The sequence below is a fragment of the Gossypium hirsutum genome, chromosome A06, assembly GCF_007990345.1.
Source record: "Gossypium hirsutum isolate 1008001.06 chromosome A06, Gossypium_hirsutum_v2.1, whole genome shotgun sequence".
Taxonomy (NCBI): Eukaryota; Viridiplantae; Streptophyta; class Magnoliopsida; order Malvales; family Malvaceae; genus Gossypium; species Gossypium hirsutum.
Genome location: NC_053429.1, coordinates 110,886,523 through 110,958,611, shown reverse-complemented (window position 1 = coordinate 110,958,611; position 72,089 = coordinate 110,886,523). Strand labels below are relative to the sequence as shown.

The 72,089-nt window shown below is 33.3% G+C and overlaps 2 protein-coding genes across 2 annotated transcripts; one reads left to right on the top strand and one right to left on the bottom strand.

The window, feature by feature from the left end:
- The first annotated feature begins 54,165 nt into the window (after positions 1-54,165).
- Positions 54,166-55,611, top strand: LOC107963057 (probable aspartyl protease At4g16563). The gene has a single exon (XM_016899656.2). It carries the CDS (start codon positions 54,166-54,168, stop codon positions 55,609-55,611), a length of 1,446 nt encoding a protein of 481 aa, XP_016755145.2.
- Positions 55,612-56,961: 1,350 nt separating this feature from the next.
- Positions 56,962-60,074, bottom strand: LOC107961815 (ras-related protein RABF2b). Its single transcript, XM_016897970.2, has 7 exons — positions 59,797-60,074; positions 59,060-59,137; positions 58,798-58,965; positions 57,948-57,996; positions 57,713-57,786; positions 57,419-57,512; positions 56,962-57,323 (listed from the first exon to the last, which is right to left on the bottom strand). The coding sequence occupies exons 1-7, from the start codon at positions 59,833-59,835 to the stop codon at positions 57,223-57,225; spliced, it is 603 nt and encodes a 200-aa protein (XP_016753459.1). The 5' UTR covers positions 59,836-60,074; the 3' UTR covers positions 56,962-57,222.
- Positions 60,075-72,089: the final 12,015 nt, after the last annotated feature.

Sequence of the window (72,089 nt, the reverse complement as noted above, 5' to 3'; positions counted from 1 at the left end):
AAGAGAATTAAAATTATTTTCAATTAGGTTGCCAAAATCATCCAACAGGGGGGAGAAAAGCCCAAAATTGGCAAGGCATCAAGAGCAACCCAAAATCAGCTTTGGAATAACTGAAATGAAGGTCCTTACATGTATGAAAAAACCACAAATCAGCCCCCAGCTAATACCTTGATTGGCATCCAACCACTTGCATGATTCATGCATGAAATCAAGCATGAATTAAGCAACCACTTAACCCTCATCCTACAATTCATGGCTGGCCAAGCAAGGGAGAAATCCAGGGATATGGAAGCTATTTTTAGCAAATTCACAAGCCTCCTTTCTATAAATAGCACCTACCATCCACTACTCAAAGCATCCTACACATCCTTCATCACATCTTTCATTTATCATCTTTCTCTCTTTCCTTCCATGCGAAAGGCATTCCATCTCCCTATTTCCTTTTAGCTAGCTTTTCCTTAAAAAAAAACTCTCTTAGCAGACCACATTGAGGAGCAATTTGCAAAGGAGCAACCGCGAGAATTAGAGGAAGACACCATGGTCAATCATCAGGGAATTGCCGAACTAATCAAAGAGTTTCTTCTTCATTTATATTTTTAATTGTTCTTAGTTGTTCAAACATGATTGCAAATTGTTTAAATGTTTTTCCATTAATCATGATGACTTAAATTTGTTTTAGCTAGAATAATTACAATGATTTGATTAAATTCATTAGATTCATGTTTATGTTGTTTTGTGCCTTAGTTTTTCATGCTTCCAATTAAAATCATTCATGTTATTCATACATTAAAATATGTTTGGATGCATTAGAATTAGTTACTTAATCCTAATCAGATGGTGCTAATGGACACAATAATTGGAAGGTACATATTTAATTTATATCCTAATCAGAATAAATTAAAGGTGTAATAATATAAGAGAACACTATTATATTGCATAACTTTAGGTTTATGTGATTAAATTGTTTCAAACCTAATCCATCCCCGTTACTTCACATAAATTCTAAGGAATCTTTATTTAAATATGAACATAGAAATATACATGTTTTTCTAAGTATAAGATTTCAAAAGAACTTATATTAGATTCCAAGTTAATGAAATATCGAGTTGTCATGGAATATTTTTCGAAACATTGTTAAACATGATGAAAAATGAATTGAGTCAAGTGTTGTAATTGTTCTAGCTTATTCATGTTATTATTTTTAAAACTTGTGAACTCTTAATTTTACAATTTTTGATTAACAGATATAGTCCCTGTGGAGACGATATTCTTTTACTTACTTATTACTTGATCTATTTCATCTCATTGCATTTAGTTAATTTATTTAATTTTAACATCCATCACCTCAAAATAGTTTTTTTTTACCAATTTGTGAACTCTTAATTTTGCAATTTTTGATTAAAAGGTACAGTCCCTGTAGAGACAATATTCTTTTTTACTTATTACTTGATAAAGACTGTGTACACTTGCACATTTTCTCGTGAACCACCATCTCTCTTACATGATATTTCCCTACGAAACTAAATATATGATAGATATACTCTCCATATGCTTTCCTCAAAGAGAAATAGTATTGACAGACATATCTATCATTCGTATATTCCATATTAGTACCTAATTCTGATATTTAGTTTCATTTAGCATCCCTTTGCGGTTCTTAATGGCGTATATGTATTTGCGATCTTCAAATAAATATTCTTCATTTTAACTATACACCAGGCACTATTGACCCATCATTTCCTAGGTTTAATTCTTGCCAGGTTAACACCTAGATGCCCTATGAACTATTTTCATTTCTACTACCTTTGCCGAATTCCTCAGAATCTGCTTGCTAACTATGGCTCGCCAACACTAGCATTTTCTTCTAACCCTTTTTCCATGTTCATGAATTTCTACAATTACTATCTTGGCGGTCTACCCAATGTTAAATTCCCAATGGACCACCCCATGTTTAATGTCTCGGTGGACTACATATGCCGCAATAGTAGAGCTATGGTTTTGTTCATCAGGATCTATGATCAATGTCTTAACGGACTTCCCTGTGTTTATTGTCTCAACGAACTAACTTGTTTTTAGTGTCCCGGTGGACTCTTTGTGCTACCAAAACCAAGCTATGGTCTTACAATATACCCTATGTTTAACGTCCCAGCGAACTACTCTGTGTTTAATATCTCAGCAAACTGCCATGTTTTCCATGTCCTGGCGTACTCTCTATGCTGTCATAATCGAGCTATGATCTTACACAATATACCCCATGTTCAACATGTTCACAGAATCTATTGGTCGCCATAGCCGAGCTATGGTCTTACACCTTAAACCTCTTTGAGGTGTCACCCCGAATGACCTTACTACCATCACGGTGTCCCACATAGAGCCTACTAGCTGCTGTTGCGGTGTTGTACTATGAAACCTAATAACAATTGTCACAGTGTTGCTCTAGAGAGCCAGTCAATATGATTCCATTTCTTATTTAACCTTAATGCTTGAACATCATAGTGTCCCCTCCACAAGGCCTGAAGCTTTGCACATTAGAGTTTGCACCTAGCAACACCGTATCGCGGAATCTTAACCGAATTCCATCCACCCTTTCCTCTATTTTGCCACTTTTAACCTTAATGCTCGAACACCGTAATGCACTCAACAATACCGCATGAATGTAAACAGGAACACCATTTCCCAAAACATCTGCCCAATCCTAACTTTATCTATCCCATCAATCTTTTCCCTCTGTACTCCATAATTTATAAGCACACATGTACAAACATATGATGACATAAACATAATAGCATGAAGCACGCCAACTTAGATATTCATTACTATAACCATTCTATGCATACCGACACACTTGCGGATAATCAATTACCTACTCAACCTCGTGAATACATAACATTATATAAAAAAAAGGGATCCATACATCACCATAAAACTCATCTTGGACTCAACACAATTTCATGCCAGTAAACTATTTTCCAAAAATAGAGTGTAGAAACTCACCTGATATTTCTTTGCCTCATATGCTTAACTTTTCTAAATGCTAGAGCTCCCATGCTTCTGAAAGCTAAACATTATAACCAAAAATCATGAGTTAAACTCAATATTTTTAGCTTAATCTCAATTTTCCAAAAATATGTAGAACCCCTAAAAGGTTCTAAAAATTCTTAATTTCATTTTCTTAATCTTACATACACCAAAGGGCTTAGAACCTTACCAACTCACTAGATTCTCTACTTTTTTTACTCAAACCTCATGATTGTCTCTCCATGAAGAGCTTCTTATAACTATTTTTTCTTTAGAGAAACTAAGGAAGAAGATAAAGAAGAGAAAAAAATGAAATATAACTGAGATGGATCCTTCCCGGAAAATCATTTCCCAACTATTTATAACCCTTTACACTCAATTATCAACCTTATAGAAACCATTTGTTGGTAATCATTTTGTCTCCTACTAAAAAACTAGCTAGTTTTAATCCAATCAGACCAAAATTGGATATCAACCTTGTCCGAATCTGTAACACCCAAACCTAGCCTAGACGTTATGACTGGATTCTAGAGGTTACATTGACAACCAAAATGGCCAAGTAAAAACGATCAAACATTTAGAAATTTTTTTTTGAAGTGTTTGCTTATTGTCAGAAAATCTTAATGGCTTTTATTTTATAAAAACACAAATGTTACTAAGTTTAAAATAAGATCTAATTAAATAAAAGTTCTTATTAATTTTGGAAACATATTTGACTTATAATTCACTTTTCAGAAATTCAAGTACGAATTTTGCAGCGGAAAAATACAATGACTTTAATCTAAGTTGAGTAACATGCATTTTCTAGTTTCAAAATAAGTATCTAAATCCAATCAATGAGATAAGTATGCATGCATAAAAACCCTAAAACAAAGAGAAAAATCTAAACCACAAACCAAATAACTTTATTTTCCAAAAAGTTAAGAAATTTAGGAAAAACTTAAGCAGAATAATTTATAAGTCTGAAGTATATCGTATGTTTGCGTGCCATGTCCAATCCTAGTCTCGATCATTGCCTGAGATGGTTGAAACTATGGGGTAAGTTAACTAGCACAATGTGACTCTAAACAATAAGAACATTCAAATATTCATTTAAATATCATTCACCATTAATAACATTGTAACACCAACATAGCATAAACATTACCATTCAAAACTGTCATGGACATAACATAATGCATAATGAATTCCTACCCCAACCATCCACTACACACCACGAGTTCCCTAGAACTCATCTGCCAAATTTCATACATTGCGAGCTGAGCTCGATGTGGTTAAACCATTATTATATGTAATGCAGATATACTACCATTCAAAACAAATATGATATAATCGTCGTTCTCCTCATTACTCTTGGTGCAGTGCACTAACAACATATATGCGGACTTAATATGCTGCCTTTACTCCACAGAACTCCATCATTATCCATATAATCCAACCCCATACACATGTGATATGTCACGCAAATTTCAATCAAAATCATGTTTCCATTACATTCCCATTTTAATAGCATGCTATACTTGCTCTCATAATAGAATTAACTCCCGTTCGTTAATAACACTTATCAATCATTCAGTTTCACCATCAATACAGTGACATTGCAACATGCCATGATTTCATTATTATTCATAAGCAATTTTCCAGTGCATGTGTAGCAGTCTTTCATTTAGTATATTTCACAGCATTTTACCCAAACATACATTTCATATTCATTCTGTTACATGCTACTCATACAACCAACGTACATTATATCTAAAAATAATTCATATTAATTCATGCCAATACCAAACATTCAATCACTCATGTAACCTTGCAAACATGCCATTTAACTAGGGCTCGAAACGTACCTTATTCAGCCACCTTAAAATCACTTACTTAGCCATTTAACTAAGTCCGAACAACAATTTTACATCATTTTAAGTATTAAAAAATATTATTCAACATTTAAATTTTATAGGTTTGAACCTACACCTTATTTTTACACAACCGTAGCACTACTTGCAAAACCCGCGATTCCTCTTTTAGACTTAAACTGAACCTAAATTAAAATAAAATATTTATCAAGTTAAAATGCTGTCAAATCAACCCTAAAACACCCTCTTAAAGGTTCAATCAAATCAATGTTACTATAACAATTTCTAGATCCAAAGCGACTAGGCTACTTACACTGGTTTGATGCGAAATGTACGAGCGAACGAGATCTGTAGTCACTGCTGATCCGGGACATTTAAAATAGCACCTAAACATAACTAATACCAAAAATCAGTAACCAAAATCTCCTAGTCAGACTTTAAAGTAATTGGCCAAAGCAAAAATTATTAACAAAGCAAAACAGTGCAAGATTTCGCACAAGTTTGTACTTTGCACTCCCCATTACCCACATCTGAGTTGTCAAATGAACGTCTTAGATAATTACTCAATTAGGAACTTCTAAATCAGATCCAAATAGAGGGAAAAATCCAAAAAAATTACAATATTAGGGGTGACAACTGAGGAAAAATGGTTGTCCCAAAAAAATGAAGGATATTTGGACAACCAAAAAGAAAAAATTTAAGGGCTGGAATGATGATTTATTGGCTATAAAAAAAGTAGCAAAAAATTGGCACACAAAGCACAACAACAAAAAAATAAAAATAGGACTTACCGACATTGATACAAATAAGAGAGATGGGGCATAAATGGACAATAAAGGTGGCATTAGGAGTGAAAAAAAGGAAATTTTAGGGTAGAAAATAGGACTGGTTTAGGAGGTTTAGACATTCATTAGGGTTGCTGAAAAAACAAAAATAAAAAACTCTAACAATGGGGTGACACAACTGTGTTGAAATCTTAGAGAAAGGAAAAAACTTTGAGATAAAAAGAAGAGAGGAGAGGAGAATGGCTAGTGTAGGAGGAAATTTGACTTAAATATTAAAAATAAGTGAAAATCTTATATTTATACCTAGGTTAAAAGGCATGGGTGGCACAAAAATAAGGGGAAGGAGAAAAATTAGCAAAATTAAGCTATTTTGCGACGGAAGGGAAATCGAACTCAAGTTTCTAAGCAAATAGCTCTGTCTACTTCTTTTGCCTTAACCACTAGGACAATTACTTATTATTGAAATAGCTTCACCAACTTTAAACAAAAAATTTGGGATGTTATAGGTTTGAAGAAAAATTTGCAAAATCATAAAAATAGTACAAGGGAAGGAATTTGAACTTGGGTTTAAAGGACAAATTCACTATCACTTAACCATTAGACATGTAACTCATATATTTTTTTCCTAAAAACACATAGATAATCTCAAAAATTAGGGCGTGACCTCTCTCTCTCTCTCTCTCTCGATTCACAAACCCGATTCTACTAACCGCCAACTTTTGGGATATGTAGAATCAGTCACTAAATTTTCTTATTTTTCAGTAGAGGCTACCAGCTTACAGATTTTTTCAATTTAATCCCCAATTATTCCTAATTTATAGAATTAAAGGAAATTGATTCTGACAACTCTCCTACCCTTCAAAAAAATTTGTCCTCAAAATTTCCTTTCATGCTCAGCCTTGAGGCGTACTTAGAGAAATTCTTCCTTATCATTGCCTTCATATGGTTTATGGATTACTCGCCCTTCATTCTTACAGAAATCTTTAACATGGCTTATCCTTTAGTACTATCACTTTATGCTCGCTCCGCTTGATTTGTGGATTCATTAGCACTTAACGAAATTTAGATACTGGCTCCTTTTATCTAGTCACCTTGCTATTGGGCATACTCTCATTCATAGAGTCTCCACACCAATCCTAATTTGGTAGATGCTTTGAGGTGAAATCACTATCTGACCAACATCTTGATTTTAATTCTAGTGGGTAATCCCACAATTATTAGATTTCTTTGTATGCTAACTCATCCTATCTAATGGGTCAACCCTTTTGTGCCATAGGGCAGCTAAGTTGCCCATTGTAACAGCCTGATTTTTAACGGTGTCGAAAATAGTGGTTTTGGGACCACAAAACTGATGAGAAAGTTCATATAATTAGTATTTAAATTATACGAGCCAATAATTTTATATTGAATTTTCATTTGAGGAATTTTAATTAATTGAATTAATAGTTAATATAAGTAGTTTAGTCCAAAAGTCAAATGGTTGTTCAAATTGAGGTATTAGGCCTTTTTTTTGTAATTTAAGGCCGTAAATATTTTTACTTAATATTTACAGAGTTGTATTATATGTGAATTGAAGTTTGGTCCGGAAATTTTGATGATTTATTGCTTAATTAAGGTAGAAGGATTAAATTGTAAAAGAGGTAAAACTTAATTGCTGTAGATTTAAAATAGTAAAGGGACCAAAATGGTGATTAAATCATGGTCAAAAAGTCCAAGCAGTGGTGGATGTCAATCATTTCACTAACTTTTGCATTATTTATTCATTTAGTCCTAATTAGTTTAAGGCTAAATTGTAAATAAGCTTGTTTAATTGGAATTTAATATAATTGAAGGACCAATTGTGTAATTGGGCCTTCCTTAAATGGCCTAATAATAGAAATGATGTGGAATTCTTTAGATTGTGGTTAATTGCAATTAAATCCTAATAAAATAAGGATTTACTAATTAGTTTATTTTTCAGTATGATCAAAAATGGTGGTTTCGAGGCACAAATCTGATGGTCCAGGCCATAAATATTAATTATTTAATATTTACAAGGTCATTAGTGTCGTATTAATTTTTTTTGGAAATTTTAACGTTTGGATGGTTTATTAAGTAAAAAGGAATAAATTATAAATATGAAAAAAAATGGATTTATTAGTTAAAAGGGGTAAATTAAAGGGGTTTGGATTGTAAATAAACCACCATTACCCATAGTGGACAGTTTTGGCTTTCATTTAGCTAAAATTTCATGAATTAATTAAGGGTAAAATAGTAATTAAGTAAATAAATATAATTTAAATGAAATAAAAGCCAAATTTGCTATGAAATTTCATTATTTTCTTCTTCCAAAGGTCGAAACACCATTTTTAAGGGGAGAGCAAGCTTCAGCTAGTTAGGGTTTTCTATTAGGTATGTGTTTGATGTTTGTTTTTAGTAATTTTTGTGTTTTTGAGCTTGTATTGGCTTAATCTAGTTAACCCGAGGACTAATTTGTAAAAATGTCAAATTTTATGGATGGTGCCATTGATGTATTTGAGTTTTTCTTGAAGTTTTATGGTAAAATATTAAGCTTGGTTGCTAAATAGGACTATTTTGTAGAGTAGTTTTTGTTAATTTTAATGTTCAAGGACTAAAATGTGAAAATAGTAAAAGTACAAGGACTTGGTGTCAAATAATAGCAAGTAGGGGCTGTAGAAAAGTATTGAATAATTTGGCTGAAATTAATTATGGTTAAAAATGGTTAAATTGCAAGTTTTGAGCTTAAGGACTAAATTGCATAAAAGTAAAATATTGGGGTCAATTTTGTAAAAATGTCAAAAAAGACTTAATTGCATAAAATAAAATGAGTTAATTTTGTTTTTGGAATTAGTGAATTGAATGAAATTATTATTTTAGATCAAGAACGAGTGGAAAATCGAGGAAAAGAAAAATTACCAAATAATCCTTGTAACTTTGTCATTGCTGCAATTTAGTCAGGTAAGTTTGTTTGGTTTAATTTTAATACAATTTAAGTGTATATTATATGAATTTAATTGTTGAATTTTGAATAATATATTGATGCATGTAATTGAAAATGGAAATAATAAATTGATATGGTATTGATCACTGATTGAGATATTCTGAGCCGATGAATGTTTGGCTGTTGAAACCCGTTGAACCATTCAGAATAGAAATTGGATACTTAATAGTCTCATACGATCAATACCTATAGCATGGCCCATAGCCAAATGAAGGTAACTTATCCGAAAAACAATTATCATGGCCCGAAGCCAAATTGGTATAACTCGCACTCGAAGTGCTAATATTATGGCCCGAAGCCAACTCAACTTATCATCTAATAACAAGACATTAGTATCCAAATCTATTCCTATAGTTCAACTAGGATTTCACACTTTCCGTTTCTATCATCGAATGTACTCGTAGAGTCGTTTCCACAATTCGAACATTATCCGTAATCTCATAATCATATTTTATGCAATATCAACACATTTAACATACTTTTATAATGAAATTAATACATATGAGTTTACTTCGAGTATGAAAACGGCAAAATGAGTCAATTACTCGATAATCTTGCCTTTCCCCCGATCTAATTCCGGATTCCTCTTTTCTTTATCTAAATATATTCAAAATTAACTTCTTTAATCAACCACTCATTTAATTTAGTCCAAAACATACATTTAGGCCTATTTGCACATGCTTGTATATGAAATATGAGATAGTGAGATATTCATGTATTGTTCTCTAATGGAATGATCTAAACTGATGAACGTAGGATAGAGTATGACTGGCATGCCAATAAGTTATATTGCGCGTGGTATGGGGTTGAGTTGAGCAGTAAAGATGGTTTTGTATATTCTCTGTTCACTGGATATGCTGAGGTCTTGCATTTGTTGCAGACTTTCGCGATATATTACATTGTTATTTGGTGTGATGGATGGATTTTTTCATACGAGCATTTGGTGTGCTGGATAGATTGGCTCATACGAGCATTTAGTGTGCTGGCTGGTTATCCGTGTACTCATATCCACTTATCATTCTTCGGGCTATGTTTATTGATCTCTAAAAGTTATTGAAATATGAAAACTGATTTGTTCTATTGTACTGTGCAATACTCACATGTTGTGAGCTATGATTGACAAGAACTCTGATAATAACCTTGTGACAGGAACTCTGATCTTTAATCTTGTTATTTGATTTGTTGAGTTTTAATTCGGTAAGATTTACTATTCAATCAACGAATTTACTAAGCTTTATGAAATCTTACTCATGTTGTTTATTTTATTTCTTATAGATATTTTGGTAAATTGGTAGATTGGATCAACTTGAAGAAATCACACTATTCGGGGATCATTTGGTAGCTTTTGAATACATCTTGGCTTATATGGCATGTAATAGGAACATCTGGTTATGTTTTTAATGGTTCATAGCATTTCAAATATGTGTGCACTGTGCATTTGATGTTGTGAGAAGAGTAATTGAGTGAAGTATGCATGGTTCATCCTAAGTCTAAGCAAGAAATGGTAAGTTTGAATGAATATGGCATGATAAATTTGGTTTGAATTAGTTATGATATTATAGGATCCATAGTAAGTTAATTGAAACATGTTGTGGCTTAGAAATGTAATAGGCTAATAGTGAATGTTTGGTGATACTTTTAAACACATGTTGTAGTTTGATGTTCTTGAATCGTTGTTGTGCTAAGTAGCTATTTGAGGCTTGTATGCTTAATTCTAGTTGAGGCATGAGTAGATGATGTAACACCCCAAACCTGGCCTAGACGTTATGACCAGATCCGGTGTGCCACATCGATGCGTTCAAAACGTTCCGTTTTACTTAGTTTGGAAAACTTAGTTGGGGTTGTAAAAGATACTTTTTAAAGCAGGTTAAGGTGAATAGAAGCTGTGCACCAGGTAGGAAACCAGGAAGAAGAGGAATGAGTCCGTCGGACTGCTTAAGTACCAAGCTCCCTTCGGATCCAATCCTAGACATGCACACCACCATTGCCACACCTTAACGACTCGTATAATTTTGAGAAAACCGTCTGGTTATGTCTATCTTAAGAAAATGATTAAGTTTGAAAACGTTTACTTAGCGGAAGTCTTACTTGTAATCGTGTTATTTTGAAATCCCTTAATGTTTTTGAAAACGCGTCCTAAAGCTAACCCATTTTTCCTTAGTCATTATAGGTTTTTTCATCATAGTAAAATAAAATAATAAAAGTAAAACAAAACCATAAAAATAATTAAAAGGCCTTATTACACTTAAAACCCAAAACCATAGATGAAATTAAAAGGACGTCCAGTTCACCAGAAAGAAACCAGGTTCGTAGAAACATGTGGCCAGTCCAAATCCCTCACAGCTCCAAGCCCACTATGGTTGAGGATTACCTGCGAGGATGAAAATAAGGGGTGAGTTTTGGAAAACTCAGTGTGAAATTCAACCCAACCATATCCTAAATCAGTTCAAACCACAGAGACAGAATAAGTTGGCCTCAGCCCAGAACAGATATCAGAATAAAGCCCGTAGGCCCAGAACAGACCAGAACAGATATATCATGCTTATGCAGAAACCCAACCATATCCAACCACATACACCCCCATACCATCCTTTCACCATGTGGGGAGACTACTCGACCCACCCAACCGCTACACGCCACAGAAATATGCAGCATGGCTGCCAGATACAGAAAATGTGACAGAGTCACCAGATACAGATATTTTGTGGCAGTGCCACCAGAACAGATAATTTGTGGCATAGCCACCAGGACGCTTCCTCCATAATATAACCCATGTCCCCATGCAACAGATATACATTCATGGCATACATCATACAAATTTAATTCATCATGCTTTTCAGACAAAATTAACCCTAGGGGTATAAAGGTCATTTTGCATACATAGGGGTATAATGGTAATTTTGCATACATAGGGGTATTCTAGTAAATCTAACTATTTCTAAGGTTTTCATGCATATCGTAGCTATTACGTTTAGCCAAAAACACTTACCGAGCGTTCTTACCGAATTGGGCCCGTTGGCCCATTAACCCAATTTTGGCCCATTAAGCCCAAAATATCAAAACGCACGAAATCACACGTACTGCAGTTTTATCACTTCCGATTACCAGTAATAATTACCCATACGTCTCACGAGCATTCGCACACTCGCAAGCGCCCAAAATACCAGTTTTTTGGTATTTCGGCTTTTCAGCTTTTGCCGATCTAGCCTATGAAAGGGTGTCAGTTACACACCTGATTTGTGACGACTTGCTAACAAGATCCACGCACGAACTGCCTACAATTACGTTGCTACAATTCTTATATTGCAAATCACAACACTAATCTCCATAATTACTTAACCATATTCGACTCTGTCCCTAAAAGCCTTTAAAACTTTACCTTCTTGCCGAAATCCGATTGCTAGATCCAAGTCTGATCGCTCCAAAGATCCAAGCCTTCGATCCAACCCTTGAGAAGACACTAATCATCAAAGTAAATCATCGGTTAAAGACCCTTTATGCCCTATGCCCAAATCGATAGCCTCCCTAGATTTTAGGGACTTCGGCTTTTCCTAACTTGAAAAATAAGACTAGATTTGGAGTGATGAGCACTTACCACTTATTCCTTCCTGCTTTCCACGTAGATCTAATGCAGATTCAACCTTTAAACGACGGCAAAACTTGAATCTAGAAGCTTTGAAGTTTCGGCTACAAGTCCCTAACTCTATAGTAGTTTCGGCTTTTCTAGGTGATATAGAAAATAATGATTTGAGGCTATAACCCTGGGTAATGTTGCCGACAGATGCTAGGGGTTTAGAGGAGAAGAATGTTGGTAAAAAACGAAAACATATTGAGGAATATGGCTTTGGAAAAACGGCACAAGAATATAGCTTTCGGGATTTTGAGATTTGAGGTTCGGCTTTAGTCTAAGAAAATTAATGGAGGAAAGTGATGTAGAGTAGGGTGGAGATGGACAAGAGATTTGAAAGGTTCGGCTATGGAGAAAGAAAATAAGAAGAAAGCAAAAATGGCTAAAGGGAGAAGGTGAGAAAAGCAGCAAACGGCACAACTCCCTCCCTATTGCTGAATTTATACTGGCACTTTAACCTAGCCGAATTTACCCCCTAAAGAAACCCTTGGCCGGCCACCTCTTGCTCCTCAAGAGTCCAAAATTCGGCCAACACAGCTCACCCCAATCAGCTCCTAGATTTCCTCCCTTATCTCTATCCTTACTCAATCCCCTTACCCTCTTAAACTCTTCTTGACAGACTTTTATTTCAGTTCCATTACTTCCCTTTCCTGTACATAAAAATTAATCACTTAATTTGCTGTCATTGTGACTTGAACCTGGGTCCTCCCTAAGCTTCCACAGGCCACTACATCCTTCCTAGTGGTGTCACATGCCACTTTACCACTTGCTTCCTTGTGATCCATTTTTCACAAAAAATTCCTAAAAGCCCAATTTATCAGAACCCCTTTCTCTTATAGAATTAAATTTAATTAAAACTACCGGGTTTTATCCTAAGCTTGGGCCTTCTAGAGGCCCACCAACATGATTAATCCTACACATAACAAACAGAACACAGAATTTTAAATTTTACAACTTTTACAGAATTCCCGAAAGTTGGGGCGTTACAGATGATGCTAATCAAGCATAAATTGATAAGTTTTTTTTATTAGCGATGGTATGCATTTATGGTTTGAAAGTTTAGCTTGATAATGAATTTGTATGTAGTTGAAATGTGGTGTCCATGATGGCACATTGGTTAGGTACATAGGTTGGTTGTTTAACTGTATTTGGAGTAGTTTAAAATGTACTCTAAAGCCTTGTGAACATATGTGTAAGTGTATAATTAAGTACTTAAGCATTTGTATATGAAATGAGCATGTTATGGGATATTTTTGCATACACATTGCCTAGGACACAGGCTGTCACACGGCTGTGTATCACACACGGGAAACCCACACGGGCGTGTGCCATAAACGTGTTAGGTGCAGGTTTCACACGGTCTAGCACATGGCCTGTAACACGACCATGTGAGGGAATTTTGAAAGGTATACGGTCTGACACGTAGTTGTCCACACAACCATGTTTGGAACCACACGGTCTAGGCTCTATCACATGGCCTAGACACACGCCGTGTGACCTCTGTTTTGAAAATTTTCATAATTGCCCTAAATTTTTTGATTTGTTTCAAATTGGTCCCTAATTGTACTTAAACTAATTTTAAGGCATTGTAAGATAGATTTAAGGTCCATAAATGTATGTATTACTCTTATATGAATTATTAAAAATTATGTTATTAAAGTGACAACTTGATGTTATCTGCTATTGATTGTTCTGGATCATACGGTAATACATCGTAACCCTAATTCCGTGACGGGTACGGGTTATGGGTGTTACATTCACAAAATATTTTCATTAATACTTTGGTTGAGTATCAGAGCCATTACTCTGATTCTGAAGTTCTATTCTAATGGTAACAATGACTTCATAGTCATTCTCGAAAAGGACTGTCACTAGATGGATTTATGACTTACTTTAATGGTTACCAGTTGACAGATATCCCCGCCTTGAGAATACTAAAGGATTCTTCCTCTCTCCTGATGCCAATAGGTGTCCTACATGCATTGATGGAGTTGAATGGTTTCTTGCCATTCATTAAATTTTCCATAACTTCCCACGCACTCCTTTGGTTATAAATAAACCAGAACATTAAGAGGAGGTTCACAACTCCACAAACCTTTTGCTTGACTAGTTACCTAATATCTCTCACTTTTCTTCTTCCTATCTTTCTTTTTCTCATCCAATTACGTTACTAGAGTGCAGTTCCGGGTGACTTCCAAAGTTAAAATCTCAAAAGTAAATCCTTTATGCTTTCCCTTCTTTACCTTTTCCTTGACTAAATCCTCAATAGAAGTCATAGGCAAGGCGAAAGTTCTTGATTTATAGGGACACACCTACTGGATACAATATGGTGGTTTACCTACTATCCCGGAAAATCTATTTTCCCTACCTTACTTTTGTTTTTAGCATGAATAGAAGGAAGTGTCGACTAGGTGGCGCTAATGGCTACCTCTTCTTCCCTTGGAGGAGGTGTTTTATTGCAGGAGATTATACACCTCTGTTTTTGGTCAATCTAGAATAAGGCAAGGATCTGTCTCAAGAGTTGGGGAGTTATTTTCCTTAACCTCTTTTTTCCTTTCTTTGAATCTACTCATTACTACTCCTATTGTAACATCATGGGGAGACCACATCAGCACTATTCACTTACCCTTCCTTTCATTGTCAGAATTTCGCCTCTCTTCTTTAACAACCCTGGCAGTTTTCTTTCAACCATTGGTAGGGTAGGGAAAATCCTTAGCTGCTCTTCAAAGGGGAAGTGAAGCTAAACAGGCTGATTCAAGAGAGCCACCTTCTCTGATTAACAACAATGTGTCCAACTCCCTAGATTTATGGAAATCTGTTCACCGGTGGTACTAGCCTTCGAAAGCTATACCTTGATGAAAGGGTGAGGTTGCAAAATGGGGGCCTCTAAATCCTTAAGGAGTATACTGCAAATACCAATTCCAGCATCCAAGTGTTTCTTCCTCCTCATATTTCTTGTCTAATCCCTATTCAAACTTGACACAGAGGTCTTTATATCTAAATTTTGAACTTTTGGCTAAGTATACTTGCTACTATCGGTCCTTTCCATAGGAACTCTGTAACTCCATTTATATATGTAGACTTACTAGGTTCAGCCCTGAATTCAACATTCCTACTCCTCAAATTCCTATAAGGGGACTAACAGAAGGAATCTGATGACTTATTGATTTTCAAGAATCAAGCGTGATCATTTCTACTCCATTCGAAAGACTAGCCAAATAGGAGGCAACTTAGTGGATAAAAATGTTTAACTTTTCCTTGTATCTTTTATTTAATGAGACTTTCTTTTTTTTATCACTTCTACTTTTAATTACTTTATTTAATCATCCTTTCTTTGTATATTTTTCTGAATCGTCTATTTACTATCGTCACCGTCCGTCAATTTAGGCGATTATAACTACACAGATCACATAATATCGAAATAAAAATAAAGACTTGGGGAACTTAGCAAAATCAACATCATGCACATAAGGGGTACTCTTTCCAATTCCTATGTCCAAAAGATCGACTAAATCGTGCTCTAATACGACTAAATTTGTAACACCCTCACCTAACTTGATCGCTGATTTTGTGTATAGAATGTCACAGCTGAATTAGTTTGATCTACAACCTAAAATGGAAAATTTTTCAAAAGACTTTACTAATTTATTTTTAAAAATTATTACAACAGGACCTTTAAACCAAACGTAGTCGACTAAGTTAAAAATATAATCTCTAAAGAAACTACTTAATTACAACATATATAAACCCCAAGGCAAACCTCTGATGGTTCTCATTTCCTCTATGCATGACACCTTACAGATGATGATCCTCGACCAGCTACAATTCGGCTTGGTCCCTCCTCAAGATCCTTATTCACCCACGAGGCCTTTAAGCATAGACCAAAATTTTGTAAATTCAAAAGAACTTAGTGAGTTTCTTTACTGAATTATTTAAACATAGACCCCGATTGTTGGGGTAGTAAATGAAAAGAAACTAAATACATTTAACTCCTTGATTTTTTTTGGAACAATTTTTCTCAACCCGAAATGGCGATCTATGATTTATTTTCTGAACTTACCTATTGGTGGTTAGATTGTGAAACGATCTTCGTCTAGACAATCTTATCAGCTTTCAACTAGTTTTGACAGTTTTTCAGATGTCTTGCCATATCTGCAAACCCTATCCTTCATTTACCTTTATTCATTCTTTCATCTATTCCCAATGTGGATTCTTCTATCCACCACGTACTTATAAGGTAGCCCTTCTACCTCCCCTCCTAATGACCCTTTTTGTTATGTCCTTTTTGGCGGTCCTTCCAAATCTAATTTGTCCTTTACAGTCTTCTTTTGGTTCTTATAGTCCTAAAGGACTTGTGAACATTCCACCCGTTGGGTTAACTAATAAGGACCCACGCCAGTCTGGTGGGCTAAAACACATTTCACCCTACATTCAGGTTAAAAAGCTGTTTTGGATTACTTCTTTGTTATCTACCCTATTTGTGATACCTTGCTTCTAAGGTGTATCATGTCCATCTGCTTTGGCCCTATTGAGCCTACAATTTCCAGCAAACTATCATCTGAACTACCGTTCGAGTTTACCATCTCTTTTACATGATAGTTCCCTATGGAACTAACTCTATGGTTGATATACTAGCCATATGCTTTCCTCAAAGAGGAATAGTCTTGATAAACATATCTATCACTTTGATATTCTTTATTACCGAACTCTGATATTTCACGTTTCATTATCGACCACCAATAACCTTTTTTAGATCGTTATATATTTTTTTTGCTTTCAGGATGAATCAAATAAACAATACTATGAGTTTTGTTTAACAATTCTCATTTCAACCTTGAATCTCTCAGTATGCACAATGATTATGAACTATAGGCAATCATTGATTTTGATGTAGAAATCAGTCATCTGGCCATTTTTCACTTGATCCCAACTCTAAATTATTTTTCTGAAGTTCTAGAATTTGCAATAAGAATACCAATTTCACTTTCAATTCAGCCAAAATAGAACCATCACATTCCAACATCAAACTTGCATTCATAGCCCTAAAAGCAAACAAAAATTTATGACCCAAAGCATCAACTACAATATTAGCTTTCCCAGGATGGTAATCAATCAATAAGTAATGAAATTAGAGATAAATACTTTTGTGTATTGAGGAAAAACTCTCTCAAAAGTATGTATTTCTTAGAAATATGTATAACTATATATATATGAAGCATTGAACCAATTAAGAAAAGAATATCTCTACTTAGTATCTCTAAAAATTAGTTGTAATATCTAAAGACATGCTATTCATTGCTATCAAATAATCAAAGATTCTCAACACTCCCCCTCAAATTGGTAAATAGATGTCTTGTATGCCCAACTTGTAAAGAAGATTAGGATAAGTATTATAATTGACCCATTTAGTAAAAACATCAGCCAACTATTTTTCGAATGCTAGATCAGATAAACTTAAGGCACCACTAGCTACTTTTTCCTTGATAAAAATGAAAATCTATTTTGATGTGCTTGGTTCTATTGTGCTGCACTGGATTTTGAGCTATGCTTATGGTCGCTTTATTGTCATAGTACAAGGTTGATCCATTTTCGTTCAACAACTTTAGTTCTTCCAATACCTTTTGTGGCCATAAAATGTCACAAACATCTTGAGCCATGACCCTATATTCAACCTCTGCACTTGATTAAGTGATAACACTTTGTTTTTTGCTCTTCCAAGTGACTAAATTTCCTCCCACAAGAGTGCAATAACCCTTTTTAGACCTTCTATCATTAAGAGAGCTAGCCCAATCTGCATCTATAAATACTTATATCTTGATATGACTATTTTTGGAGAAGAGAATACCTTTTCCCGGTGCAGACTTTAAATAGCACAAAATTTGCAATATTGCCTGCGTATGGGCTTACCGAGGATCATGCATAAACTAACTTACCAAACTAACTGCATAGGCTATATCAAGTCGAGTATGAGCGAGATAAATCAATCGTCCGATGAGTCTTTAATATCTCCCATTTTCCATCATTTCAACAATCCCTGCTTGCAACTTGTGATTACTCTCAATAGGTGATTCTGCTAGTTTGCAACCTAACATGCCAGTCTCTGTCAGAAGATCTAAGACATACTTTTTTTTGGAAATAAAGTTTTACTCTTTCGATCTAGCCACTTCTATTCTGAGGAACTATTGTAACTTTTCCAAGTCTTTGATTTTGAATTCTTGAGCCAATTATTTCTTAAGTCGGGCCATTTCTTCCCTGTCATCTCATACCATAATCATGTCATCAACATAAACTATAAGGAGAGTAATCTTACCCTTGCGATGTTTTATAAAGAAGGTATGATCAACATTACTTTTTCGATAGATAAAGGACACCATTGCCTTACTAAATCTGTCAAACCAGGTTCTAGGAGATTGCTTTAGTCTATATAGGGCCTTTTTTCGGTTTACATACCTTACCTTAAGTGTCTTTATCCTCGAATCCTAGGGTAACTTTCATTACACATTTTCTTCTAGGTTTCCATGTAAGAAGAAATTTTTTACATCAAACAGTTGTAAGTCCCAATCAAGATTCGTTGAACATGATAGAAGGATCCTAATCGTGTTCAATTTAGCAACTAGAGCAAATGTTTCTTGATAATCCACTCCATATGTCTGAGTGAATCATTGTGCTGCTTATCTGGCTTTGAGTCTTTTAATTGAACCACCAGCCTTATACTTGATAATAAACACCCATTCGCAGCCAACCATTTTCTGCTCCTCAGGAGGATTAAACAGTTCCCACGTCTCATTTTTTGCTAAAGCCCTTATTTCTTCAATCATAGCCTTTTTCCATCTTGGATCACTGATAGCTTCTCTCCAATCCTGTGGAACAGACATAGAGAACAAGGACAAAGTAAAAGCTCTGTAGGATTGGGATAAAGAATCATAAGAGACAAAGTTAAATATAGGATATAAAGTGCAAGTTTTAACACCTTTTCATTGGGTTATAGGTAATTTTAAATCAGTAGCAACCTCAGGTAAAGAAGACTCACTTAATAGTGAAAAGTGCGGGCATAAAGTATATTTTATGATGGTATATTTTTTCTTACCTTTCCTAGTTTATGTCCTTAAATCAGACCTATCCAAGAACCATCCACTAGTCTTCTCTTGAACCAAAGTCTCTGGTGGAACTGAATTCTCCCTTGAAAAGGTAACAGAAATAACCTCCCCTTGAAGATATGGTTGTGATGAAGAAATATAGGGTTCATCCTCACGAAATGTTACATCTATACATCCATAATACTTTCTAGGTGACGGATGATAACATTTGTAACCCTTATGTGTGGGAGAGTATCCAATGAAAACGCATTTGATTGCTTAAGGATCCACTTTGCTCCCATGTTGAAGATGAATGAAGCAAACACAACCAAATACCTTTAGTGAAACTGGGTAATCCATCTTGCCCTTTAAGGTTTCAATGGGACTTTTAAAATCAAGAACCTGAAGAGGCATCTGATTAATGAGATAAGCAGTAACTAAAATTCTATCCCCCAAGTAAGGCTTTGGAAGGTTCATAGTGAACATAAGTGATCTAGAAACCTCCAAAAGATGTCAATTTTTTCTTTCAGCAACACCATTCTGAGCACTTGTACCTAGACAATTGGTTTGATGCAAAATCCCAAAAGATTCTAAATAATCATTAAATTTATACTCAGTTCCATTATCAGTTTGCAAAATCTTAACCTTAGCATCAAACTAGGTAGTAATAAATTTATGAAAAGAACAGAAACATAAGAAAACATCACTTTTGGACTTTAATAAAAATACCCATGTAATCCAAGTGAAAAAATCAATAAATGTAACAAACCAACGAGTACTAGATAAAGAAGTAAGGTGAGTAGGGCTCCAAACATTCGAATGAATAATCTCAAAAGGAACAGTACTTCTATTATTACGTAAATGATAATTGTTTCTTGTATGCTTAGCAAACTCACATGCATCACAAACTAAAGAGTCTAACTGAGTTCTTGAAAACAAAGAAGGAAACATCTTGGCGAGAACAGTAAATAATGGATGTCCTAACCGCTTATGCCACTGAATTATCTCCCAGTTCACATCTTTATTGTCTCCAAATAAGGCTTGAGACATACTACGTGATCAATCCAGAAGATATAAGCCATAATACAATCTACCACTGCCAATCGTCTTCCCTATTTGGAGGTCCTGAAAGACATAATGATCAGGAAAGAATTCAAGTTTACAATTTAAGGCATTAGTGATAGTAATAATAGATAAGAGGTTAACCGAGAATTTAGGAACATAGAGGACAAAGGATAAAGTGAGATTGGGAGTACAAACAATAGAACATGTTCCAGAGATTGAGGTGAGGGAGCCATCAGCTATTCACACACTATTTTTAGATGGACAAGTAGTATAGTCAAATAAGCTTTTGTTTGACCCTATCATATGTCTATTCGCACCGGATTCAATAATCCAAGATTCAGAAGTAGATGGAGCATTTAAAACAGTACCTGATTTCGTATGATTAGACTTGGCAATCAGGGTGGAGTCCAATTGAGACAAGAGGCATTGGAGATTTTGAATCTCATCCAAGGTAAAACTCCCAGCAGAGGTAGATTCTCCTTTATTGTCATAGAGTTTGATAAATGTGCTTGAAGCCAAGAATTACCCCTTTATATTCCACCACGACCTTGACTGGGGCGACCATGTAACTTCCAACACAAATATTTAGTGTGCTGAGGCTTACCACAATAGTCACACATCAAGTGATCCTTGTCTGACTTACTACCCAATAGACCATCATGGTTAGCAATGAGACCGGCTTTCTTAATAGGTGGATTATAGAGCATAGAAATATGACAACTCTTCTCCTGTTGTACATAGAAGTATGCCTCATGGAGAGAAGGGAACAGAGTTTTTCCAAGAACTTGAACCTGAATCTAATCATACTTAATATTCAACCCAGCCAAGAAATCAAAAACGCGCTCCTTCTCCATAATCTTCTAAAATTTTTTGGCATCATTGGTACAAGACACCTGAAAAACTTGATAATAATCAAGTTCTTGCCACAACCCATTAATTCAGCAAAATATTGAGAAATCATTAGCTCCTCTTGTTTTGTGCCATGTACTTTAATATGAATATAAAAAAATTCATTTCCAACACGAGAGAAGGTGAGAGTAGCAACATTCCAGATTTTTTTCCACAGTATCAAGCAGCAAATAAGTTTTGGAAATATTGGGTTGCATAGAGTTAATAAGCCATGCCATTACAAGATAGTTCGTTGAATCCCACTAACTAAACGTTGGATCAGTGAGTTTACGTTTCGACATTGTACCAGTGATGTATCCCTGCAAGCTATGAGCCTTGATAAACAACAAGAAAGACCTTGACCAAGCAAGGTAATTATGTCCATCAAGCTTCATAGGACTAATTTGCAATGAGGGATTATCAGTTAAAATCACAAGCTTTTCGTCCTTAGACATAAGGTTGGAAAAACAACTAATACCCAAAAAATTTGCTTGGATAATTAGGGGGGAAAAACACCCAAAAGGAACATAAAAAAGATCCCAAAATACTTAGCCAAAAACACCACTACTTAGAGGAGAATGTCCGGAAGGGAGTAGAGGGCATAGTGACTGTGATGGAAAAAACGTAGCAGCAGCAAGTGAAGTCCATGCGTAGCGCGTGAAATGAAGCTACAGAAGCTTGCAGGTGGCACGTGATGCCTACGTGTGGGTCTTTTGGTCACCAGAATCTGGGGTTTCACTGGCGAGTGGATTTTGACTCCAATGGTAGAGGCGATGGGAGAAAAAAATAAGGCTAGGGTGGAAAGTACCAATTTTGTGTTTATAGGGTTTTTGGAACAAATTTTATAATCAGAAAAAAAAATCCCAAAAATCGAATAAAAAAACTGATGCCATGATGAAATTAGAGATAAATACTCTAATATTGAGAAAAACTCTCTGAAAAGTATGTATTTCTTAGAAATATGTACAACTATATCCACGAAGCATTAAATCAATTAAGGAAAGAATACTCTAATTAGTATCTCTAAAAATCAGCTGTAATATCTAAAGATATGTTATTCAATGCTATGAAATAATCAAAGATTCTCAACACAAAATCATACTGTTTTAGTAATTCAAGCCATCTATGCTATCGCAAGTTCAAATCTTTCTAATTCATTAGATATTTCAGACTTTTATGATCAATGAAAACGTCACATTTTTTACCGTATAAATAATGTTGCCATATCTTTAAAACAAAAACAACAATTGCCAACTCTAAATCATGCTTCGGGTAGTTTCTCTCATGAGGCTTAAGTTGTTGTGAGGCATAAGCAATTGCTTTCCCATTCTTTATTAAAACGCAACCCAACCCACAAAGGGATGCATCACTATAAACGGTAAACTCTTTCCCAATCTCAAGTTGAGTTAGAACCGGAGTTTTGGTTAACATATTCTTCAATTAATCAAAGCATTTCTGACCTGTTCCACTAAACGTTAACTACATAAAACAAGAACAAATAGAGTAAGCTTAAGTAGCTTAGTAAGTTCGTAGCTAATAAACAATTCAACTTACCCCAACTAAACATTTGAAAACTAAAATAAATTAGATTAATTAAACTTAAGAATCATTTACAAGAACACATAGAATTAGTACCAAAATAGTTCATCATATACTTCATGTCCGTCAGTAGTTTAATCAAAATCATTCATGTATATATATACATTTCATCGCATCAATACCAAAAATGAACATTCTTGCATGATTATACTTAGATACAAACCTTCTAATGGTTAAACACCAGAAATATCAAATCATTATAAGATTAAATACAAATTTTAATATCCCGGTTAACTATAGTAACATAACAGGATAGTCGGGTAACCATATAACACCAGAGAGCATCAAAATACTAACAGAGGCATTGAAGTGCAAACCTGTGCAAGTGTGTGCTCAAATTTTATCGGCATGCCAATCATTTCTAAATCGTTTACTACGTTCAAATAGACATTTTAATAGAGTTGACCACATTTAACAATTCAGAGGCACTTCTAGAAATACATTCATACACATATTTCCAAACAACTAAGTTCATTTCAAAACCCTAAAATCATATATCCCAAATATTTAGCAACTACCAAAAATTCATTTTCTCACTTGTACTTAATTGCAACAATTTAAAATTTCAACTTATTATCAAAACTAGTTGCAAATGCAATTGAATCAAATCATAATACCACAAGTTTAAAATATATATATATTATGAACTTACCCAGTATATTCGATTATTGAGTAGATTTGTAGGGACTAATTTGTGATTTTCCCTTTTCCCTGATTATCCTTCGTACAGTTCAGTTCTTGATCTATATAATGATTAAATTAAAGTTATCAAATTAAAATACATTGTCAAATTCATTTTTATGCAAATGACTTATAAAAATTATTTTACAAATTTTCTCTAAACTTTTACATTTCTTTCAATTTAGTCCCTAAAATCGAAACTATTTAAACTTTCACATTTAACCCCTAATACTCCAAAATAGATTTTAATAGCATCCCTAATTAGCCTTTGAACATTTGAAATTTCACAAATTTACATGCTGAATTTTTAAATTTCCATATTAGTCCCTAGGTTCAAAAATAACAAAAATTCATTTACAAAATAGTCCTAAACAACAAGCAAGATTATAACTCTTCCAACTAACTTCAAGAAAAACTTAAATTCATTAATGGAATTTCCTAAAATCTTAAAAAATTTTACAAAATAGTATTGGGTTAGCTAAATTAAGCTATAACGATCTCAAAAACATAAAATTTACGAGAAACAAGTAGGAAAATTACTTACATGCATAAGCTTTAGCTTGGCCAATTCTAAAGATTCTCCTATTTTAATTTAGGTGGAAGAAATGTTAAATAAGATAATGTTGTTTTATTATTATTTTACTATTTTATTACCTTATTAATAATTAACCTATAAATTAAAATATAAAATATATAATTAAATGCCTTAACCGTCCACCAACATTGTAATATGGCCTAATTACTTCATAAGTCCTCAGACATCCACTAATTAAGCCATTTAACAATAAAATTCAAAAGTGATTAAATTGTACATCTTTTACAATTTAGTCTTTTTTCCTTAATTAACTAGCCAAACATTAAAATTCTCAAATCGAACTTTAATATACCTACTTAGTAACTCCGTAAATATTTAATAAAAATATTTACGAACTCGATTTATAGAAACAACGTCCCGATACCTCATTTTCTGCATCCATTTGACTTTAAAGGCAAACCATTTGAACTTAACTATGCATTAAATTAGCAAAATTATTAAATCCAACATTCAATGTCAAACCATGTCTGACTTGTATAAATTAAATAATACTAATTATGAATTCATTGGTTGGATTTGTGGTCCCGAACTCGCTATTTTTGACACCACTAAAAATAGGTTGTTACGGGGATAACATTGGAGGCTTCACCTCAAGATCAATTATGTAATATCTAGATGACAGCCACAGAGTTTGTATTTTTAACTAATTAAACCTAGCTAATTGTTAATAGATTTCCTTGTACACAGTTAGATTGGAGACAAAAATTGTAAGGGTCTAACATTTGTTTGTTAAGGCTCTGGTTGTAAGAACTATTGTTATTATTATTAAGGCCTTAGCTATAAGAATTATTATTTGAAATTTCATTATTAGATTGGTTTTATTTTTAGACTATTTTATAGCAGTCGAGTTAGCAAATGTTAATTAAGTATAGGTCCATTTGTGACGCTCCATACCCAAATTCGGCAAACAAGTCGGGCGTGGGGTGCTACAAGAAATTGTATTTTCTATTAAAATATTATTATTTAATTATGCATTATTCGAACAAAACTCTTGCACTGATTCTCTAAAATAGGAACTATGTGTTGAACTTTTTATATCACATTATTTATGTCGTTATTCTGCCAAAAAATAGTGGTAATTTATCTAAAAGAATAAATAATAATTTTCAGGAAAATGCATAATTCCGATTAGAAAGAGAATTAATTTTCCTATAGAAAGTTGATAAAATTTTCATTTTGTCTAATTGGTTCATGACACTTTGAACCCACACTCAAAGCAGATCGCGGTTGAGAGTAGTAGGAGAAGGTCATTATGTAAAAAGTCAAAATCGACTTAATCGCCTTGTACAAAGCACAGTATAATTTTCGTTAATGTTTATTGCTATAAATATCACAATGACATAATTTTCGAGAATTTTTTAAACTTTCGTTGAGCCTAAAAACACCAGTTCTAAACTAATTTTTCCAACAATTAGTTCAAATTGATTAATCATTGCAGTTTTACTAAACAAAACAACTAAATTTATTTACATATAGGTTCTAATATGGTAATGTCATCACAAATTTAACGGAATGAGAAATGGGTTGAGAAAATAATTTAATTAAAGTAATTAATTTAATTAATTAATTAATGTTTTAGGAATAGAAAATGTTAGTACAAATCTTTGGTGAGGAAAATCTCGAACAAACGAATGAAACTCGATCAGAAAAAGAAGAAATAGGATAAGGCTCCAAGGCGTGTATCAAGCCACTGTCTTTAAGGTTATATTCGCCCCCACCTATCTTCGATGTGCAAATGAGTTTCAAGCAAATTAACCTCAAGGATACAATGAAGCTAATGACTATTTGCGTTTTTCACTGACGAGAATAGTCCACTACGGACTGAGCAATGTATAACAAGAAACTCAATTTCTACAAAGGATTTCTATCGTAATGCTTTATAGAATAGTCTAATAATATTAAAAAATGAAGGAAGGAAAGAAATAATATTAATATTTGTTGGTGTGATTTCCAAATAAAATCTCATTCCTATTTATAGGAATTTTCATGCCTTTTCATAGAGACATCTTTCAATAGGTGTCTTTCTGAATAATAATGTCTTTAAAATAAAAAAATAATTATTCATTTAATATTATAACTATTCAAATAATATTATTTAAATAGTTATAATTCCTTTTCAAAAAATTAAATAATATAACTTTTGATTAATTACACCCATTCATTTATAGTTATTGGAATACTATAAATATTTGAAAATGTTCCAACAATCTCCCCCCATTTTCAAAATATTTTAGATTTTGATATTCTTGGAAATCAATTTGCATAAAAGAAGGTATCTTACGATTGAACCATCACTTAGTGAAAACATGTTAAAGTTAATCGATTTCACTCAGTGAAAACATGTTAAAGTTAATCGAAATTGCATGGTAGACTAAGCTTTGAACCAACTATTCCATTTGATTAACCGAACACATCTCATACAATGATTTTAACATCAGTCAATGCATAGTATCTAGTGACACTATTATGGCCATGTGTCTGTATCCTTTTTTCATGAGTTCTATCAGAGCCAAGCCCTTGAGCTCTTAGAAGCAACCACACTTCCACTCACATAGGTAGATCCTATCAAGAGTGTTCCCGTAATTATAACACTCTAACATGTTTATGTTATGGGTCCATTAAGAGTACATTACTCATCCTTCGCTTATCATTACGGGTACCTAGCATTTTAATCTTAGGATGGATTTATTTATAGTGCTAATAGTCACATACTAATAATGTACTTTGTCTCATTAAACTCAAGACTTGACGTTATACCAAGCGTTGAGTAGAGTTTCCATCATGGGTGACTTTAATTAATGGGCTTGAGTCTCATCCCTTTTGAGGTCATTTTTACTGCATCTCTAGTAAGACTTTTTGTCAAAGGATTTCTCAAATTTTCACTTGACCTCACATAATTAATATTGATCACTCCATCAGAGATTAATTTTTGGACATAGCTATATCTTAATCCGATGTGTCTAGACTTTCCATTATATACTTGGCTATATGCCTTTTCTAGAGTAGCCTCACTATCACAACAAATAGAAATAGTTGAAATTGGCTTAGGCCATAAAGGTACATCATAAAGAAAATTTCTTAACCATTCTGCTTCTTTAGATGCAGCGGGTAATGTAATAAATTTTGCTGCCATGGTAGAATCAGTAATACATGTTTGTTTCTTGGAACCCCAAAAAATGGCTCATCCACCAAGAATGAAGATCCATCCACTAGTAGAGGCATGATCTTCGAAGCTTTAATCCAACTAGCATCCGAATACCCTTCTAAAACTGGAGAATATCTATTATAGCACAATCCCTAGTTAATATTTTTCTTTAAGTACCTAAGTACTCTATTCAAAGCTTGCCAATGAAAACTTCTTGGATTACTTGTGTACCTACTCAATTTCCCAACAGTATATGCAATATCTGGTCTTGTACAAGTCATTATGTATATAAGAAAACCAATTAGACTTACATATTTTAATTGATCAATTTTCCTACCAACATTAGATACTAATTTTATTTGAGGATCCATGGGTGTAGATGCTGGTATATAGTTGAAAAGATCAAACTTTTTAAGCACCTTTGCAATATAATGTGATTGTGATAAAACTATAGTGCTATCATCTCAGGTTATTTTAATCCCAAGAATAATATCTGCTACACCTATATCCTTTATAGCAAAGTTGTTTGACAATAATTTCTTTTTGTTTTCTATTTGTTCCAAATCCATGCCAAAAATGAGCATGTCATCTACATATAAGCAAATTATGACACCTTTTTCATTTTCAAATTTGCTATATATGCACTTATCGAATTCATTTATTTTATAGCCATTAGCGAAAACAACCTTGTCAAACTTTTAGTGCCACTGTTTTTGGTGCTTGTTTAAGTCCATATAAAGATTTAACAAGCTTACATACTTTATGCTCCTGTCCTAGAACAAAAAATCCTTTCGGTTGTTCCATGTACATTTCTTCTTCCAATTCACCATTTAAAAATACAGTTTTTACATCCATTTGGTGAACAACCAAATTATATATAGAGGTAAGTGAAATTAAGAGTCTAATTGTAGCAATTCTTGCTACTAGAGCATAGGTATCAAAGTAATCAATACCTTGTTTTTGTGTAAAACCTTTGGCTACCAACATTGCTTTAAATTTATCAATGGTTCCATCGACCTTCATTTTCTTTTTGAAGATCTATTTACAACCTATTGGTTTGGAACCCGTTGGAAGATCAACTAAGATCCAAGTTTGATTTCCTATTATTAAATCCATCTTATCATTTATTGTTTCTTTCCAAAAAGCAGAGTCTTGAGATTCCATTGCCTCTTCAAATGTAATAAGATTAGATTTCGTATTATAACAGTATGTTATCTTATTGCATATACTTTCAGATTTTCCTTCCGCAAGAAACATAATGAAATTTGGTCCAAAATCTTTAACCTTTTTAATCTTCGTACTTCTTCTTAATTCTTGACAAGATTCATCATTATTATCAAATTGTTCTAATGGAATCTCATTCTTATTTGAAGAATGAATCAATTGTTGCGGTTGTAATTGTCTTGAAATAGAATTAAATTTATTTTCATCAAAAATAGCATCTCTTGATTCAACAACAGTATTAATTGAAATTGAATCATTTGATTCAATTACCATAAACCTATATGTAACAGCCTATTTTTAAGTCAAATCAGAACAGTGGTTTCGGGACCACAAATCTAAATTCAAAATATGTATTTTATTATTTTATTAAAGTTTACAGCATGATAGAATTTTTGTGTGGAAGTTTCGCAAAAAAATTTTACCGTTTAAATGCTTAATTCGGTAAAAAGAACTTAATCACGTAAAGCGTAAAACTTATGTGCTATTAGTTTAATATGCCTAATAGCTATGGTTTAATAAATTAGAAGTCCTTATGTTGAAATTTGACCATGATTAAGGTTAGTGGACATTTATGTCCATGAATTATATGATATATTAATGTTTTATAATAAGGTTATAATGGTAATTTAGTTAATAAGGTTAATTATAATTAAAATAAAACAAAATTTAGCTCATCCTTCATCTTCATTGCCGAAATTCAGAAAGAAAATAAGGGTTTGAAGCTTCCATGGTTTCGACACATTCTTAGATAGATTAAGGTACGGTTTTAGCTCGGTTTTTGATGATTTTTATGTTTTTGAGATTGTTGCGTTGTATTCTAGCTAGCCCATGCCTTAATTTTTGAATTTGTTCATGATTTTGTGAAGTTCCATTGTTGAATATTTGAGTTATTTGATATTTGATGACAAATTTTGGAATTTTTTTAATAGTTAAACTAGTTTTGTAAAGTAATTTTTGACAAAAATGTCAAAAAGGGATTAATTTGTAAAAATATAAAATATGGTGGTTAAAAGTGTGAAATAATGAAAGATATGGGCTGCTAAAAGTCCCTAATAAATTTGGCTAGGCTTTGGTTTCATGAAAATTGAATGAATTTCATTTTTACGAGCTTAGGGACTAAAATGTGAGAAATGTAAAACATTGGGGGGAAATGTGTAATTTGCCAAAGTTAGGAAATATGGGCTTAATTGAATTGAATAAATATTGAATGGGTTAAATTGATATGCTATAGATCAAGATAAGCAAATACCGGAACTAGATCGGGGAAAAAGAAAGGTTGGCGAATAGATGATAATTTCCATCCGAGCAACTCGAGGTAAGTTCGTATAATTAGAGTCGAACTTTAAATACTTGTAATTATTTGAAATGAATGTTTGTGACTGAGTAATAGATATATATTGAGATACAATTGCCTTATTAATATAGTTTAATGGTCACCGAGCCCCGTTTGAACTGTATGAATTCATAGGATACAAGTGACATGTCACTAGGGTTACTGTTTTGGTCAAGCTCCTACATTTTTTGCAGACTCACTACAGCTCGTATGAGCTTACCGATATTTTAGCTTATATGATCTTACTGTTTTCAGCTCATTGGAACTTACCGTTTCAGCTCATATGAGCTTACTGTTCAGCTCGATAGAGTTTACTATTTCAGCTCAATAGAGCTTACTGTTCATCAGCTCAAGAGGAGCTTACTGATCATGGCTCGAAAGAGCATAAATGTTAATGAATTGACAAATTACTGATGTTTATCACCCTAGTATCCTTTGAAGTTCTGATAGGTTCAACGGGCACAAATACTGTTTATACGGATGAGTTATTGTTTACAAATGAATCATTGTTTATATGATATATGAATTTGGCATGATGCAAGGTAATGTATTAATGGATGGTTTCATATATTTTAAATGATTAACATGTGATGAATAGTTGTGTTTAGGTATTTTGTAAGTGAATTGATTACACTTTGATTATTGCTTTGATTATGTATAAATGGTAAGTAATTTTGAATTATACGGGCTTACTAAGCTATAAAGCTTACTCTATTTCTCTTTCTATGTTTTATAGAGGTTCGACAGCTCACTTGTTTAAGACAAGTCAAAGTTGCACATCACACTATCCAATTTCCAATTGGTACTTTTGAACTTGTGGATAATTGTAACTATGGCATGTATAGGCTAGTTTAAAAGATGTTAATTAAGTTACTTGATATCAAGGTTTTGGTATATTTGTGTATGAGTTAAGCCATGTGGTTTGGCTTATTTTGGTACCATGTTTTGATTGTGTATGTAACATCCCGAAATAGGGCATAAATGGAACAGTGGTTGCGAAACCACAAATCTGAGGTAGAAAAATTTATTTTATTATTATTTTGAGGTTCATGATATGATTGCATGATTGTGTGAAAATTTCGTGATGAAATTCTATGCATAAAGTGCTTAAGTTGATATTAGGGACTAAATCGAATAATTTTCAAAACTTGCATTCTAGAAGTTTTTAGTATGAAATTGCTTTGGAATATTAATTAGGAGGGTTTAAATAACAATTTGACCAATTTCTAAGTTCATGGACAAAATAGGACATGGATGGAATTTTTGAAAGTTTAATAAGGAAGGGCATTTTGGTCATTTGGATATTAAATGAAATAAAAAGGGAAAAATAACACAAAATTCATCATCTTCTTCATTAGCACGAAATTTTGAAGGGTTCTCCATATCTAGGGTTTGTTTCAAGCTTTCAAGCTCCATAGTAAGTGATTCCAAGCCCCGTTTTTAATGTTCTTTACGTTTTTGGAGTCCCGGTAGCTCGATAAAGCTTATGCTAGCAATAATTTAAGTTAGGGTTCATATTTGGAAAAATACCCATAGGTGAAAAGTGTTTATTTTGATGTTTTATGATAGAATATGAGGTCTTAGATTATGTTAGACAACTTGTGCTACTCGGTTTTAGGTAAAAACGAGTAAAAGGGCTTAATTGGTAAAAATACCTAATAGTCATAAGTATATGTTAGAGTGAGAATTTGATTTTGCTATAGAAGGGAAAAACGATCAGTATGTCATAAAACATAAGAAAATAGGGTGAAGTTTAATTTACGAGATTTGGGGCAAAAGTGTAAATATGCAAATTTAGGGGCAAAAATGTAATTTTTCCAAAGTTTGAGTAAAGGACTGTTTTGATAAATTTGAATATTAAATAAGTTAAATTTGCTATTATAGATCAAGAAGAGCGAAATTCGGGAGTAGATCGGGGAAAAGAAAAAGTAAAGGACTAAATTGTAAAGTTTAGTCACATTTTGTATCGAGGTAAGTTTACAGTAAATAAATGCAATATTCTTTTATTTTAAATTATTATTGTCAATTTCCAGCATTTATATACTTATTTTTTTAGAATATTTAAAGTCGAATTAAAGGCAAAGTGACAGAGAAAAAGCATTAGGAAGCCCCGTTTGAACCTTAGGAATGTTAGGATATTGGGGTTGACAGGACAGGATAGAACAGAAATGAGCCATGTAAGTCCATATCAGATATATGGCTTTGGAGACAGGAATGAGCCATGTAAGCCCATATTAGATATATATATGGCATTGGAGACAGGAATAATTCATGTAAGTCCATGTCGAAGACATGGCATTGGCAGGATATTGATAGACAGGAACGACCCTAGTATCCTTAGTATTCCGAGTGGTTCAACGGGTCATTGTACACGTTAAATTACAGTGAATTATCAGCAAAAGGGAAGGTAGATTATATTTATGAATAGTGAAAGGTCAGGTAAGAAAGAAGGTAAGTGAGTAAAGAAGAAGGTAGAAAATGAGAAGTAAAGAAAGTTTATGAGGCTAGGTGACATTATGTATAATTATTCATTATGTTGAATGTTGTAATTTATTTGCTTGTAAGCTTACTAAGCCTAGTGCTTACTCTCTTAATTTTCTTTTTCTTATAGTTTTTATCAAGCCACTCGGGGATCGAAGGAAACGTCGGAGACCCGATCACACTATCGAAGAAATCACATTGGTATAGTTAGACATTTCGTTTTGTGTATGGCATGTATAGGAACTTGGTTTCTTTTGATATGATATGATCAATGAATGATGTGTAAATACTTGCTAGTGATTAGCTAATAGAATGGCTGATGATATACATGTTTAATAGTATGTATGATTAAGTAGTAACTATCACATGAAAACTATGAAAAATGTGAAAGTAACTTAAAAATGGATTCAAGTATCAGAAATAACGTGACTTTGAAAAATCAAAAAAAAATTGTAGAGACATGGTTTAATGGTGAATAATATATTAAATTAAAGCTCATTGTGTCTATTTTCATATGAAATAAGAAAAATAGGTAAAGGTTTTGTATTTTATAAGATATCTGAGTTTTAGTGAAATAGGGCCAGAGCGATTTCTGGATCCCCTATTCCAACTTTGGAAATTCACCATAAACTTTATAAAAACAATTAGGTGTTGTAGTTTATATGGTTAGAATCCTTACTGAATCTAGTTTTAATAGAAACAAACGGTATGGTCATATGAATTTTTTACAGGGAGAAAAGTGGTTCGTAGTAAGTACAGGTCAATGCAATCGATTTCTGAAATAGGGGTAAATTTAACTAATAAACTGTACTAATTGGATAATTCAAAAATTATAGAAAAAAAATAGTAGATATATATATGATTCTAGTTTCAAGAAAAATTTACGGATCTTAATTTTGAGTTTTGAAACTCGAGAAATGAAATTTTAACCAACCATGACGCAGAAAAATAGTTTATTCTGAAAATTAAAATAAGTGGTTTAGAGTTGTTTAAAAGGTAAGATAAGTTTAGTAACACCTCAAGCTTGACTCCGGTGACGGTTTCGGGCATGGGGGCATTACAATGTATAAATGTTATAATTTGGTATGTTTTGGTAAGAAATAAATGGAATGAAAATGTTCAAATGATGTCTTGATATGTATTTGGCATATGAATGGATTGTTCATGATATTAATTAGGTAAATGAGTACCAAGTCGAATTGATATATTATGTATATGAAATGTTATAGAATGATTGTCATTTGGGTTATGGAATGTGGTCATTTATGCTTGTGTATGCTTGTGAAAATAGGGTGGCAAAATGGCTTTGTAAATAGCCTATTTTTGTCCACACAGGCAGGGACACGGGCGTGTGTCTCAATCGTATGTGACACACGGTTAAGTATATGGCTGTGTGTCCCCTGGTGTTGAAATGGAATGGAAGTCAGTATGCTCCACACGGCCTCACACATGGACGTGTGATCGATCATGTGGTACAAGTCAGTATATCCCCTAAAAGGCACACGGGCTAGACACACACGGGCATGTGGCTGGCTGTGTGACCCAAGTCAGTATCCTCTCCAGTTTTCACATGGCCTGGCACACGGGCGTGTCCTCGGCCTTGTGACACAAGTCAATATGTATGTCTTGTTTTCACATAGTCTAAGACACGGACGTGTCTACTAGTCGTGTGAGGCACACGGCCTGTTCACACGGGCGTGTGATACTTGAAATATTGAAATTTTTATAAGTTTCCAAAACTTTAATATGTTACTGATTTAGTCCCGAATGCATAATTTAAACTTTGTATGCTCGATTTAAGTACATATTGAATGTGAATGAATGATTTTACTAAAATGATATGATATTGGATAAATGATTGTTCTGAACTAAGTTAAAAGTTTGGTAATGCCTCTTAACTTATTCCGGTGACGGTTACAGGTTAGGGGTGTTACACTATATGCCTTGCTATTATGTGCATATCCTATAAATATGCATTCAATTCCTCTTTCACCTAACTTTTTACGTTTAGGTGTTGGAACTTTGACAATAGTTCTACAACCCCAAACCTTCAAATAATTAAGGTTTGGTTCCCTTTTCTTGCATTGTTCATAGGGGGTTTTTTTAGTTTCCTTATTAGGAACTCTATTCAATATATGACAAGCTGTTGAATAGCTTCTCCCCAAAAACCTTGTCCAAGACCTGAATATGATAACATTGAATATACCATTTCAGTCAAGACTCTATTTTTCCTTTTAGTTACACTATTTTGTTGTGGTGTGTAAGGGGCTAAAACTTGATGGACAATTCTAGTGGATTCAAAATAACTTGGATTATAGTATTCTTTACCTCTATCCAATCTTAAGCACTTGATAAATGATTCACACTAAAGTTCAACTTTAGATTTATAAACTTTAAATTTATTAAGCGCCTCATCTTTTGAATGCAATAAATATATATAACAATATCTAGAATAGTCATCAATAAAGGTAACAAAATATTTCTTTCCACCTAATGTAGGAGTATTATGCATGTCACAGAAATCACTATGTATCAAATCAAGCAATTTTGTTTTCCTTTTAACATTGGGGAAAGGGTTTCTTGTAATTTTAGTCAACATACATGTATTGTATTTTCCAATATTATTATTAAAAAAGGGAATTAAATCTAACTTATACATGTCATTCAATTTTCTATAATTCAAATGACCTAATCTATATGCCATAAATAAAAAGATTCAACCATATAAGCAAAAATAGTATTTTTATTCTTATTAATAATATTGAGTTTGAACATACTTTCCTACATATACCTTTTCCCTACAAAAATTCCTCCCTTAGACAAAATAAACTTATGTACCTCAGAAACAAGTTTGAAACCAAAATTATTCAACAGACTTCCAGACACTAAATTCTTCCTAACTTCTGGTACATAATATACATCATTTGTAACAGCCCGGTTTTAGCTAAATCGGAACAGTGGTTTTGGGACCACAAATTTGAGGTCATAAAAATTATTTTAATATTATTTTTGGTATTTAAAGTATGTGATTATATACGTGTGAAAGTTTCATGTGATAATTTTATTGTTTAAGTGGTTAATTTGACTAAAGGACTTAATCGCGTAAAATACAAAAGTGGCATGCTATAAATTAAAAGTGTCAAAATGTTATGGCTTATTAAAGGTGAAGTCCTTATGTTGTTTTTTGACCCTTGAACAAGTAAGTGAACATTTATGGACAACCATTAAGTGAATTATATGTTAAATAGCCAAGGGTAAACTAGTAAATTATGCATAAATTAAAAAAGCTATTTTTTAAAGCTTTAGGGTTCGGCCCTTGTTCTTTTTAATTTAGGTATGAATTTTGTTCGATTTTTTAGTGATTTTTATTTTTTTGAAATTGTTGCTTTGAATATTAGCCAGCCCATGTTTGAATTTTTGAATTTGTTGATTCATGATTTTCCATTGATGATAGCTTGTGGTTTTAGTTGTTTGATGATGAAAAATAAATATATGTTGATAGATTATCATGTTTAATTAAGCGATTTTTGGTAAAAATGTATATTAAGGATTAAATTTTGAAATTTAAAAATTTAAGGGTTAGAATGAGAAATAAATAAAAGAATTGGGTTGCTAGGGACCTAAGTAAAATTCGGCTATGCTTAGGTGTGCTGAAATTTTAAATATTTTATGTATTGTAAAATATGGATTAAATTGTAAAAATGTGAAATGTTAGGGGCTAAAGTGTAAAATACTCATTTGTGTGTTTTTGGATGAAATTGAATGAATATGTAATTAAATAAGTTAAATTTTAATTGATTTAGATCAAGAAAGAAAGAAATCGAAATTGGATTGGGGAAGTCGAAAGTTGACAAATAGTTGATCTAGTTCGTTTAACCCGAATACGAAGTAAGTTTATATGCAAATAAATGTATTTAAATTGATTTAATTATGTTTATATTATATTGAAATGTAATGAATGGCTATGGAAGATGAAAATATGAAATTGAGAAAGCATCGACAGTGTTACGACATCTAAAAGTCTAGTACGAACCATAGGAATAGAATAGGATACATATGTCATGACATAGGATTCTGAGATGTGATATCATGTAAGACCATGTCTAGGACATTGGCATTGTACAAGTTTATGAGCTATCCGGGAATCCTTATCGATTCCAAATGGTTCAACGGGCAATATCGAGAATGGAATGAAAATGTGAATGAGTATTCGATTCAGGCACGTATGAAATGTATATGTTATTCAAAAATGAAAGGTGAGTAAGTTCATAAATGATGACATGTGAATTTCATAAGAAAGAAAGGTGGATAAATACAAGTGCATTAAGAACAAGTGAGTTAAATGTGAATTATTAAATTGTGTAACACCCCTAACCCGTAACCGATATCAGATTAGGGTTATGAGGCATTACCAGAAAAACAGAACATATCGGACCAAATCAGAATCACAAATATCATATATTATCAATACAGAAGCATTCATCGCCAATTTATTCTACAATGTGGTCTACGAGACCTGAAACATACATTTAAGGAAAAATCGGAACTAAACTGAACCTAATCAAAATTTTCAGAACTTAACCAATTCTTTCAAACGGTTAAAGTCACACGGCCGTGTGACTAGGCCGTGAGTCACACATGGGCACTAAACACGCCAATGTGAACCAGTCATGCCAAAAATAGGTCCTATACTGACTTTTTCACACGGCCAATGGGCACGCCCGTGTACTATGGTTGTGTGATACTTAGCTAGCCACTGACTTTAGCCCACGGCCATATGACATGCTCGTGTGTCAAAACCGTGTGATTCTTAGAAGAATACTACTTTTCTTACACGTCCACAAGGCATGCCTGTGTACCCTGACCATGTGGCATAATGCAGGCTTGGTTTAAGCCAATTTTCCACTTCTTTTGGGGCCAAACCTTCAAGCAATAATATACAACATTAATACCAAAATTTCAAACCAATTCCATGCTTAAAAATGACCAAAACACATTTGAACTTAGCATATTACAAACATACACAAACTTGTCATTTGTTACCCAACTCTCATGGCATAATATACACACATTCAAACTGATACATAGACCTTCTAGCCTATACATGCCATACTTTAAAATATATATACACTTTCAAAAGTACCAAAACAAGATCGATAGTGTGGTGACGATCCTCAACTATCCCCGAGCCTTCAGTAGCTACGATAACTGTAAAACAGACAGTAAACACACAGAGTAAGCTACAAAGAGCTTAGTAAGCAAATACAATTGGTCTAATTACTAAAACATATATGTACCATTCAACCATATAGATTCATAACCATTTCATAGAATAATTCATACTTGACCATACACCATTGTTTACATATATGTCATGCTTCATTTCCAATTCTATACATATTTCACAGAGACAGAGTTTTTCATATTCAGAAATTTAGTACGATACAAACGTACCTACATAGGTTATATATTTCATATACTCATATTTCGTACGCTTTCATCAGACGGTTCAGAAACGATACAGATGTTCATAACCAAGTACAATGCCGACGTCCCGGACGTGGTCTTACATGTAATTCAATATCGATGCCTCTGTCCCAGAAAGGGTCTTACATGAAATTAGATACGATGCCAATGTCCCATACATGGTCTTATACGTAAATCTCAATAGAGGACTGTGTCCCAGACACAGTCTTATACGATGTCTCAGACAGATGTCAACTTTTCTTTAGAAACATACAGAGCTTTTCGGATACTATCATATTATCAGAATTTATTCAAAATCCATTTATCAGACTCTCAAGGCTATCCAATACAGATTACAATTTATATGTACAGAATTTATTTCAATTCATACGTAATTGTAATTTGACTTACCTTGGACGAATTTCAGATAAAACGAGTCGTCTATTCAACTATTTTGGACTTCCCCCGATCTAAGTCCGATTTTCTTTGTTCTTGATCTAATACAATACAAATTCAACCATTCAATCATTCCTTTCATTCAATTTAATCCATATAAACATATTTAGCGCACTTTACATTTTAGCCCTTACATTTTCACACTTTGACAATTTAGTCCATTTTTCACAAAATCACCAATATGCAAAATTCACCAAGACTATAGCTTGGCCGAATATACATGGCTTCCATACGAGACCAAATAACATATTTAATTCACAATTTAGTCCTTCAAAACCTCATTTTCACAAATTAGCCCAATTAGCTCTATTTCATAAAAAATCCAAAGATAAAACATGAAAATCATTTACCAAGCCTTCATAATTCATCCAAAAACATCACAAAGCTCATGACATCAACAATGGCATTTCATGAAATCTTCAACAGAAACAGAAATTCAGACATGGGCTTTGAAGAACACGAAACAACAATCACAGAAACATAGAAATTATCAAAAACGGACGAAAATTCATACCTTAATCAAGATGAACAAGGGCCGAAACCTAAAAGGGTTTTCTTCTTTTTATTTCTTTGATTTTCGATTCTATTAGGTGTTTTATGAACACATGCATGAATTTTTTTTCTTTAATTCATGTTAAAGTATGAATTACCAGTATATCCTTCATTAATAAACATATAAATTACATGAGACAAGGTTATTTATGACCACTCAAAAATTCAATGGAATAATTGCCACATAAGGCCATATAATCCAAAGCCTTGCCAATTAAACACATTGAATATCTGACATACAGATTTTATCATTTACGATATTAAATCCTTTTTGTAAAATCAAGCATAGAAATAGACAATTTAAATCACAAAAATTTCACAGATACAAATTTATATATCATAGACATAGAAAATAATATTAAAATATTTTTCAGACTCGAATTTGTGGTCCTGAAACCACTATTCCGACTAAGGTCTAAACCGAATTGTTACAATTCTCCCTCCTTAGGGATTTTCGTCCCCGAAAATCTTACCGTTAAACAAATTCTGATATTGCTGTTTCATTGCATCCTCAGGCTCCCACGTAGCCTCTTCTACTCCATGTCTATGCCACAACACTTTAACTAATGGAATTCATTTATTACGTAATTCTTTAATCTCACGAGATAGAATACGAATCGGATTTTCTTCATAAGTCATATTAGAATAGATTTCAATATCAGACGGAGAAATTACATGCGAAGGATTAGATCTGTATCGTCGAAGCATCGATACGTGAAATATATTATGTAACTTTTCCAACTCAGATGGTAGCCTCAATCTATAAGCAACCGGCCCAACTCGCTCGGTGATTTTATACGGTCCAATGAACCTCGGACTCAACTTCCACTTTGTACCAAATCGAAACAATTTCTTCCACGGAGATACTTTCAGAAACACTTTATCACCGACCTCAAATTGAATATCTTTTCGTTTTAAATCCGCATAAGATTTCTGACGATCAGAGGTAGCTTTCAAACTATCTTGGATCACTTTCACTTTCTGTTCTGTTTCTTTTATTAAATCAATACTGTAAATCTTATTCTCACAGAGCTCAGACTAGTATAACGGAGTTCTACACTTTCTACCGTATAAAGCTTCGTACGATGCCATTTTGATGCTCGACTGAAAACTATTATTATAAGCAAATTCAATCAGGGGTAGATATTGTTCCCACGTACCCTCAAACCCGAGAATGCAACATCTCAACATATCCTCAAGTATCTGAATAATCCGTTCAGATTGACCATCCGTTTGCGGATGAAAAGCAGTGCTAAAATGCAATTTAGTTCCCAGAGCATCTTGCAATTTCTTCCAGAATCGTGATGTAAATCTCGGGTCTCTATCAGATACTATTGACAATGGCACACCATGCAATCTCACAATATCAGAAATATACAACTCAGCTAGCTTATCAAGCAAATAATCAAACCGAATCGGAATAAAATGAGCTGATTTCATCAAACGATCAACTACAACCCAAATTTCGTCTTTCTTTTTTGGAGACATAGGCAAACCCAAAACAAAATCCATGGTCACTCGATCCCATTTCCACTACAGAATCATAATCGGTTGTAATAACCCAGATGGCACCTGATGCTCAGCTTTAACTTGCTGAAATATTAAACATCTTGAAACAAAGTCAGAAATATCTCTTTTCATTCCCGGCCACCAGTATAGTTGTTTCAAATCGTTTTACATTTCCATACTTCCCGGATGTACAAAAAATCTACTACTGTGAGCTTCACTCAAAATCATTTATATCAAATCCGGATTTCTTGGAACATAAAGTTTATTTCTGAACCTCAGACAATCATCATCATCTATTCGAAATTCAGAATCAGAATCAGAATTACACTGAGTTCGTTTAGCCATAATCTTATTATCAACCTTCTGAGCTTCAATAATCTGTTGTAATAACAAAGGTCTCGCTTTTAATTCAGCTAAAACTGAACCATCATCAGACAGAACTAAATGAGCATTCATTGCAAATAACGATTTTCAACTCAAAGCATCAGCAACCATATTTTCTTTTCCCGGGTGATAATCAATCACAAGTTCGTAGTCTTTTAGTAGTTCTAACCATTTTCTCTGTCGTAGATTCAAATATTTTTGCTTCATTAAATACTTCGGACTTTTATGATCAGAAAACACGTGACATTTCTCACCAAACAAATAGTGACGCTAGATCTTCAAAGCAAATACAATGGCAGCTAACTCAAGTCGTGTGTCGGATAGTTCTTCTCATGCAGCTTTAATTGTCTCGAAGCATAAGCAATAACTTTTCCTTCTTGCATTAAAACACAACCGAGTCCATTCAATGAAGCATCGCTGTAAACAACGAATTCTTTACCTGACTCAGGTTGTACCAATACCGGAGCTTCAGTTAACAGAGCTTTTAATCGATCAAAACTTTTCTGACATTGTTCATACCATTCAAATTTCACATCTTTCTGAAGCAATTTTTTCAACGGAGTTGCTATCACAGAGAAATCTTTTACAAATCGTCTGTAGTAACAGGCAAGTCCCAGAAAACTGCGGACTTCAAATACATTCCTCGAAGGCTTCCAATCCAGAATAGCTGAAATCTTGTTCGAATCAACTCGGATACCAGAAGCTGATACAATATGACCTAGAAAACTAACTTCTTGTAACCAGAATTCACATTACTAAACTTTGCATACAACTATTTATCTCGCAAAGTTTGTAGCACTATTCTTAAATGCTTGGCATGTTCAGTTTCATCTCGTGAATAAATCAATATGTCATCAATGAATACAATAACAAATTAATCTAGATACGATCTGAAAATTCTATTAATCAAATCCATAAAAATAGCAGGTACATTCATTAAACCAAAAGGCATAACTAAAAATTCATAATGTCCATACCTCGTTCTGAAAGCAGTTTTCAGAATGTCAGAGTCCTTTACTCGTAACTGATAATAACCCGATCTCAGATCTATCTTTGAAAACACTGTAGCACCTTTCAATTGATCGAATAAATCATCAATTTTAGGAAGAGGGTATTTGTTCTTTACAGTCACTTTATTAAGATATCTGTAATCAATACACATTCTCATTGTGTCATCTTTCTTTTTCACAAACAGAGCAGGAGCACCCCAAGGTGAGAAACTCGGTCTAGCAAATCCTCGATCGGTCAATTCTTGCAATTGAGATTTTAATTCCTTTAACTCGGTCGGAGCCATTCTATACGGAACTATTGAAATTAGAGTAGTACTAGGTACTAATTCAATGCCAAACTCAACTTCTCGAATCGGAAGCAAACCAGGTAGTTCTTCAGGAAACACATCAGAGAAGTCACAAACAACAGGCATTGATTCAACTTTCTTATCATTCACTTTCAAATCTAACACATAAGCTAAGTAGGCTTCACAACCTTTCTTCACATATTTCCGTATTTTCATTGCAGATACCACAGTTGGTAGTCCATTCAAATCACTAGACTCAATTCGAATTATTTCACCATTCTTACACCTTAAATCAATGAATTTTCGTTTACAATTCACAATGGCATCATGCAGAGTTAACCAATCCATTCCCAGAATTATATCAAATTCGTCAAAAGGAAAAAGCATCAAATCAGCAGGAAAACAAACATCTCGAATCATTAACGGGCAATTTTTCCAGACTTTATCAACCAGGACACTTTTGCCTAAGGGGTTCGATACTCTAATTATGAATTCAGTAACTCTAAAGGGAAAGTCTTACTGTGTACTAAATTCATACAGATATAAGAATGTGCCGGTCCAGGGTCTATCAATGCAATCATAGAAGTATCATAAAGAGTAAAAATACCAGTAATCACGTCTAGTGACGAAGCTTCCTCACGAGCTCGGATAGCATAGGCTCTGGCTGGTGCTCTGGCCTCAGATCTAACAATAGTATCCTAGTAGCTCTTTGACCACCACTTGCATTTCTTGAATTTTTGGAAGGTCTACCTCTAACTGAGGTGTTACTCGGTCTTAGATTCTGTACATTCTCTTGCTCAACAAGTTCAGAACAATCTCTTACAAAATGATCCAGAGATCCACATCGAAAACAGGCTCAGTCATTCAATCTACAATTTCCCGGATGTCTTTTACCACAGTGTTTACATTCAGGTTTTTCAGATCGGACATTGCCAACACTTGCAGCAGAAGTAACAGAAGCTCTGGAATTCGAGTGCAATCTAGCTCGATCTCGGTTCGAATATCTTACATCAGTCTTTGAACAGTTTTGATCATCTCAAAAGACTCAGATTGAAATGCTCTACCCGAAGATCTCTTTCTAGCATCTCTAGCTTCAAAATCAGCTTTTCTTTTCTCTTTACTTAATTCTACAGCTTTACAAGCTCGCTCAATGAGCACTACCATTTCTTTAATCTCCAAAATCCCAACTAACAAACGAATATCTTCGTTTAGTCCATCTTTAAACCTTTTGCACATTATTTCTTCATTCAATACACATTCTCGAGAATACTGACTCAATCTCACAAACTCACATTCGTATTCAGTGACAAACATAGGACCTTGTTTAAGCTCAAGAAACTCTTTGCGCTTCTGATCGATGAATCTTTGACTGATATATTTCTTCTGGAATTCAGCTTGGAAGAAATCCCACATAACTCGTTCCCTCGGAACCACAGATATTAAAATTTTCCACTAATGGTATGCCGTATCTCTCAGAAGTGAAACGGCACATTTCACACATTCTTCGGGATTCAAAGACATTTCATCAAGCACTCGTATTTTATTCTCTAACCAAAATTCGGCTCTTTCAGCATCATCATTTGTTGTAGCTCGGAACACTTCAACTCCATACTTTCTAATCTTATCAACTGGTAGTCTACTCAACTGTACCAGATTCACTTGTGGCATAATTGAAGTTTGAGGAGGATTAACCAGGGGTGGAGGTTGTTGTACAGTTGGATTGGTTCTAATATATTGGGTGAACCATTCATTCATCATCTGATAGAAGGCTTGCTTAGCCTCACTATCACGGCTACTCATAGCCAGTCATGAATCATCTTGCACCGTCCCTTGAGCAGGAGCAGGCGTATTGCTTTCAACATCATCAGCTACAGCTCTATCGGGATCCATTTGCTATATAAAAGCACATTTCAATGTCAGGGGTCATCACACTATCACAGATTCAGATATATGGCATGTATAGCTAGACTCAAATATGCTATAGTAGTCCTAGAATAGACTAAACCATACCTCTGATACCAATAAAATTTAACACCCCTAACCCGTAACCGACATCAACTTAGGGTTATAAGGCATTACCAGATAAACAGAACATATCGGGCCAAATCAGAATCACAGATGTCATATATTATCAATATAGAAGCATTCATCGCCAATTTATTCTACAATATGGTCTATGAGACCTAAAACATACATTTAAGGAAATATCAGAACTAAACCAAACCTAATCAAAATTTTCAAAACTTAACCAATTCTTTTAGACGGTTAAAGTCACACGCCCGTGTGACTAGACCATGTGTCACACACGGGCACTAAACACGCCCACGTGAACCAGCCGTGCCAAAAATAGGTCCTATACTGACTTTTTCACACGGCCAATGGGCACGCCCGTGTACTATAGCCGTGTGATACTTAGCTAGCTAGTGACTTTAGCCCACGGCCATATGACACGCCCGTGTGTCAAAACCTTTTGATTCTTAGGAGAATACTGCTTTTCTTGCACGGCCACAAGGCATGCCCGTGTACCCTAACCGTGTGGCACAATGCAGGCTTGGTTTAAGCCAATTTGCCACTTCTTTTGGGGCCAAACCTTCAAGGAATAATATACAACATTAATACCAAAATTTCCAACCAATTCCATGCTTAAAAATGACCAAAACACATTTGAACTTAGCACATTACAAACATACACAAACTTGTCATTTGTTAGCTAACTCTCATGGCATAATATATACACATCAAAACTTATACATAAACCTTCTAGCCTATACATGTCATACTTTAAAATATATATACACTTTCAAAAGTACCAAAACGAGATCGATGTGTGGTGACGATCCTCAACTATCCCCGAGCCTTCAGTAGCTACGATAACTGTAAAACAGACAGTAAACACACAGAGTAAGCTACAAAGATCTTAGTAAGCAAATACAATTGGTCTAATTACTAAAACATATATGTGCCATTCAACCATATAGATCCATAACCATTTCATAGAATAATTCATACTTAACCATACACCATTGTTTACATATATGTCATGCTTCATTTCCAATTCCATACATATTTCACAGAGACAGAGTTTTTCATATTCAGAAATTTAGTACGATACAAACGTACCTGCATAGGTTATATATTTCATATACTCATATTTCGTATGCTTTTATCAGATGGTTCAGAAACGATACAGATGTTCATAACCAAGTACAATGCTGACGTCCCGGACGTGGTCTTACATGTAATTCAATATCGATGCCTTTGTCCCAGAAAGGGTCTTACATGAAATCAGATATGATGCCAATGTCCCAGAGATGGTCTTATACGTAAATCTCAATCGAGTCATGTGTCCCAGGCACGGTCTTATACGATGCCTCAGACAGATGTCAACTTTTCTTTAGAAACATACAGAGCTTTTCGGATACTATCATATTATCAGAATTTATTCAAAATCCATTTATCAGACTCTCAAGGCCATCCAATACAGATTACAATTTATATGTACAGAATTTATTTCAATTAACACGTAATTGTAATTTGACTTAACTCAGACGGATTTCGGATAAAACGAGTCATCTATTCAACTATTTTGGACTTCCCCCGATCTAAGTTCGATTTTCTTTTTTCTTGATCTAATACAATACAAATTCAACCATTCAATCATTCCTTTCATTTAATTTAATCCATATACATATATTTAGCGCACTTTACATTTTAGCCCTTACATTTTTACACTTTGACAATTTAGTCCATTTTTCACAAAATCACCAATATGCAAAATTCACCAAGACTATAGCTTGGCCGAATATACATGGCTTCCATACGAGCCCAAATAACATATTTAATTCACAATTTAGTCCTTCAAAACCTCATTTTCACAAATTAACCCAATTAGCTCTATTTCATCAAAAATCCAAAGATAAAACATGAAAATCATTTACCAAGCCTTCATAATTCATCCAAAAACATCACAAAGCTCATGAAATCAACAATGGCATTTCATGAAATCTTTAACAGAAACAGAAATTCAGGCATGGGCTTTGAAGAACACGAAACAACAATCACAGAAACGTATAAATTATCAAAAACGAACAAAATTTCATACCTTAATCAAGATGAACAAGGGCTGAAACCTAAAAGGGTTTTCTTCTTTTTATTTTCTTTGATTTTCAGTTCTAATAGGTGTTTTATGAACACATGCATGAATTTTGTTTTCTTTAATTCATGTTAAAGCACGAATTACCATTATATCCTTCATTAATAAACATATAAATTACATGAGACAAGGTCATTTATGACCATTCAAAAATTCAATGGAATAGTTGCCACATAAGGCCATATAATCCAAAGCCATGCCAATTAAACACATTGAATATTTGACATACAGATTTTATCATTTACGCGATTAAATCCTTTTTGTAAAATCGAGCACAGAAAAAGACAATTTAAATCACAAAAATTTCACAGATACAAATTCATATATCACAGACACAAAAAATAATATTAAATATTTTTTAGACTCGGATTTGTAGTCTCGAAACCACTATTTTGACTAGGGTCTAAACCGGATTGTTACAAATTGTGTATGTGATTAGTTATAGATTTCATGGATAGATTGACTTATAATTGTCTTATGTGTTAATTTTATTTATATATGGCTTACTAAGCTTTTGAAAGCTTACTTTGTGTATGTTTTCATTGTTTTACAGACTTTCGAAGCTACCGTGAGCTCGAGGATCATCAAGGATCGTCGTCACACTATCAAACGATATTTTGGTACTTGTGAAGTTGTAAATATTAATGTATGGCATGTATAGGCTAGTGATATTATGATATGTGTTATATGTATTTCTTGCCATATGATATGACATGAATATGATTGAGACTATGGAAAAATGATATATTTGATGTGTATATATATGGTCTTGTGTGAATGGCCATTTTGGTATGAAATGGTAGTTGAAATGGTAAGTTTTGATATGAATTTAAGTTTGATTAAATGTTGTTGAGACAAATGGATTAGTATGATTTTAGTACATGATATTGGTATGCTTTGATATGAAATTGAGTATGAAATAAATTGGTGATATTGTGGATTGAATTATGCATGTTTGGGTATGATTTTGGTTACCATTTGGTCATGAATTATGCTTTGGTTGATGATTGTAGGGATGACTCTTAAGGGTGGCAAAATTGGCTTTGCAAATGGTCTATTTTTGTCCACACGGTTAGAGACACAGGCGTGTGTCTTCGCTGTGTGCGACACACGGTCTGTTACATGGCCGTGTGTCCCGTGGGGTACCCTTCGAATTAAAGTCAGTATACCCTACAGTTTTGACACGGCTTAAACACACGAGCGTGTTTATTGGCCGTGTGTGGCACACAAGCTAGTACATGGGCGTGTGGTCAGTCGTGTGACCCAAATTAGTAACTCCTCTTAGATTTCACAAGGCCTGGTACACGGGCGTGTCCTCGGCCGTGTGGTACAAGTCAGTATGTATGCCCTGTTTTAACACGGCCTGCACCACGGGCGTGTCTAGTTTCCGTGTAAGGCACATGGCCTGTTCACACCGGCATGTGACCCTTATATGTTTGAAAGTTTTCTATGTTTTATAAAGTTTGCTAATGTTATCGGTTTAGTCCCAAACCTTTTCTAAGCTTGTTTTAAGATTTCGTATTACCTTAAAAGGGACAATATGATTGATGTGAATGGACTTTGATTATGAAAATATGAATGTGTACTATTATGATGTGATTGATCAATAATACCTCTTAGTCCTATTCCGGCAATTGATACGGGTTAGGGTTATTACATCATTTAAGGTTAAAACCTTTCCAGAAGTGAATTGCAGTTCAACAGACCCTTTACCTTTGATTACTTGTGTGATTATGCCCAGACCATGGAACAGAATAAACCCACTGATCGTATTCAGGCTGCACCAGCTAGTTCCTCTAGGCCGGCTCTTGAAGTACCAACAAGAACATCATCAAGGACAGTGTTTTTACCTCCCATTGTACGAGTAGATTTTCCATTTCCTGATTCAAATAGAACTCATATGGTTAAGAGATCTCCAAGAAATGTTGTCTCTGCCTCAGGCCTTAACCAAGTAGCTAAATCAAGTAGCAATGATGTTGGTAATGGGAAAGCCACTTAGAAGACAAAACTAATGGGTCGAAGTGAACTGTAGATCACAGACCCTTTACCTTTGATTGTTGTGGTGGAAGAATTTCCCATGTACAAGACACTATCATTTTCACATTGTGTGAACTTTGTGAACATGCTTTTGTCTTTACACACATGTTTGGTTGTTCCGGTATCAATCCACCATGTATTATCATCTTATGTCATATTAATTTCAGATATCATTGCAACGAACTTTTCGTTATTATCAGCCTTAGAAGATGATTTCTTCTTTAAAAATCAACATTCATTCTTGAAATGTCCCAACTTACCACAATGATAGCATGAGTCGTTTTGTTTCTTCTTGAACTTAGGTGCTCTATTAGTCTGTTTGAACTTTCTCTTGAATGGTTTAGTAGCCTGTACTTTGGCATTTTCAAAATTTAGGTTCTGATCTTGCTTTTGATATTTTTCTTCAATACGAAAATGATTCGCCAAAGCCTCAAAAGATATTTCATCTTTCTTATGTTTTAGACTACTTTTAAAGTCTTTCCAAGATGGAGGAAGTTTGTCTATTATGGAGGATACAACAATCATTTCATCCATTTTCATATCATATTGCTTGAATTGATTCAACATCTTTTCAATATCACGGAATTATTCTATAACACAACGACCATCAACCATTTGATAATTATTGAAATGTTTGACAAGAAATTTCTTACTTGTAACATCTTCATTCATGTATCTTGTCTCCAATTTGTCCAATAATTCTTTAGCGGTGACTTTATTTTGGTAGGTGTCGAACAAACCATCAGATAAACCATTCAATATGTGGCCCATGCACATATAATCAACATTGTCCCATTTTTGCCTTTCTCGGGTTGCAGCAACAGATTTGTTTTCATTCTCTTCAAGTCTTAGAGTATCCAAAACATAAGAAATCTTCAAATTTGATAATAGGAAGTGCATCTTTTTCTGCCATCGTCGAAAATTGCCACTATCAAACTGATCAAGTTTGAAAAAGTTGGAAGCCAACTCTCTTAGTGTTCCACTTCCATGTGTTGTGGTAGTCATCGTGAAATATAACCTTAAAATTGTTAGTACAAATCTCCGGTGAGGAAAATCTCGAACACACGAACGGAACTTGAACAGAAAAAGAAGAAATAGGACAAGGCTTTAAGGTGTGTATCAAGCCACTATCTTTAAGGTTATATTCTCCCCTATCTATCTTAGGTTTGCAAATGAGTTCCAAGCAAATTAACCTCAATGATACAATAAAGCCAATAACTATTTGCATTTTGCACTAATGAGAATAGTCCACTACGCACTGGGAAATGTATAACAAGAAACTCAATTTCTACAAAGGATTTCTGCAGTAATACTTTATAGAATAATCTAATGATATTAGAAAATTAAGGAATGAAAGAAAGAATATTAAAATTTGTTGGTGTGATTTCCAAATGAAATCTCATTCCTATTCATAGGAATTTTCTTGTCTCTTCGTAGAGACATCTTTCAATAGGTGTCTTTCTGAATAATAATGTCTTTAAACTAAACACATGATTATTCATTTAATATTATAATTATTCAAATAATATTATTTAAATAGTTATAATTCTTTTTCAAAAAATCAGATAATATAACTTTTGTTTAATTACACTCATTCATTTATAGTTATTGGAACACTATAAATATTTGAAAATGTTCCAACAGAAAACTAGTTATTTAGTTGGATAATTATACAATATTGTTTTCTATTAATTATTATTTTTCTTCCTCTCTTCATGTTTCAGTAAAAGTCTTCTGAATTTTCCACACATATATAAGGACTATTGGGTAGCAAAAAATACACACAATTGATATGTGGATACTTCGTCAAAGTTTAAAAAAAAAATTTATTTAGCCTTAAAAATTCAATTTTTCATGAGGACTCTTAATAAAAAAATTGTGAGATTATAATAACAACTTCCTTGGTTATTATAATTCAATTTTGTGACTTCAAATTTCAATTTTGGTTTTCCATAGAAGAATTTTGACTTTTCCTACTTGAAAGTTATGATTTTTCTTTTGTGTTTGATATTTTATAAGAGTGTACTCTCTTGGCATCTAAGGGCTCAAGAATAATGTAGAAGATCATTCAATTGAAAGCCAAAATTTGCTAGGAATCCCTTGCTCAAATACAAAGATTCTAAATTTGGTATATTTTATTGTCATAGATAACACAACAAAGGTTCAATTTTATGAAAAAAAAATTAATTCTGCTATTCAATAAAACGCTTTTCATAAACAAGTTTTCTAAATTCAAGTGGATCAAAGGCAACAAAAAATCTTGATAAATGCAAAGGATTTTTGTGGTCATTACTGATAAAGAATGGGTATAAAAAATGAAAGAGGAGGAGGTGACTTGGATGTTGGAGGTGAGGAGAATTAGGCTATCCAATTACGGCTTCGAGTTTTTTATTCTTGATGGAATAAATTGCATGAGTGATGTGACTGAAGGCTTTCTTCTACCATTGTTCAACTTAGAGGATAAGCCTTACCTACCTTGACATCTCTGCCTTTGAGAGGTACTAAAGGAGTATGGATAGCCCTTGACCAAATAGCAAGCTTCTCTTGGTAGATTTTTGGCTACTTTTTCATTGATTGTTGTGAAAGAGGAGAGTCTTCAATGCTAATTACCTTTCACAACATTTACATGCTCACCATATTCAATACCGTATACTTTACACCTCATCCAAAAATCAACAAATAATAAGTAATAAAATGAATAATCTTCATCTTGACAAACAAAAAAATATTTTCATCAAACAAAAGAATAAAAAACTATTCGATTTTCCCATTCATTAGTTTAGGCCTTGCACCAAGATTCTAAACTTGAAAAATGTATTTGAATAAACCCAATATGCTCATTGTAGGTAAGGTTACCCTTTGAGAATAGAAAAGTTGACGATGACAGAGAAATTTTGGAGACATTGCTGAGAAAAGTTCGAACAACTTTAGGGTAGATGACCTCAAGCGAGGCATAAATATTGACAAACTACTATCATGTGAGGAAGCATGGCCATGTGGTGTTAAGGGTGAGTTAGAATTAATCATGTTAGGCAAAATAAAAAACCTAAAGATTTCTTTTTAAGACCGGTGACAGTGAAGATGTTTCAGTGAGCCGTGATGCATCTAATAAAGATGCTATTAGATGCTAGCATTCTTACTGTTGTTGGTGCAGACAATAAGATGGCTTGTAGTAGTGAAATTGTAGTTGGAAAAGGTTAGATTATTTCCCTATTATTATGGTGAGCAACATAAGTAGTTGGAAGAAGTGGAAGTGGACTTCTTTCTCAAGGATTTGAACCAAGTTCGAATTTTGGAGTTGACATTGTTGTAGGGGTTTAGCTAAATACCACCTTCGGTCGGAACAAGACTATACTTAGACAATAAAATGGATGTGTCATAATTGTTATTGACTTAAGCATTCAAGAGTGTTTGAAAATACAAGCTCTGACGCCTTCATAGCTTACAATATCTTACAGTCGCCCCCTTTGAAATTTTTAGATTTTTGAATTTTATATATAAATTATCATGTATTTTAGATTTGGTGTCCACAACATTCGCTCCTTTGGTCAATTTGTATTTCATATAATTCACCCCTTTAAGCCACAAGGTTATACTTTATATTAACAAAATACTTTTCTGTTTTTAATTATATAGCTTAATAATAATAATCAAATATTAATTTATGATTGGCCTTGAAAGACTAAACTTAGAGGCCCTATATGGATTTTAAAGTTAAATTCTAGAATTAATTGACTTGGCCCATACCAATACAGATTTTATTATTGATGAGTTCCTTCTTATGAAAAAGTAAATGGTGCAATTTAGGATGTCTGGTATTGAGAAATAGAACTAAGATCAAGTTTTTTTTTTAATTTAATTTTTGGAATTATAATAATATTTATGAAATTTTTAATATAGTATTAGTTATTATTTTTTGCATATTAGAAACAAATATTTAATTTTATGTAGTGTGATTTTTTTTTCTTTTAAGTTTTTTTACAACTAAATTGTTCATATTATTTTAAAAAAACATTAAATTAAGTTATTTGATAAAAAGAAGAAAAATGTTTGAGAAGAGTTAACACATTTTTTTAGATTAAAATAAAAACTCGTTTGGATTTAAAAGTTTCTCACTCTAGAATAAAATTCTATGCAAAAACCTACCTTCATTAAAATTCTTCCATAGGCCGTTAAGATTATGCCCTATATATATATAATACCTACTCTCTGATTAATGCTTGTTGATGCAGAAAATGCGTTAGGACGAATCTTGAACAGCATTTTATTTCTATAATGTTTTGGTACAAGAACTAAGAAGGCATGCGAACATGTTATTCTTTCTGTTTTGTCTTTTCTTTTTTCCTTCTTTAATCTCTTTCCCTTATTAGATCAATATTCTATTATTGCTAGTAGCTCCACCGTGTCTATGCCTATATCAGGTTTTAAACTTTGAAAGCCTTGCAGATTTTTGTTTTCTTGTTCACTAGAAGTTCAGAGACCGATTATCCAAGAAACCTCAGCCGCATATCCATATAATCTAATAGGATCAGTACAGCAACCCAAAGAAAAGAAAAAGTATCCTTTTAAAGCTTTAATTCCATACTTGGCTGTAAGAATCCCATTAGAAAGTTGAATAAATTAAAGACAACCTCGAACAAGTGAAACTTGCAATATCATTAAAAAGTTTGAAGTTTTCAGCATTTGCAGTCTTTCACAAGAAACGTAGGGCCATAAATTGCTTTTAGATTTTAACATCTGATAGCAAAGTAACTTGTTATAATAATCTAGCAAGTACATTTCATGAGTTGTAGTCCTAAGTTCAAAAAGAAAAATAAAAGTACAACTAATGTTGTAGAAAGTGGTCTGATATTGTAGTCCAACATCATCTACTACTAAATTTAGAGATATAACTTTGCTAAATGAAGTAAAAAGCATGAGACAAGTATATGTTTGAGTGACGCTTGGCCGCCAGTTTGTGCTTAATATTATATAGGTTCTGGAGTTTATGGATCTTCGCGTCATGTCCATGTCGTCTTGTGCAGAAAAGAAGGATTTGGTCCAAAGAATGTTGTTATTAATTTAAAGATTAAAGCTCCCAAAGACGCATTTAAGTGGCATGAAGGCCACTATCTCCTTTGATTCTGTTAGTCCAAGCCTAAACTCAATGGCAATGCAGCCTTGATTTCAGCTTGTCTTCATTCTGATTATAAAAATTAACAAAACGGTACCATCTTCAATCTCTCCTAACTTGAAAGTTCTCAGAATCAAATTGGGATACATGAAATTTTCTGAATGTTACTGTAAATTATAACTATATACTACAGCAGTACACATGCAACTACAAGCAAAGAGAATCCCTTATTCTCAGAATAATTTAACTGATATGAAACTGTTTCTTCTAAAGAGCAATTGTTTGAATGAAAACCAAAGTAGTATATATGTGAATGTGATACGTGCTCGCCACTATAATCACTGGTACGTTTGATGACATTATAATATTCAATTCCAAGGGAAGCTCCTGCTTCACATGAGACTGCAACATGGCTTCCTCTTTGTTTTGCTTGAATCAGATAAACAAAAAATCTTGGATACCGTATATAAAAACATATTATAATATTCAGCATGCGCACTTCAACTAGCTTCAAAGGGGATTTTATTAGCGGAGTTACCCTGTAATTATCCATTCAGAGAGCGCCGCTTGCCTTCCATTTCTACTTTGAAACTAATATCCATGCAAAATAAATAAATCAATACCTTTTTTTTGTTTTCATGGGGATGGTGGTGGGGATGAATGTGGATCACGCCCACTCCACGTTCACAAAGACAATACGACTCACATTGTTACATTCATGCAACATCTGTTTATACGTACCCTAGTTTCAGCGCCTATAAATAAAGCAAGGTTTTCCATCTATAAATGCCTTCTTTGAGAATACAAAATAGATAGACATTGTCCAATGGCGACATCTTACTCCACCACCACCACCACCACCACCATTCTTTTGCTCCTAGTCATTGCTTTTTTCAGTTTCTATCAAACCCAAGCAGGGAACATAAACCCTAATTCAGTTGTTCTTGGTCTAACACGTTCTAGCACTACCTTTACTATACCTAAACCCTCCAAATACTCAAGAAAGAGACTTTCACAAGTTTCAGATATGATTGAGCCATTGAGGGCTGTAAGAGATGGATATTTGCTTACTTTAATTATAGGAACACCAGGACAAGTCATTCAAGTTTACATGGATACTGGGAGTGACCTGACTTGGGTTCCTTGCGGTAATCTATCCTTTGATTGCCTGGATTGTGATGACTATAGGAACAATAAGTTAATAGGTACTTTCTCCCCTTCAAGTTCTTCTTCCTCTTTTAGGGACACCTGTGGTAGCCCTTTTTGTATTGACATCCATAGCTCTGATAACTCTTTTGATACATGTATTGAGGCTGGATGTTCATTAAGCACCCTTCTCAAAGCCACCTGCTCTAGGCCTTGTCCTTCCTTTGCCTATTCCTATGGTGAAGGAGGGCTAGTCGCGGGAACCCTAACCAGGGATAACCTTAGGGTTCATGGTAGTAGCCCTTATATCACTAAGGACGTTCCCAGGTTTTCCTTTGGTTGTGTGGGCTCTACTTATAGAGAGCCTATTGGCATTGCAGGGTTTGGTAGGGGTGTACTTTCCCTACCTTCACAGTTAGGGTTCCTCCAGAAAGGCTTTTCTCATTGCTTCTTAGCCTTCAAGTATGCCAACAATCAAAATATTTCAAGCCCATTATTCATGGGAGATACTGCTACATCTTCCAGTGACAATATGCAGTTCACCCAGATGTTGAAGAGTCCCATGTTCCCCAACTACTACTACATTGGTTTAGAGGCCATAACTGTAGGCAATGTTAAGTCTGCTGAAGTTCCTTTAAACTTGAGAGAGTTTGATTCACAAGGTAATGGGGGAATGTTGATTGATTCAGGAACCACTTACACTCACCTCCCCGAGCCATTCTATTCTCAACTTCTCTCAATGCTCCAACCAATGATAGCATATCCTCGAGCCACCGATGTAGAGAGGCGAACCGGATTTGATCTCTGTTATGAAGTTCCATGTCCAAATAACCGATTCACAAATGATCCTTTCCCTTCAATCACTTTCCATTTCATGAACAATGTCAGTCTCGTTTTGCCCCAAGCTAATTACTTCTATGCCATGAGTGCTCCAACTAACTCAACTGGGGTCAAATGCCTATTGTTTCAAAGCATGGATGATAGTAGCTACGGACCAGCGGGTGTATTCGGGAACTTCCAACAGCAAGATGTGAAAGTCGTTTATGATTTGGAGAAAGAGAGAATTGGATTTCAACCAATGGACTGTGCAGCAGCTGCAATCTCTCAGGGACTACATAAGAGATAACTTCAATGCTAGTTCTTGCTGTTTCGGCCAATGCTACACCTCTTGGACCACAAAATAATGAACCATGACAGTTTCTAAATTTGAATTATGTACTTTTCTTTTTCTAATGAAGTTAGTTTGTACTCGTTAAGTTAATGTGCAAACTAGATTTTGGTGCTTTAAGGTTTAGTTTGTACTCGTTAAGTTAATGTGCAAACTAGATTTTGGTGCTTTAAGGTTTTGGATTTTAATTTATTAAGAAGAACGTGCTGGTTCTATTCTCATTGCTTAGCTACAACGATAGAAATATGGTGAACCAACCTTATTACAACTATATTATAAGTAACGGCCCAAAAAGCATAAAATTTGGCATCACTAGGGTTTCTTTGCCTAGTAAGTTTCTATGCTTCTGACGATAATGTTTATGCATTTGGTTATGATGCAATCATTTATTGGTATTAACCTAGAGCTTCATTTTCAAAGGAATCTTAATTCATCGTCTGCTCAAGTTTGATTCTTGTCTTACTCGATGATTCTAGTCCAAGCATAAAATTTACACCTTGCCAACTCCACGGGAAATAGAAATTTCTTTTAATTAGATTAATTTCGACTCTTAATAGGACCATCAAACAATTTACAAGGTTTAACAAGCTTCGATAATACAATACAACATATTTAACAAATAATTTTCATTTTTATTATATTTATTTTACAATGAAAGAAAATAAAAAAGAAAAAGAAAATAGAAGACACGATACACATGTAATACACAGATTGCGAGAAATTACTAAAATAAAATAAACATGTCTTGCAACTCTAAGAAGACCACAAGTTAATCTTTACAACATTTTAAGCAATAGGGCCTCGCTCGGACGAACAAACTTGTACATTGATTTATGGTCATGTTGGAATTGGTAGATTGATATTCTTTTGTATCTTTCAGTAAGTACAATAAAAAGCTTTTCAAGTTTTCATTCAGTTTAAGTAAATGGTGCCACAACCATTCTTTAAGGCAATTAAAAAAAGGGAGAAGTTCCCAAGAGCTTTCTGACAAAGCCACACCAACTATTGTGATTTTGGTCAAAGACCGACCATCCATCCACTACCCAATAGCTACATTAACCCCAACTATTTCGGGGGAGAAACCCCCCAAATTATTCCTACGAGTTTCACCGGCAGATGGAACAGGATTCTTTGCTACTTACTCCAAATACAAAAAGAAGTCACCAAAGGGAGCTACTAGCAAGTCCCTAAATGCTTTCTACTTAAGGAGCCTAGGTCATTGCCAAGACCCCAGAACGCAAATATATTAGTTCAGTAGAAAATGATCGAGCAGCAGCAACAAACACGAGTTGTAAAGGAGCAGCCAAGTCCACACAAGCAAGCATTTTTATTTGAACATGCAGGTCGTACTATGGCCGTGAAACATAGCATTACCAAACTTTAATTACAAGAAAAACCAATCTCCAACGCAATAAACGGGTTTATATCAATGCCTATAGACAAGATGCATGTACAGCTCTCAATGAATAGTACAAACAGGGCGAAGGAAAGATAAAACTTTGGTTGCAGAGCCAGAGAGCATTACAAGAGCTATTTAGAAGATACAGGCGGGAAAACAACGACCATAGCCTAAGAGCAGCAAGATGCAGTTGCAGTCCGTTCTGAAGGTCTATCCATGAGAACCATTCCAGCAGGATTTTGTGCTGGCTGCACTCGAGGTAATCTTTTAGCTGGCACGAAATTAGAAAAAATAAAGTCAATTGCCACTTTGTAAAACAAGTACTGAATGCTTTCAGGAAACTTAACAAAACGACATATAAAACACCTATTTCATAGAAAAGTTCATTGACATTGGATGCGGTCTTTGCAGAAGTTTCCATGAAGAAAAGACCATTCTCCTGAGCATAAGTTTGTGCTTCCTGGATCAGAACAGGAAGTCAAATTGACATTTGCATGTAGGTAGAAGTTCAAACAAAATTCGTTTTGAAATGTCAAAAAAATTTAGAGAAATCCAGGCAGTAATCTATCCTAGAATGCTCATAATTAATGATTACAAGTAATACTATAGCATTAAAATTTTAAGGAAAAAGATATGTGAAATAAAAAACTGATAACTTGCCTCTGTTGCCACCTTCCTTGCATCCAGTAAGTCAGCTTTGTTCCCAGCCAGTGCCATTACCATATTAGGATTGCCTTCACAGTAAAAAAAGAAATATAACAAGAACTTAGATTATTCAATTACTCGGTTCTTAATTAAATATATTACAAGGGCAAAAATAAGAACAAAAAATAGATATATTGACATTGACAATTAAGAAGGATGTCATCAAGAAATAGAAAAGGCAAAATACTACCTTGTGCTTGAAGTTCTTGAACCCAATTTTTGGCTCTTTCAAATGAAGCCTACAGAATGAGAAGGAAGCTATTACTATTCTTTCAGATGCTAGTAAATGCCATTCACTTATCTAGTTCAACAAAGGGAAATTTTCACAAAATTTTTAAAATCCTTACTAGTAAATGTTAGCACTAATGCGGTGGCAAATTGTAATAGTGTATAAAATAATGCATTAAAAATGCCTCAACAGAAAACCCATCTTTCCGAGAAATATAAACCCTTTCACTCCCTACCCCCATCTTTCCTCTGTAGTTCTCTTGCAAAAAAGAAACTTTGCACAAAGGAGAAAAATCACCAACCAAAATGATTAAGGGAAAAAAAAAAAAAAAGAGGACGGGAGAGAGAGCATCAATCCCAAGGGAAACTTAGTTTTCCTTCAAATAGCACCCTACAGATTTTGAGGTCCCCATAAAATAAACATGAAGTAACATGATTTTAGAGAAGATATCAGCAATAGTGATAGGCATAAAGCAGAGAAAACTAAGATAAACTTATTGTTGCAAAAAAAGCGAAATTAGATTCATCGAAAACTTGCCTCGAGACAAGTAGTATTTACGCTCCGTGCTTTTTTTTTTCTTAAATTATAAAAATTAAACAATAAAAGAAGTGATAAACAACAAATAAGAAAAAAGAACTAAAACAAGGCAAATAAATAAAATGCAAAAGCACCGACCAAATGGAGCCTTAGGAAACTGAACTAATGCTCCTAAAGTTCTAATGCTTAATTTCACATTTTGAGCAGTGGACAGTTTGGAGGTTAGATGACCAAACCGCATAGAGATGACAATGGTTAGCCGTCATGAACTTACTTGATTTGTCATATCATACACAATAATCGCAGCTGCAGCTCCTCGGTAGTACATTGGTGCCAAGCTGTGATACCTCTCTTGCCCAGCTGTATCCCATATCTCAAACTTTACAGTTGCATCATTCACGGCCAATGTCTGGGAAAAGAAAGCTGCACCTATGGTTGATTCCTACATAATAATAAAATAAATATCAAGTTATATTCCTACTGAAGTTTTTAATTCAATAATGTTATATCTTACAAAAACCAATATCACCAGAAACCTGAAATTCAACAAATTGTCCTTTAACAAAGCGCAACACAAGGCTAGACTTCCCAGCTCCAACATCCCCAAGTAGAACCTGAAGTATAAAATACACATTAACGATGAATACATACAACAGAAACACCGGTTCGAAGTTCAAACTAAAGACACAACATAACTTTCACTATTAAACACAATAGTTAGGCAATCAATATTTCAAGCTAATCGCATGAAGCAACTATTACGATATCAACATAATATACACAATCTAAACAACAAAAAGAACCCATAGGAATTAGACATAAATTCATAAACCTTAAGCATAAAATCAAATTTTTAGCAAAATCTCTAAGCTTTAGGAATGATAAAAAGAAAGAAAAATTGCAGAATTGAGACGATATTTACTAAGAATTAGCTGGAAATTTTAATCAACCTAAACAAGCAAGGTAATAAGATATCAAAGAAAAATAACCTTGAGGAGCAGAGCAAAATCCAGCAGGGATTTGATTGGCACTAACAAACCAAAATAATCAAAATAATATTTTGCAAACATAAACCAAACCATATCAGATTTCATAACAAAAATACCATGCATGATCAACAATTCACAAAACCCAGATCAGAAATTCAGCATCTAAACCAAACCCAAAGCGCCAAATACTAGTAATAACCAAAAAAAAATCTTAGAGAACCAAAGGAGGGTTTAAGATCATGAGAGAGAGAGAGAGAGAGAGAGAGAGAGAGAGAGAGACTGACTAATTTAGCATTGATGTTCTTGTTTCCAGTGGTGGCCATGAGAATGGGATGCTCTACGATCAGATTTATGTTCAAAAAGTAAACAGATGAAAATAAAAACTAAGGAGTAAACAAAAAAAGATGGAGAATTGAGGTTTATTGGTGCGTTGACAAAGAAAGGGGATGTTGTGAGAAGAAGGGTGTAAAAGCCAAAGGGTAGAAGCAAAGGGAAAGATCCTCCTCAACCCCCAAGCAAACCTCTCTTAAGAAACGACTCTTCGACCCAAACACGAAAGCGATAGCTGTTTTTATTTTCTTTTTCCCTTTTAATTATTTTTTTGTAATAACAGTCCCCGTGGCAATGGCTGAGCCATTAATTTTTTTTTATTAGTTTTTTCGTCGCCTGCTTTTTTCGAAGAACTTATGTGCAATACAAGTTTTATTATCCGCACAATTCACAAGTTAAAATTTCATAAATATCAAAATTATATACGAATTATAATTTAACTTTATATATAAATTTTAATTTTATGTAATTTTATATATATAATTTTAATTTAATTTAATTTTTATAAATTATTAACATAATTATTGATATAATATTATTTTATATTTATATATTGTATATATAAATAATTATATTTATTTAATATAAAAATAAATTGATGTATTTATTTCTTTAAATGTATGATTAAATTAAAATTAAAATTAAGTATATATTTAAATTAAAATTAGTGTTTTATATATATAATTATACTAAATTAAAGTTGATATATATAATTACATATTAAATTAAAATTTATATATAATTTTAATATTTATCCCTATATTAAATAAATGATATTTTTTATATAATTTCATTTACCTTGTAGTTGGCATTTTTAATAAAATAAAACATGGATTTTGTCGCGTCATCGAGAGGGGTATGGCTAGCATCATATTGACATAGTAGTCGGTGCATGAGAAAGGGTAGGGACATGGTGCAACGAAATTTTTGCACTTCGCAAGGAATTGTCCTTGTCTTTGCCCTTTCCCATGCACAAGCCATTAGTTGGAAATTTTGGTTTAGAAAACAATGTTTTTATGCATAGTAATGTTTAATAATTTTTTTTTAAAATTAAACATTTTGATATTTATAATAATAAATCATTAATCAAAACTGTTCATGTGCTTTGTAAGTGGCAGTTAAGTCAATCTCAATTTTCTATCGAACAACTATCTACGTTATTCTCTTACCACAAATTACTTTAAATGTGAGCTCAAACAATACGAATCAAACGCATAGAATCAAAATTTTACTTAATTTTTAGTGGAAAAGTTTATTCTCTATTTAACTAAAAACTATACGCTTTTCTCAAAAAATAGAATACGCTTTTCTCAAAAAATAGAATTTATACTGCAAAATAAATTTATGCTATTCTCTGACAAAATAACGAAGATTAATGATATGTATAATATGTTAATTACATAGTTCCTATTTATAGAGAATTGATATAAAAATTTTGTTTGAATAAGGTCTAATTAAATCATAGTATTTTAATAAAAAAAAAACATGACTTTTACTTTTAAGTAGAAGTGTCAGGAGTGGCAGCATGCCTTATGGGTTACTAGGGTTTGCACCCCTTTGTATTCCACAAGGTCTAATTTGATCTTTTATGTCTTAAGTCCAATTATATATGTTATTTGGACTTTTATTCAAAACTTATATAATATATCCAACCTAATAACTATTTTCTATTTCCTAAAATATTATTTATTCAATTAATTTATATTAATTAGATTAATTTCTCAATTAAATTATTTTTCAACCCAATTCTAATTTCGTTTTAGTTATGGTAACTTTACCATACTAGAATCTATAAGGAAGTATATTTAATTGTCTTATTCAATAAATCCACAATTACTAATTAATTTAATTCTTACTTCACACTTCGACTATTTAATTACAATTAATTAAATAATAATTTAAAGAAATTAAATTAATTTCTAAGTTGACTTTTGTGCTTAGTGAGAAAACACTTTCACTACGAATAGTGACACATGCGATATATTTCTCTTAATTTATCATTTCCATTCATTCAATATTATTGGTTCTATATGTAATTTTATTCTGGTTATCTTGAGCTAGCAAAGGAACTGATTGGATATATATAATTAGGGTTTAAATAATTTGTAATAAGTTTCGACCCTTTGCCTATTAATTACATTATTTAGTCACGAAGTCATTCCACAAAAGTATCATGATTGAGCTCTCCTTTATTATATATCATTACAAAAGCTACTCATTAAGTGCTCGTCAAATGACATTTTCATGAGTGTGTTATCTTTATAGGATATCTTTAATCTCTTTAGGATAAGTTCGTTCTCCCAATAACTAATAAATAGCAATTAAATCATTTATTTCCAAGACAAATAACCCATCACCATGTTACTTTTCCTCTATCATGTAATGTTAATGAGAAAATATCATTTACCCTTTTTTGGGCTATGAATTCCACTATTGTGATATGATGCTACATCATGCAAAAATCGAATACCAAATGTACCAACTTTCAGTTCCTTATACATTTGAACTTAGACTTTCGTTTACATCAAAATATACGAGTCAAGAATACATAGTCCATCATCCACTTAGAATTAAGGAATGTCACATTATGAACCTCACAAGTGAATAAATCCATAAACAAAGGTAAGATCCATTCTACTTGGGTCATATCCAATGTACTATAAGTCATATCTATGTCTTTATCTTCTAAGGGTCATCTGATCCAATACCTAAGACAAGGAATCCCCAATTGGCCTTGATACGCGACATATTAGCATTTCAATTAATTTGCTCAATTCTCATTAGTCTAAGGGCATGTTTAGATTATCTGCTAATATAAATTATATTTTCACATTATGATTTGACCACGTAATGTCGCTTAATATTAGTTAAAAGTTAGATAATCAGTCAGACTATATTTGCTTTATTTTCCTTTGTGTGCAAAAACAATTGAAGATAATATACAAAAAAATATTAATGGTACTGATGGATTCTGGGCTCAAAACCCTAGTGTGTACTAAAATGGGCATTCCAAATTAAGGCACCTTGTCTTTTCACATTTAACTGATAAATTTTCTAGAATACGCCTAGCATCGGTGGCTTACGATGCATGCAACAGTATATGAAGAAGGCTATTAATGTCCACCAGGGTAAGCCAGAGAGTTGCTCCGGTGCAATGCGATTGTAACACCTTTAATCCGTATCCGTCGCCGGAATAGGATCATAAGGTGTTACAGAATAAAACGCAATTCCGAACAATTAAATAAAACATTTTATATAATTGCATGAATATTTCTCGAAAATTGGCTAAGATTTAAATCAAAAGCTATTACAACTCTTAATTTGAACATTTCATATCATCGATATATTTGAGTATATCGTTCACATGTATTAATAGCATACATATCACAAGAACAATTTCATATATGCGACACTAGAAAAATAACAATTTATATGAATCTCTAATATATATATATATATATCACACATCATTACCAAATAATATTAACTTTCGGTTATAAATAAACTCATTTCATTTTCTAGTCCATTCGACTAATATAAATGATTTATACAAATTTGCGAACTTATGACCAGTAAATTTACATAAGTAATCAGGCTCATGAAAATTTAAATGTACATATTTCTATTTGATTGATATGGTAATATGCATTACTAAATTCATGCGTATCACATCATCATTATTGCAATCATATCTAAATGCAAGTACACATGCATGACTTTAATTAAATGCCCATCTCATATATTAGAATTCCTACTAAATAAATCATATATATAGTCTAATTCTAAATTTTTCATGAACATACATGCCGAAATACAATTGTATAAAATACCTCATTCAAGTTGATCAACTATCCAATCATGAAAACAATTATCCACACTTACATTTACATTTTACGAAATAAATAATATATTATTATGAGCTTTGACCCTTTTCAAAATCAAAAATAAAAATACCAAGCCATAAGTATTACCTTATTAAATAAAAAAAAACATTTTTTTTACTAAGTTCATGAGCATGTTTCACCTATGAATTATCGTAGTCAAAACAATCACAAACCTTTTAAAACCACTGCTGCTTGTCCAAACATCCAACATTTACCTTATATAATGAGCATACACAGCATGCAACTTATAACCATAATTAACATAGACCATGCCCAGCATATTTAAATTCAAACATATTAATTAGCCAATTTCGCATGGCTTTATACACAACCAAAATTTACCATCCCAAAACACATTTTGGCCTATACATGCCATAATTCGAATTTAACTTATAAAGGTACCCAAAATATTAAATAGTGTGATGAACTTCGCAGACGATCCCCGGACTTGTAACTTGACTTTCCAAAAAAAATCTATAAAACAGAAATAAACATTCACACGATAAACTATTATAGCTTAGTAAGCTATAAGCAAATAAACAAACTAATAATATAACTATCTCAATAATAAATTTAACCGAACCACTCTGATATGAATATATTTATTCTTTAACCTACCACATTCATTCATGATATTTCATTCTTATACAAAATCCACACCTTGACCGAATGCTTATGAAATCAACCCAAGTAATAAATACTTCATTTACAAAGCCAAAATATCATTAAGCAATCAATTTCACTTATATTCATAACTTCTACTCAAGTATAATAATATATATCATTATATATACATTAACCAAATGATTGAATGTAGTTAGTTCCATTTATAACCACAACACATATCAGTCGAAGACAATAAATGAATATCCTTACCAATTTTGATTACTATAATATAATTTCACCATCCATACTCATTCAATAAGTCATTATATCGAATATTAATTACTTATTATGATTACCTTGACTTGGTAACAATTTAATTCATACCTGTCACATGGCTCGTTTTACACATTCAAATATAGCTTATCATTGCCCGATGAATCATTCAGAATTGGATAGGACACTCGGATAATAACATAAATCGTACAATGCCAACGTCCCAGACGTGGTCTTACATGTAACCACATATTGATGCCACTGTCCCAGACAGGGTCTTACTCGTAAACACATATCGGAATCACATATCGATGCCATGGTCTTACTCGCACACATATACCAGAATCCTATGTCATGACATATGTATCCTAGCTATTCCTAAGGTTCATATGGGGCTTCCGGACGTCGTAGCTCGGTCGAATTGAACTCGAAAGTGTAGTAGTCAAATTTAATCATTTTCGGCCATAGCATATTAAAATTCCACATTTCATAACAACATATAAATATAACATTTAATTACCAAATAAACACGTCTATTTGCTTATAAACTTACCTCGGACGGTACAAAATGGAATCGGGCAGCTAGTCGACAACTTTCGTTTTTCCCCAATCCAAATTCGATTTCTTTAGTTCTTTATCTTGAATTTGAACTTGTGAGATGGCCGAACCTAGTTTCTTCTCTTTTTTTTTCTTCTTTAGTTTATATTCGGCTATGGTGATATTATAAGAGCACTTAGGCTTATTTTATTTTATAACATATATTATATAAATTAAAGGTTGGCTTCCTAAATTATCCTTTTTAAAATTAACAACTAAAGCTTATAAGCCAAGGACATATTCGTCCATGTCACATGCACATGGCTTCTAACTCATAACTTATATTATATACATATAATTATATACATTTTATTATTATAACATATATATATTATACATATTAAATAAAAATATACATTCAACTTAGCTAATGCCGTCCACTAACATATATATAGAAAAAAAAATTGGACTTTTTGCTTCATGAGTGCTTCCATTTAAGAAGCTATTACCAAAACAGTCCTTACAATTAAAACTATCTAATTTTTAATTTATGCGATTAGGTCCTTTCATTTAATCGGATACCCAAAAGATAAAATTAAATCACGAAAATTTCACAATGTAAATTCACACAAAATAAACACGGAAAATAATTTAAAAATATTTTTCTGACTCGGATTCGTGGTCCTAAAATCACCATTCCGATTAGGGTCTAAATCGGGCTGTTACAGCGGTACTCATTCAGCACCGAGCAGAAAGAAGGATGGAAAGGTAGGTAGAAGCTAACCTCCAGCAAAATGAGGGGAAGAGTAAAACCCCTGGTGATATCACTTATATGACTTTCGAGTTAGTTGAAAGTCGTAGACAAAATTTGACCGAAGAATACCTGGAGCACCTAAATACGGATTCAACTATTCTTTAACAGTGTTGCATTCATACATGGGAGCAACCACCCATTGGGTATTCTCAAAACCCTTGGGACCGATCTTAAACACATCTCTAGGCTATTGATTCTACTACCTTGGCCACGACCACTTCTTCGTGTAGTGATTCTGTAACACCCCTTAGCCCTTATCCATCGCCAGAATAGGGTTAAAGAGCATTACCGAATATTTCAGAACAAATACAAACAATCATATAATATTATAACATACACATCATAATTTAATCATAATGTCCCTTTATTGAGCCCTCGAAGCTCAATTCACGTGTTAGAAACAAATCGAGACTCAATTGGAAACTCAATTTTTTTTTTATGAAATTTCAAAATTTCTTAAGTGCAGGGCTCACACGCCTGTGTGGTCCTATGACATGCCCATGCTTCAGGCCATGTCCTAACCTGTGTAACTCTCTGATTACCTCACACAGCCAAATTACAAGCCCGTGTACTTTACACAACTGAGACACACACCCGTGTCTCTGCCTGTGTGGTAATACCTGAACATTTTATTTTAAATTTTTAAGATGCAGGGGACACACGGCCTAACCACATGCCCATGTGTAAACCGTGTGTCTCACACTGTCTAGTCACACGCCCGTGTGCCAGGCCGTGTAGACTCAAAATGAGCCTTTTTCACCAAGTTTTTCCAACCCTGCAAACTTAAACCACAAGCAATTCAACAACCAATTATTCAACCGATCCAAGACACAATCAAATACATCCAAATCATGTTAAATAATCAACCTAATTAAGCTAACCAGTGTTTACTCATAAATACTTCACATATATTATTCAAATCAATCTAATAGTATACTATTTAAACCAATTCTATTTTTCACACTAGTTCAAACCAAAACATACCATTTAATAATATTAAATCATAACACATAAATCCATATGTATTCAAACAATTTCATATTTTAACATCATTTACAATCATTTTCCAATATGACTTACACAAACAACCTAAGTACATGCCATATACCAAAAAGAAAAGTACTTCACCACAATGAGTTCGAGATCAACCTTGGATGCTGATTCAACATTCGAACTTTAACCTAACCTGTGCACAGAAACAAACCGTATGCTGAGTATAAACTCAATGGTATTTCTATAAGCTGAATACTTAATATACAAGACTTTATGATATTATATATTTAAATTCACATAACGAAAATCATTCAACTAATAATTAATTTCATAAACAATCATTTATAACATTTTCAATACCCATCTCTTACTACTTCAATCTCATAATTACTATTCAATAACATTTCTCAATGGAATACACATATCATCTCACTATATCAATAACCATTTCATGAACTCATAATTTGTGCATTTCATATGCATATTTCAATTCACTTTCTCATTTCAAATCACTTATAATATTATCCAATATCAATCATAATGCCATTTCATTTAATTACCCCTATTAACAAAACTCGGACTTTGGCAGATACACAGATCCAACCAAAACATACTAGTATGGCACCTAGTGCCTTATCGGATAATTCGAAGAAATAAGTTGACACCCAGTGTCTCATCGGCCTTGCCAAAGTAAGTTGGTACCCAGTACCCCATCGAATTTATCTGAAGTAATAATATGACACCCAGTGTCTCATCGACTCATGGTCGAAGTATCCCTAAACACTTCCAAACCTATGGCATGCCAACTATATCCGACTCAGCCCGATACAGCTAATAGGGTTTTACATCACTTTTCAATTTCCCATCAATACATATTTCAAATAATCACTTTTTCCATTTCAATCAATATCCCTTACAAATTAACATTCACATATATTCAAGCATTCAATTTCAACATCATAATAACAATACTTACCTCATTTCACTTACCATATTTATTAATCAAAATACAACAATTAATAATAATTAGATTCGGATTATAGAAATACAAACTATAATTCTCGAGTTATTCATCGATAATCTTGTCTTTTCCTTTCTTAGCCGAGGTCTTCGGCTCAACATTAGCTCCAAAAATAAAAAATTAAAACTTATCAATACACTACAAATTAACATTGAATATTTTAATTTATACATAACTTTTGCCTAAATTCCAATTTAGTCCCTAACCAAAACTAACTTTATTTTCTTCACAATTTATTCTTTATTTTAATTCAATTAACACTTAAAACTAAATTTAACTCTCTAATTTCACCATAAATCCCTAATTTTGAAATTCTCTCAATTTAGTCCCTATTATTCAAAATTTATGATTCATTTTACAATTCAATCCCTTTTTCACTTCTAACTTAAAATTCTATCAATTTAAACCCTAATACTTCAAATTATTCAACATGAACCCTAAACCCTAATTTTTTTCTTTTCCTTTTCTTTCTCCTTTACCTTCTTTGTTTCGTTCCAATGCTTTGTTCTTTTTATATTCTTTTCTTTATTTATTTGTTTCATTTACTTTATTTTATGTTATATAATATAATAATATAATATAATATAATATAATATAATAATGTAATAATATAATAACATAATATCATTTACTTAAATAATAAATAAATAATTAATTAATATATGTAATTTATTTTACCACATGCATTTCACTATTACCACACACTTGTCACATATGGCTTAATTGCTAATTTAGTCCCTTGACTTTTCTCTATTCTATAATTAAGTTTTCACCCTTTATTCAATTTAGTCCTTACACCTAATTAATCTTAATTCAAGCTAATTCACCTAACCAAAATCTAATTAATCACACAACTAACTTCGCAAATATTTTTAATAAATATTTACAAATTCGTTTTACGATAATGGTGGCCCAAAAATGTATTTTTCTAATACTCGTAAATTTTGGGTCATTACAGATTCTAACCATTTTGTATTATAAAAATGAAAGGAAAAGAACAGTGAGAATTACCTCTAGAGAAAATATGAACTTAAGACGAAAGAAGCAAGAAGCTTTGTCAGAAAAGAAGTCTAGGGTTTTGATGATACAACAAAGTGATTGGAAATGTGTTTAAGTTTCAATCTTATAAGGAACAAATATCTGTGTGAAGTTTTAAAATTTAGGTCAACTGTTCAAATACTCTAATCGCAACTCAACACCTGTCAATATTGAAGTTACATGACGATTGAAAATATGAGAGTACCTGCGAATATTTACCCACGAGCTAGCATCTACTAAACGAGGCTGGTTGTTTGCATTCACGCCAATTAGGATTTATAAAGTGTACGTCATCGATGAGAAATATGCTATAACTATGTTGGGCATTTTGCCAAGCAGTGTTATACACCTGATCCGGGGAATTATCTATGCATCCTTAGTAGTGGGGATTCCCAAGTTGGAAAAATTTTGAAGATAAAATTTTCGTGAAGGAGGAGAGTGTTGTCATACCCCAAAATTGTTGTATCCGAGAGAAAGACGAATAAATGTGAAGCTTACATGTTTTGTCGCACTATTGTAGTATAGTTCGCCATCTTTCTGAATTTTGGCAAGTTAAATCCTGGTGCATAATATATCCGTCTACGTAGAATCTTAGGTTTTCATCTCCTGATGTTTCTTAATTAATGAAGAGTATACCAACTGAAGGGTACGCCTTAAAATGTTTACTAAGCATGACATGCATATCAAGTGTATGAGAAAATTTTAGGAGATTAGATCATCTTCAAGAGCACGCCTTATGAAAGTTACCACCAAAGGTATGTTACACCCGGTTTGCTCGAACACTATGCAAGGTGGGTTCTGTAACGTGATTGGTTGGGATTCAACTAAATGGATTGATTGGTCAAACAACATTTGCACCGGAATATCTTTTATATTTTTCTCGATTTTTGGAAGTCATTTATGGGACAATTTCTGTATGCATTCGACACTTTTCAAAATCCAATAAGAGGAACTAAGTATATATATGGTGAGAAGGGAACATCCAGATGGTTTTCTTCCTTCTGTTCTATGCTTTTGTTCTCCTTAAGACTAAATATTCGTTTTTTCTTTGTTAAATTGGAAGCTAAGGTCTTTGGGTTAGTCAGTGGATGTTTCAACTTCCTACTAAGTCTGATAGCTCTGCATGCTATGATTTTGAAAGAGTAAAGATGTTAAGAGACATAAAAATAATAGGTTGTGAATAGATGACCCTGCATGAGGGTCGTTTGTAATTGAGATGTGAGTAAATTGTCTGTAAATGATATTTTAATAGAAGTTCCATAATCTTTTAAAATGTTGTTACTTCTAGTTTGGGTAAGATCATTGGAATAGAAACTCAAAGTTGAAGTGAAGGAAAGTTCTCAGGTGAATCCTTAGTATCGACTTTTACAAGTCATTCTAAAAAGTCTCTTCTTATAAGTTAATGTTCTAGTAATGGTACATGAGTCCTTGAGTGACTGTTGAACGTATGTCTATGAGCTTCGTACAGTATCTATATGAGTTTAAACGCATGATGTGTTATATGCATGAGTCCATGTAGTCCTATGAAGCAATTGTAGCGGTTAAAAGCAACATGTAATCACAATTAAGCTCAATCCAAACTCTTCAATGTAATGCTTTAAAAGTGTCAATGCAATATTCTAAAATGCAACTAACGACACTTATGTACAGACAATTAACTAAGTCTAAGGGCATGAAATATAACTCTTTTCAAAAGTTATCAATAGTTACTTTCTTTTTTATATACTAACAGGCTTCCTTACTCAATGTCCTTGTAGGTTTCATTATTGTCATAAGGTGTACCTGTTCACCATTGGATCATGTTATGACTAACCATGGACTTTTGATTCTGAAGAATCAGTAAACCCCTTTCGAAGTGTTGCCCCATAGGACCAGTAAATAACCATTCTATAATGTCGCCAAACTCCTTCAAATCCCTTTTCAATTTGTCAATTCCTCCACTACGCCAATTTTTCCTAACTTCGACTAACCCGTCAAAGTAACTCCCTCTATACTCCACATTTTATTAACATAGTTTTCATACAAAACAATTCACTTATTATTATAACATGTAGTACGTCATATATCAACACATCAATACCCAAACACATCTTGCATTTAGAGGACATATTAAATCATTTATATATTTCACAACATTATGGATGCATAGCTTACTCATTCAACGTAATCATATTCAACCATGGAATTTAGACTGAACTCAAAATAGACACACGAGCAGAATATTCTAGCAGCACAACAACAAAAAAAACCCCAAAGTGGAGTACAAAAACTCGCTTTAAATTATTCGTCCTCGCCAGCTTAGCTTATCCAAATGTCAAAACCTCATTTGTCCTGACAGCTAAGCATGATAACACATATACCAATTAAACTGAAGATCTTTAACTTAAAAATCCAGAATCCAGTTTCAAATAGGAGCTTTTTTTCAAAAATTTTAGACGTCCTTACTTCCCTTTTCTCAATTTCACGAATACAGAAAAATAGAAGGGTTTACCAATTCCCCTAATTCTCTACTTCCTGGCATCAGACCTCACGATCATTTCCCCATATAGAGCTTTCCTTATCTTTCTCTTCTTCAGTATGCGAAAGGGAAGAAAATACAAACAGAATTGAAAAATTTCCCTTGTAGAAATAACCCTTCTCACATATATATACTCCTATTTTGCACAGTCACTATAACCCCAAATAATCAACCATTACTAGTCATTTTGTCTCCCAATAAAAAACCAGTCGGTTCCAACTTAACCAAACTAGGATTGAAACCTAATTATTTACCTTTTAGCCACTAAAGTTTCTAGATTTCCCAATAAGGTCCACCGAACTTATAATCTTCTTCAGTTAATTCCCTGTCTTTTTTAATTCTGGACTTTAATAGGAATTGGGTGTGACATCTCACTCGTCCTAATGTACAATGTGAATGGGACGTGCAACCGGAGCATGTGCTAAAAAATTAAAGTTATTTAAATTTTCATGTAACAAGTCGATTTTCAATAGTGTCGGAAAAGGCAATTTTGGAACCCCATTTTTGTAAACCAAGCTCATAAATAAAATTTGAATATTTAGAAGATTATTATAAAAATAAAT

Bases quoted from the DNA above. Each gene is read 5' to 3' on its own strand.
- LOC107963057 (XM_016899656.2), top strand. From the start codon at position 54,166: ATGGCGACATCTTACTCCACCACCACCACCACCACCACCATTCTTTTG.
- LOC107961815 (XM_016897970.2), bottom strand. From the start codon at position 59,835: ATGGCCACCACTGGAAACAAGAACATCAATGCTAAATTA. The intron at 58,966-59,059 runs GTTTCTGGTGAT...ATTATTATGTAG, and splicing joins GACAATTTGTTGAATTTCAG to GAATCAACCATAGGTGCAGC. The intron at 57,513-57,712 runs GCAAGTTATCAG...GTTCTGATCCAG, and splicing joins CAAGGAAGGTGGCAACAGAG to GAAGCACAAACTTATGCTCA.